Source organism: Chiloscyllium punctatum, chromosome 33, assembly GCF_047496795.1.
Source record: "Chiloscyllium punctatum isolate Juve2018m chromosome 33, sChiPun1.3, whole genome shotgun sequence".
NCBI lineage: Eukaryota > Metazoa > Chordata > Chondrichthyes > Orectolobiformes > Hemiscylliidae > Chiloscyllium > Chiloscyllium punctatum.
The window spans coordinates 57,959,823-58,031,911 of NC_092771.1; the positions used below are offsets into that span (position 1 = coordinate 57,959,823).

Here is a 72,089-nt window from a genome sequence, read left to right on the forward strand (position 1 = left end):
GCTTTCTTATCTCTGCAATATATCCAGCCATCCTTTCCTCTGTCTATCACATCACCAGCACTGCGTTCCTATCACTGGAGGTGCTTTGCTTTCCTGTCTCTGTAACATCTCCAGCCTTGCTTTCCAATTTCTGTACCCGCTACAGCCTTGCTTTCCTCTCGGTGTAACACATCCAGCCTCGTTTTCCACTCGCTGCAACATCTCCAGCATTGCATTCCTATAACTATAACATTTCCAGCCTTGCTTTCCTCTCTCTGTAAGATTTCAAGTCGTGATTTCTTATATCTGTAACTTCTCCAGTCTTCCTTTCCTATATCTATAGCAACGTCAGACCTGCTTTTCTATCCCTGTAATATCTTCAGAATTGCTTTCCTATCTCTGCAATATGACCAGCCTTGCTTACCTATCTCAGGAAAATCTCCAGCATTGCGTTCCAATTTGAAAATTTTACAGCCTTGCTTTCTTATTTCTATAACATCTCCAGCCTCGCTTTCCTTTCTCTGTAACATCTCCAGCCTTGCATTGCTATCTCCAGCCTTGCTTTCTTATCTGTGTAACATATCCAGCCTTCCTTTCCTCCGTCTGTAACATCGCTAGCATTGCATCCCTATCTCTGTAACATCTCGAGAAATGCATTCCTATCAATATAACATTTACAGTCTTGCTTTCTTACCTCTGTAAAATTTCCAACATTGTTCTCTTATTTTTGGAACATCTCAGCCTTTGTTTCCTCTCTCTGTAACATTTTCAGCCTTGATTTCCGATTTCTGTGATATCCCCAGCCTTGTATTCCTATGTCTGGAACCTATGCAGCATTGCTTTCTTTTCTCTATAACATGGCTAGTCTTGTTTCCCTATCTCTGCAACATCTCCAGCCTTGCATTGCTATATTTGTAACATCTCCAGCCCTGCTTTCCAAACTCTATAACATCAGCAAACATGCTTTCCTAACTCTGTGACATCTTCAGCCTTGCTTTCATATCTCTGTATCTCATCTCCAACCGTGCATTCCTATCTCTGTTACATCTCCAGCATTGCATTCCTATCACGATCACATTTCCAGCCCTGCTTTCCTTTTTCTGTAAAATTTCCAGCCTTGCTTTCTTATCGCTGTAACATCTCCAGCCTTGCTTTCCTATGTCTGAAACAACTCCAGCCTTGCTTTATTATCCTGGTAATATCAGCAGCCTTGCATTTCTGTCTCTTTTAAAATCTCCTGCATTGCTTTGCTGTTTCTGTCATATTTCCAGCCTCGCCTCCTGTCTATGTAACATTTTCACCCTTGCTCTCCTATCTCTGTAACATCTCCAGCCTTGCTTTCTCATCCCTGTAGCATCTCCAGCTTTGCTTTCCTCTCTCTGTAACACGTCCAGCCTAGCTTTCCAATCTCTGCAACATCTCCAGCCTTGCATTCCACTCTCTGTAGCCACTCCAGCCTTGCTTTCCTATCTCAGTAACATCTCCAGCCTTAGATTCCTATCTCTGTAACATCTCCAGCCTTGGATTCCTATCTCTGTAATATCTCCAGCCTTGCTTTCACATCTCTGTATCATCTCCAGAAATGCATTCCTATCTCTGTTACATCTCCAGCATTGCATTCCTATCACGATAACATTTCCAGCCTTGCTTTCCTTTTTCTGTTGCATTTCCAGCCTTGCTTTCCAATCTCTGTAACAACTCTAGCCTTGCTTTTCTGTCTCTTTTAACATCTCTAGCCTTGCTTTGCTGTTTCTGTCATATTTCCAGCCTCCCTTTCCTGTCTAGGTAACATTTCCAGCCTTGCTTTCTTATCTCTGTAGCATCTCCAGCCTTGCTTTCCTCTCTCTGTAACACATCCCGCCTTGCTTTCCAGTCTCTGCAACATTTCCAGCCTGGCATTCCACTCTCTGAAGCCACTCCAGCCTTGCTTTCCTACCTCTGTATCATCACCAGCCTTACATTCTTTTCTGTGTAAGATTTCCAACATTGCTTTCCCGTCCCTATAACATCCCCAGCTTTGCTTTCCTGTCTCTACAACAACTTTGGCCGTGCTTTCCTCTCTCTGCATCATCCAGAGCCTTGTTTTCTTATTTCATGAAGGCCTTCAGCCTTGCTTTCCTCTCTCAGTAACATCTCCAGTCTTGCTTTCCACTCTCTGCAACATCCCCAGACGTGCTTTCCTCTCTCTGTAACATCTGCAGCCTTTATTTCTTATTTCACTAATCTCTCCAGCCTTGGTTTTGTATCTGTGTAACATCGCCAGTCTTGCTTTCCTTTCTGTGTAACATCTCCAGCATGGTTTTCCTTACTCTGTAAAATTTCCAGTCTGCATTTTTGTCTGTAACATCTCCAGTCTTGCATTCCTGTCCTTGTAACATCTCCAGCCAAGCTTTCCTACCACCGGAAAATCTCCAGCTTTTCTTTGCAGTCTCTGCAACATCTGAAGCCTTGCCTTCCTCTCTCTGTCACCACTCCAACTTTGCCTTCCTCTCTCTGTCACCACTCCAACCTTGCTTTCCTATCTCTGTAACCACTCCAGCCTTGCTTTCCTCTCTCTGTATCATCGCGAGCCTTACTTTCTCATCTCTGCAACATCTCCAGCTTTCCAGTCCTCTCTCTGAAACATCGCCAGACTTTCTTCCAGAATGGAAAGTAAGCCTGGAGATGTTGCAGATATAAGAAAGCAAGGCTGGCGATGTGAGAGATTAAGTAAACACGGCTGGTAATGTTACATAGATAGGAAAGCAAGGCTGCAAAAGTGATAGCAATGCAATGCTGGAGATATTAGAAAGATAGGGATGCAAGGCTGAAGATGGTACAGAGATAGGAATGCAAGGCTGTAGATGTTAGAAAGATAGGGATGCTAAGCAGAAGATGGTACAGCGATAGGAATGCATGGCTGGAGATGTTGCAGGGAGAGGAAAGTGAAGCTGGAGATATTGCCGAGAATCGACAGCAATCTGTTAATTTTCTCAGAGGTAGGAAAGCAAGGCGGGAGATGCTACAGAGATAAGAAGGCAAGGCAAGGAAAGCAAGGAAATTCGACAGAGATGGGGAATCAATGTTGGAAATGTTATAGTGATAGGAATGAACTGCTCTAGATGTGACAGAGAAAGGGATGCAAGGTTAGAGATGTTGTAAAAGATAGGAATGGAAGGCTGTATATGTTACAGGGAAAGGAAAGCAAGGCTGGCCACGTTACAGAGATAAGAAAGCAAGGCTGGACAGGCTGTAGAGATAGGAATACAAGGCTGAAGATAACACAGAGATAGGAATGCATGGCTGGAGGTGTTACAGAGAGAGGTAAACATGGCTGGAGATGTTACAGAGAGAAAAAGGCTGCTGATGTTGCGAAGATAAGAAAGCAAGGCTGGAAATTTTACAGAAATAAGAAAGAAAGGCTGGAAATGTTATCGTGATCAGAACGCAATGCTGTAGATGGCACAGAGATAGCAAAGCAAGGCTGGATAGGTTACAGAGAGAGGAAAGCAAGGTTGAGATGTTACAAAGATAAGAGACCATGGCTGTAAATCTTACAGAGGTAGGAAAGCAAGGCTGGAGATGTTATAGAGAGAGTAATGCAAATCTGGACATGTTACAGAGATAGGGGTGCAAGGCTGGTGATGTTACAGAGAGAGGAAAGCTAGGCTGGACCTCTTGCAGGTATAAGAAATCTAGACTGGAGATGTTCCAGAGAGAGGACTGGAAGGCTGGTAATATTGCAGAGAGAGGAAGGCGAGGCTGGAGATGTTACAGCGAAAGGAAAGCAAAATTGGAGATGTAGCAAAGTTAAGAAAGCAAGATTAGAAAATTTTAAGAATTAGGAATGAAAGGATGGAAATGTTATAGTGATAGGAACGCACTGCTGGAGATGTTGCTGAGATAGGGAAGCAAGCCTGGCCATGTTACAGAGATAGGAAAGCAATGCTGGACATGCTCTAGAGATTGGAATACAACGCTGGAGATATCAAAGAGACAGGAAAGCATGGTTAGAGATGTTGCAGGGATGGGAAAGCAAGGCTGGAGACGAGACAGAGAGGAAGGCAAGGCTGAAGATGTTACATTAACAGAAAAAAACAGGGCTGCAGATATGACAGGGATAGCAAAGGATGTCTGGAGTTATTGCGGTGGTAGTAAAGCAAGGCTGGAGATGTTACAAAAACAAGGAATCAAGGCTGGAAATTTTACAGAGACAGGAAAGCAGGGCTGAAAATGTTATCATGATAGCAATGCAATGCTGGAGATGTTACATAGATAGGAAAGAAAGGCTGGACAGGCTGCAGAGATAGGAATACAAGGCTGAAGATAACACAGAGATAGGAGTGCAAGACTGGAGATGTTACAGAGATAGGAAAGCAAGGCTTGAGATGTTACAGGGATAGGAAAGCAAGGCTGGAGATAATACAGAGATTAGAAAGCAGGGCGGTAAATTTTACAGGGATATGAAAGCAATGCTGGAAATGTTTTAGTGATAGGAACGCACTGCTGGAGATGTTAGAGATAGAGAAACAAGGCTGGACATGTTACAGAGATAGGCAGGCACGGCTTGATAGGGTTTAGGGATAGGAAAGCACGTCTGGAGATTTCACAGAGTTTGGAAATCAATGTTGGAGATGATGTGGATATCGGAAAACAAGTTTAGAGATGTTATAGAGTGAGGTAAGCATGGCTGGGGATGATACAGAGAAAGGAAAGCAAGTCTGGAGATGTTGCAGAGAAAAGAAAGCAAAATTGGAGACGTTGCAAAGATAAGAAAGCAAGGCTGGAGATGTTACAGAGATAGGAACGCAAGGCTGAAAATGTTATCGGGATACAAATGCAATGCTGGCGATGTAACCGAGATGCGAAAGGAAGGCTGGTGATGTTGCAAAGATAAGGAAGCAAGGCTGGAAATTTTACAGAAATAAGAAAGAAAGGCTGGAAATGTTGTAGTGATCTGAACGCAATGCTGGACATGTTACAGATATCGGAAAGCAAACTGGAAATGATATAGAGATATGAAAGCAAGGCTGGAGATTTCACAGAGAAAGGAAAGCAAGTTTGGAGATGTTATAGAGTTCGTAAACTCGGCTGGAGATGTTATAGAGAGAGAAAAGCACGACTGGGGATGCCGCAAGGATAGAAAAGCAAGGGTGGAGATGTGACAGAGAGGCGAAAACAAGGCTGGTGATGTCACACAGATAGAAATGCAAGGCTGGAGGTGTTACAGAGAAAGGAAAGTGAGGCTGGAGATGTTACAGAGATAAGAAAGCAAGACGGTAATTATTTCAGTGAGGAACGCAATGCTGGAGATGAAGCTGAGATAGGTAAACAAGGCTGGTCATGTTTCAGAGATAGGAAAGCAATACTGCACAGGTTCTAGAGATTGGAATACAAGGCTGGAGATATCTCAGAGAGAGGAAAGCAAGGCTGACGATGTTTCAGAGATAGGAAAGCAAGGCTGGAGATGTTGCAGAAATCGGAAAGCAGAGAGACGTTACAGAGAGAGAGGAATGCAAGTCTGAGATGTTAGAGAAAGAAGACAACTAGGCTGGAGATGTTTCTAAGAGAGGAAAGCTAGGCTGGAGACGTTAAAAGAGACAGAATAGCAAGACTGCAAACATTACAGAGATAGGAAAGCAAGTTTGGCGTTGTTAAAGAGATAGGAAAGCAAGGCCGAAGATGTTACAGATATAAGAAACAAAGGCTTGAAATCTTACAGAGATTGGAAAGCAAGGCTGGAAATGTTTTAGTGATATGAATACAATGCTGGAGATGTTAGATAGATGGGGATGTTAGTCTAGAAATGTTACAGAGTTAGGAATGTAAGGCTGGAGATGCTACAGAGAGTGGAAAACGAGGCTGGACTTGTTACACCGAGAGGAAAACAAGACTGCAGCGGGTACAGAAAATGGAAATCAAGCTTGGAGACGATACAGAAACAGGAAACCCAGGTTGGAGATGTTATAAGAGACAGAATAATAAGGCTTCAGACATTACAGGGATAGGAAAACAAGACTGGCGTTGTTAAAGTGATAGGAAAGCAAGGCCGGAGATGTTGCAGATCTAAGAAATAAAGACTTGAAATCTTACAGAGAGAGGAAAGCAAGGCTGGAAATGTTAAAGTGATATAAATGCAATGCTGGAGATGTTAGACAGATAAGGATATAAGGCTAGAAATATTACAGAGATAGGAAATCAAGGCCGGAGATGCAACAGGGAGTGGAAGGCATCGCTGGATTTGTTACACTGATAGGAAAGCAAGGCTGCAGCGGGTACAGAAAATGGAAAGCAAGGCTGGAGATGTTACAGAGACAGGAAAGCAAGGCATCTCCAGTGATAGGAACGCAGTGCTGGTGATGATTCAGACGGAAGAAAGGAAGGCTGGACATGTTGCAGAGATAAGAAAGCATGGCTGGAGATGTTACAGAAAGAGAGGAAAGCAAGGCTGTACCCCTTGCAGATATAAGAAAGCAAGACTGGAGATGTTACAGAGAGAGGACTGGTACGGAGGTGATGTTGCAGAGACAAGAAAGCAAGTTTGGAGATGTTACAGAGAGAGGTAAGCAAGGCTGGAGGTGTTACAGAGAGAGGAAGGCAAGGCTGGATATGTTACAGAGAAAGGAAAGCAAAATTGGAAATGTTGCAAAGTTAAGAAAGCAAGGTTAGAAATTTTACAGCATTAGGAATGAAAGGATGGAAATGTTATAGTGATAGGAACGCTCTGCTGGAGATGTTGCTGAGATAGGGAAGCAAGCGTGGTCATGTTATAGAGATAGGAAAGCAATGCTGGACAGGCTGTAGAGATAGGAAAGCAAGGCTAGAGATGTTGCAGGAATGGGAAAGCAAGGCTGGAGATGTGACAGAGAGAGAGGAAAGCAAGACTGAAATGTTAATGTTAGAAAAATAAGTAAACAAGGCTGGAGATGTTCCAGAGAGTGGAAGGCTAGGCTGGAGATGTCTCAGAAACAGAAAAGCAGGGCTCCAGATATGACAGGGATAGCAAAGGAAGTCTGGAGTTGTTGTGGTGATAGGAAAGCAAGGCTGGAGATTTTACAGAGGCAAGGAAGTAAGGCTGTAAATTTTACAGAAACAGGAAAGCAAGGCTGAAAATGTTATAGTGATAGCAATGCAATGCTGAAGATGTTACAAAGATAGGTATGCAAGGCTGAAAATGATAAAGAGATAGGAATGCAAGGCTGGAGATGTTACAGGGAGAGGAAAGTGAAGCTGGAGATGTTACAGAGATTAGTCAGCAATCTGTTTATTTTTTCAGTGACAGGAAAGCAAGGCTGGAGATGCAATAGAGATAAGAAAGCGCACTGGAAATTCTACAGAGATGGGGAATCAAGGCTGGAAATGTTATACTGATAGGAAAGCAATGCTCGAGATGTGACATAGAAAGGGTTGCAAGGCTGGAGATGTTGCAGAGATAGGAATGGAAGGCTGCCCACGTTACAGACATAAGAAGGCAAGGCTGGACAGGCTGTAGAGATAGGAATACAAGGCTGAAGATAACACAGAGATAGGAATGCAAGACTGGAGATGTTACAGAGATAGGAAAGCAAGGCTTGAGAGGTTACAGAGATAGGAAAGCAAGGCTGGAGATATTATAGAGATTAGAAAGCAAGACTGTAAATTTTACAGGGATAGGTAAGCAATGCCTGGAAATGTTATAGTGATAGGAACGCACTGCTGGAGATGTTAGAGATAGAGAAACAAAGGTGGACATGTTACAGAGATGGGAAAGCACGGCTGACCAGTCTCTGGGCATAGGAAAGCACGTCTAGAGATGGCACAGAGATTAGAAAACAATGATGGAGATGATACAAATATCGGAAGACAAGGTTAGAGATGTTACAGAGAGAGGTAGTCATGGCTGCAAATGTTACAGAGAAACGAAAGCAATATTGGAGACGTTGCAAAGATAAGAATGCAAGGCTGGAGATGTTACAGAGAAAGGAAAGCAGGCTGAAACTGTTATTGGGATAGTAATGCAATGCTGACGATGCAACATTGATACGAAAGGAAGGTTGGTGATGTTGCAAAGATAAGAAAGCAAGGCTGGAAATTCTCCAGAAATAAGATAGAAAGGCTGGAAAAGTTATAGTGATCGGAACGCAATGCTGGAGATGCTACAGAGAAAGGAAAGCAAAGCTGGCCATGTTACAGAGATAGGAAAGCAAGGCTAGACAGCCTCTGAGATTGGAATACAAGTCTGAAGATAACACAGAGATAGGAACACAAGGCTGGAGATGTTACAGAGATAGGAATGTAAGGCTGGAGATGATACAGAGAGAGGTAAGCGTGGCTGAAGATGTTACAGACAAACGAAGACTGCTAATGTTGCAAAGATAAGAAAGCAAGGCTGGAAATTTTACAGAAATAAGAAAGAAAGGCTGGAAATGCTATCGTGATCAGAACGCAATGCTGGAGATGTAACAGAGATAGGAAAGCAACGCTGGACAGGCTCTTGGGATAGGAAAGAACATCTACAGATGTCACTGAGAGTGTAAAGCATGGTTCGATATGATACATAGATTGGAAAGCAAGGCTTGAGATGTTCCAGAGAGAGGACAGGAAGGCTGTTGATGTTTCAGAGATAAGAAAGCAAAATTGGAGATATTTCAGAGAGAGCTAAGCAAAGCTGGAGATGTCACAGATATGAGAAAAGAAGCTCACCCACTTCAATAATGTCAGTCCGAGACAAGATCTGAAGCAATCAGTATGTTTATTATCCGCTTTCAAGCGCGGTGCCTGAAATAGACACCCAGAGTTAAGCAAATACGTATCTGAAATAGGATTCACTACTCTAAACTCGGTGCCCATTACTATTGGTATTGTGGTGCTGGAAGAGCACAGCAGTTCAGGCAGCATCCAAGGAGCAGCGAAATCGACGTTTCGGGCAAAAGCCCTTCATCAGGAATAAAGGGCTTTTGCCCGAAATGCCGATTCCGCTGCTCCTTGGATGCTGCCTGAACTGTTGTGCTCTTCCAGCACCACTAATCCAGTATTTGGTTTTCAGCATCTGCAGTTATTGTTTTTACCTTTTAGCACATTACTATTGTTTATCCCTTGCCTTATTCGTCCTTGTGCACAACAAAGTACACGTTTTATTTGGCTGTTTGACCGCATCATACTGTGGTCCATTGTGAGGAATATCCTCCTTCACTACTATCTATTTCCCCCACGTGTGAAATTTCCACCCTTTCCCCAAACATATTGATCCTTATGACCTTTTAATTGGGGTTTGTTGTTTTGTTTTTTGCAGAAGTGGGAAACAGATGCTTATAACTACTGTGTGTACAAGCAAATCTGGTTTAACCTTATTTCCTCACAGCACCTTAGCTCGTTGTCTGTAACATCTGCCATTGTTTGCAGGCACGTTTCATTCTTGTATGCACATTTTAGCTAATACAAAAACAGTTATATATTTGCTTCACATAGTTTTCATTCTTGTTGACTCAGCTCTTGGTTGAAACAATTACACACTGGTGAGAGTTCATTTACCTTGCGTAAGTAATTATAATTGCAGAAGCAACACTACTTTTCTTATATCTCACAATTTCCCCCTTTTTCCTTTAATTACCATTTATTACCTTCTGCATTTTTCTTTTAAGCATCGTCCCCAAAATTCGCAAGCATCATTCTGGAGATTTCATCCATCTTGGTCTCACTCATCCCCTCATTTTTAATCGATAAAGTTCCTCTGCCTGATTCCCTTTTAGGGGCATCTGTTTCATTTAGGATGTCTCAATCAGTCTTTTGGTGAATCTTCATATACAGGGTATGATACAATAGCCATTGGCTACCAATATCCAGACTACTACTATCAGGGAAGTAAGGATGGAAACCACCACCCCCTTCCATTTTCCAAACCATGATTCAAGCCATCCCGTGAGAGATGTGTCTTCTCCTGAATTCTCAGCCCGTCCCTCTGATAACATAGTTAATCCACTTAAGGCCTGAGTAATTGAACCATCAGGCGCAGTGGTATTAGCAATAAAGGTCCAACAGCTTCCTCCTTACATTACATACACACACATACCCTTTCCCCGCTAAAATCATTTCAAGGGACATTCTGTTTTCCAATACCATCCTACTTGTCGCATCAAGCTGTTCGGATATTTCTTTAACTACATATTTTGTATTATTTATAAATGGCTGTTGAGGATAGAAAATGTAATTTATCAAATCTACATTTTTATTAATTGTTACCCACCAGAAGAGAGCTGACTCAAAGCCTGCTGCAATCTGGTTACGAGCCTTGAACTCATCAAGTACCTCCCTACAGACTCCTACAGAATTGATATAAATCCTGCCATCGAAAGAAGTGTCTAACAGTGATCTCTTACTCCTTCCCTTTTTCCCTACTATCTTTTCCTTCGCAACTGCCAGGGTAAATGGAATTGCCAATTGTACAATTGCAAATATCCCTGTCCAATCCAGAGATCGGGTGGGTCTCAATATTTTGCCTCCACAGTACCACCATAGATCCGCTCGGGGAATATTTAGTGCTGAGTAGTTCCCTACCTTGTTCGTTTTGGTGACATTCTTAACCTCTGTACATACTTTCAGCTCCCACAAATCTCTAGACCGATTTGTACCTCGTCCATGCACACACAACGTGTGATTTCCGACTGCGGCTGAAATCTTAGGGAGGGCTTTTGAATCTTTCTTCACCAAGGAAGGGAACATCAGAAATAGGGAGGTACAATTCCTATCATTCCATGCGGTCTTATCCTGCTACAGGGGTATCATACATTTTATGCCCTTCCTGTCTCCCTTCCACCCGAGCGGAAATGGAACCACCTGGGCCACTGGCCGACCGGAGGCACTTGCATAGCAATTGCTCTTCTTCAGACTTTATGCAGTATACTTTACCCATTCAAACCAGGCATTTGCATCCCCGTACCCAGTTTCTATTTCAATGGTCTGTTTTAAGTCCTTTACCTGTACAATTCTTACTACTTTAAGGTCATCGGGAGAGGTGGAAGGTTGTACCTTATTATCCAGTAGTTCTGCTTGTTTTCCCTTTCCTACGCTAATTCGAAAACAACAGCCCGAGAAATCATTCCCGTTTGTTTTCATTTCTATCCCAAATGTTTCATTTAATTGTACCTGATAGGTGCCGCACCCACCCCCTGCGTGCCCTCCAACCACACTTACCCTGCAGAATTTCTCCATGCCATGTGGTTTTTGTTAGGTATATTGGGCTACACCTTTTATCGGGACAATCGAGAGCTAGTCTGAAGGGGGCCTCGAATACTGTGACGAGACCATTACACCAAGTAACATCCCCAAAGCTCTCCCCATAGCAATTAAGATGTATCTCTGAGCTGCAGTACTGTCTCTGATTATCTACATTCCCACAATTTACTAAGCTGCATGCAACAGCCTCTATTGCTTGTGAATTATCAGACTCAGGAACCGTTTATAACGAAAATGATATTTGACAACATTCCAAAACTAACAGGGCTTGCATCATACCTCTAAGCATTCCCAGTATTGTAAAAATCGTGCGGAAGTACGAAAAGACTTAATACACAATCCTACAGAAATCATCTCGCGCCCGCGTCGCAAACGTATAATCGGTTACTCAAACTCTATTTAGCCTGAGTTTCAGTGGTTATTGCATTGATTCGGCTGTCCAGACTTCTTCCTCGACTGGAGATTCCACTGGCCTTTTGATCCCAGCCTTTCTCCGCCGTCCTTATTGCCGTTTCGGTCATCAAAAGAGCCTGATACGGCCGTTCCCAGTCCGGCTGCAATTTAGTCTCTGTCCATGATTTTACTAAGACCCAATCTCCCGGCCGGATGGGATGAATGGCAAATTCAAGGGGCGGAGTCTGTGCCAAGAAACCGTGTTCCCTGAGGAAAGACAATAGGAGGACAAGCCCAGTATATACTTCTTTAAGACCAAGTCTTTAGTTTCGTGAATTTGCAATTCTCCATTCATTCCCAGATAAGGTAATCCAAATAAGATTTCATAGGGGGATAGTCCCAAATCTTTCATTGGGGCTGTTCGTACTCGAAAGAGAGCTATAGGTAAACATTTGGTCCAAGGGAGTCTGGTTTCTATGATCAATTTAGAGAGCTGGAGTTTGAGTGTTTGGTTCATTCTCTCAAACCTTCCTGATGATGGTGGGTGCCACGGAGTATGGAACTCCCAGGAAATTACCAACCCATTCATTATCCCCGTAACACTTCAGAGGTAAAATGAGTTCCTTGGTCGGAAAATATACGGTTCACTAGCCCATATCAGGAAATTATGTGCTCTAATATGGTTGTAGACACCCCACTCGCAGCAGAGGAAACTAGGGGATATGCCTCAACCAACAAGAGAGATGATCTACTATGACCAGCATATATTTTATTCTTCCTACTCTGGGTAGTTCAGTATAATCTACTTGTATACTCTGGAACGGTCTCAATCCCGGGTCTCTTCCTCCCGGGGTCTGTTTTCACAAGAAAATTCTTATTTCCCTTTGTGCATATTAAACATTCCCTAACATATTTGTTTAGCAATTGTATAAATACCTTTACATCCATATTCCCTCAGAACTAAATCACACATTGCTTGTACTCCCCAAAGGCTGCCTTGATGTAGGACAGCCATAATTTCTCCCATCATCATTTTGTTTAGCTTTTCCCTTCTATCAGGTTACATCCAATGACCGTCTGCTGACTTTGCAGCCCCTAAATTGTTTTTCCTCTATTTCAGTAAATATAGGAGCTTCCCGAGGATCGGGAAAGTAGGTATTAGGCAATGAATCACCACTCCTTTTGGGTCCAGGCCTGCTTCCTTCGCCACTTCATCGGCTAATCGATTCCCCCTAACTTCCAGTTCATTTCCTTTCTGATGACCATTTACATGCACTACCACTATTTCTCAGGGGAGTAACAGAGACCTCAAATCCGTTTAATCAACTCCTCATGTGCTAATTCCTTCCCCCGGCAATTGAACAATCGTCTGTCCTGCCATATCTTTCCAAAAGTGTGCACACCACCAAATGAATATTTACAGTTAATGTATACCGCTCCCCCTTTATCTTCTAACGCCCTCAGTGCTCTTCCCAATGCATAAAGTTCGCAGGTCTGAGTTGACCACTGATTCGGCAACCTTCCTGCCTCTACCACACTACATTTCGTCCCGTCTACAACTGCATATGTCTTTTCCCTTCAGTCACATGGGAAGATCCGTCTATAAAAAGTCAGGCTCCTGCATGAAGTGGAACATCTCTCAGGTCCATGCGGACCTTAGTTTGGTATTCTATAATGTCAAGGCAGTTGTGCTCCGGATTCTGAGGAGAGTCTCCTTCCCCTTTCCAAAGAAAGGCAGCTGGATTTAAACAATTGTCAGTGACCAACACGAGATCATCTTTTTCTGTTAATATTGCCTCATATTTCAAAACCCGCGAGTCTGTCAACCATCACCCAGCTTTTTGGTTTAGGATTGTTCTCACTTGTTGTGGGGTGCTTACTATTAGGGCTCCCCCAAATGTAAGCTTCCTGCTTTCCTCCATCAACAGTGCGGTGGCAGCCACGGCCCGCACACACTCAGGCCACCCCCGGGATACTGGATCCAGTAGCTTCGAAAGATATGCCACTGGCTGTTTCATTCCTCCCCACCTCTAGGTTAATACTCCCAGATACGCTCCCTTATCTACGGTAGCAAAGAGGTGTAAAGGTTTATCTCGAGAAGGTAAGGTTAACACGGGAGCATGGATCAGATCTCTTATGCATTCCTCAATAGTTCGTTTTCTTCATCTTTCCATATCAGACACTTTGGTTCCTCCTCCAATAGTTTGAGATATAATTTATTCGTCTTTTGAGCATAAGAATCAATCCACAATCTGCAATATCCCGTTGAACCCAAATTAATACTTAATTCCCGTTTAGTTCTGGGCAGCAGCATCCCCACTATTCCTTCTGACCATTCTGGGCTTATCTTTCGCTTTCCCTCACTAACTAAATCTCCCAACCATTTCACTTCTCGCTCCACATGTTGTAGTTTGTTTTTAGATACTCGCAGTCCCTGCTGACCCAGGAAACACAATAATTTGTTAGTGGCTTCAACTACTCTTTCTGTTCTTTTTCCTGTTACTAAGAGGTGGTGTACATACTGCAACAGGGTAGTTCCCTTGAAGCTGCTAAATTTCTCCAATATTTGTTCTAACAAATCTCCAAATAAATTCGGGGATTCTGTACACCCCTGGGGGAGCACGATCTACCGGTATTGCTGTTTCCGTCCTATCTTGGGTTCTTCCCATTCAAATACAAACAAATTCCTACTTTCCTCCACCAAGGTACAAGCCCAAAAGGCATCCTTTAAACCTATCACACTAAACCATTTGTGGTCATGAGGGATCTTACATAATAACATAATAGGGATTAGGCACCACTGGTTGCCTGACCTGTTCTATTTGATTCAATGTTCTCAAATCCTCCACCAAACGATAAGTTCCATCGGATTTTCGCACTGGTAGAATTCGGATATTATAAGGAGACATACATGGCTCAACAGTCCATCTGTAGTCCCGCAGTGCCTGGCTGCACTCCTCGTTTACCTTCTATGGAAATGGGATACTGTAGCTCATAGACAACGTTCCCTTTCCTTTTCAAACTTATTTCTAGGGGAGGGATATGTATTTTTCCACGATTCCCTTCTCTCGCCCACACAACATTGCCATTTGTACAACTTATTCTTTTTCCTGAACTCAAGTCTCCAGTCCTAAAAGGGTCATTAAATCTCTCCCGAGTAAGTTACTTCCTATATCAGGGATGTACAACAGTTCCTCTGTGACTCAAATCCTTAGGACCTTCTATCAATATAGGTTCAAATACTGGAACAGTAAATCCTTCCCCTTTTACCCCGGAAACAGTAATTGACCGTGTCGACATTCCTACTTTCTTTGGTTTAAAATTTAGCGATGACCGTGCTGCCCCCGTATCTACTAGGAAGACTACCTCTTCCCTACAGGTCCCACCTTCAAGTTTATCAAGGGTTCCCGGTGGGTCCCGGGGGCAGGAACCCCTGACACCCCTATTCTTTATCAAAATTCATTAGCGAAATTGCCCTTTCTTCCCTGTGGAGGGAAGAAAACCCCCTCTAAAAATATCCTATCATTCCGCAATAATAGCATCCTGACTGTGGAGACATCTGTCTCTGCCCTTGTCACCCGAACCCGCTATCAAACGCCCCCTGTTGTCCGCTCCCTCTTCCTCTCTGTCCTACATGCTGCCACTCGCCGCTCCGGTTGCTCACTGTTGGTTCCATTCTTTTGTTAACTACCTCAACAACCGTAGCTACCATCATTTTTGCTTTCTGTTTTTGTTTGTCATCCTTTCTCTTTACAAATACTTTCTGTGCATCTCTTAACAATTCATCCAATGGTTTTTCGCTCCTCCCTTCTATCTTCTGTATCTTTCTCTTTATGTCTGGCCATGTCTTTGACACAAAATGTACTTTCAAAAGACCCTGTGCCAATGGGTCCTCAGGGTTCATTCCAGAGTATTTCCGCATTGAGTCTCTTAAGCCTTGCAAGAAAGCTGGGGGAGTCTCATCTTTCTCCTGTCTAACTTCAAAGGCTTTAGTCAAATTCTGCAACTTGGAACTGCTTCTCTTATTCCTTTTTGAAACAAGACTTTCAATTCCCTCATTTATTCTTTATGCTCCGGGTTTTGATTTTCCCACTGGGCTCTCTGAGGAGAAACTTCTTCTCTCTCCGTCCAGAATCCCCATCCGCAATGGGATGGTTCCTGGTCCTTATTTCAATGGCTGCTCCTCGTATAAGTCCCCTTTCTTCCAAAGTAAATAGTATATTCAAAATAGACTTTAACACAGTCAACGTATACAGACTGGGCCCCAAGAATGATCAATTTGTGCAGACAACCCTACCGGATCCTCAAACAGGATCTTGATCTCCTTCTTAAATGTTCTGATCTCCCCACTGGTGAGGGGGGCACTTTCAAACCCAATCTCTTTGTCCCCTAATCTGATTTTATGGTACGGAGGGGGTTGGGGGTGGAGGGAAGCAGCCAAGAAGATCCCAGGGACAGGGTGGGGCAGAGGGGGAATCCATTGTCTTTACTTCCATCATTCCCAAGCTGCCCTTCCAATAATCTGCCTCTTCTTGACTAAAAGGTTGTTTCTCATTCATATACAAATCTAAGTACTGACATACCCATCCTCGTCCGAACCATACTTTGACCAGAAGACAGCCGGATGAAGGATTGGTTCTTTTGTCCATACGAAACAACAATATTTAATCATTTTCTTTTTATATTTTTCCCTTGTACTAGTGTAACTTGTCATTCCAGCAATATCCTCCCCAACGGACTTTCAGGAGGAACATTACCAGCGACTTTTCCCTCCTTTACTCCGTGACAGTTCGACTTTCTCTGCCTAACCCCCGTTTCTCGGGGCTCTCGCCAGTCCCACAGCGATAACATACCCCTTTTCCCAGCCACTAAGGCAATACTTGAAAGTCAGTTTTCTTACCTTGGTCTGTGCACAGAGTTGCCTGGCCCCTTTTTGCCGTATTTTCTAATGACCTTCTTTCACTATCTGATTCAGATGTCTCTCTTGTGGGATTCGTACCAGTCTCCTTAGGCAGCGGACCAAACCGGAACACGAGACTGCTCAACTGGGAATGGGACACGTCTTCCCAGTCTCCAGGGCCAGCCACTCCCACCGGCGATGGAAGAATATCCCGGACGGCCTACAATTGTGAGAAACGAAGCCCACTCACTTCAATAATTTCAGTCCGAGACAAGATCTGAAGTAATCAGTGTGTTTATTATCCGCTTGCAAGCGTGGTTCCTGAAATAGACAATAGACACTGAAATAAATTCACTACTCCAAACCCGGTACCCATTGCTCTTGTTTATCTCTTGCCTTATCCGGCCTTGTGCATAAGAAATTACAAGTTTTACTTGGCCATTTCACCACATCCTGCTATGCTCCATTGTGAGGTATATCCTCCTTCACTACTATCTGTTTCCACCACTTGTGACATTTTCTCCCTTTCCCCAACCGTATTGATCCTTATGGCCTTATAATTGTTGTTTTTTTTTGTTTTTGCAGAAGTGCGAAACAGATGCTCATAACTACTGCTTGTACAAATATATCTGGCTTAATTTACATTCTCACAGCACCTCATCTATTTCTCTGTGACATCTATCATTGTCTACAGGCACGTTTCATTCTTGTATGCACATTTTAACTAATGCAAAAACAATTATATATTTCCTTCATATAGGTTTCATTCTTGTTGACTCAGCTCATGATTGAAACAATTAAACACTGGTGTGAGTTCATTTACCTTGCTTAAGTAATTATGATTTCAGAAGTAACACTACTTTGCCTATATCTCACACGGAAAAAAATAAAGCAAGGCTGAAGATGTTACTGAGAAAGGAAAGCAAAATTGGAGATGTTGCAAAGATAAGAAAGCAAGGCTGGAAAATTTACAGAAATAAGATATAAAGTCTGAAAATGTGGTGAGAGGAACGCAAAGCCAGAGATGTCACAGAGATAGTAAAGCAACGCTGGCCATGTTACAGAGTCAGGAAAGCAAGGCTTGACAGGCACTAGAGATGGGAATGAAGGCTGAAGATATCACAGAGGTAGGAAAACAAGGCTGGAAATGTTGAAGAGATAGGAAAGCAAGGCTGGAGTATCCACAGATAGGGGAAAGTAAGGCTGGAGATGTTACAGAAACAGGAAAACAAGGCTGGAACTGTTAAAAGAGAGATAAAAGCAAGGATATTACAGTGATACGAAAGCAAGGCTGGAGATCTTATAGAGATAGGAAAGCAGGGCTGGAGATGTTGCACAGATAGGGTTGCAAGGCTGGAGATATTACAGAGATAGGAATATAAGACTGGAGATGTTACATAGAAATGAAAGGAAGGCTGCAGATGTTACAGAGACAGGAAAGCAAGGCTGGAGTGGTTACAGAGACTGGAATTCAAGGCTGGAGATGTTGCAGGGATCAGGAAAGCAATCATGGACATGTTACAGACAAGGAAAGTAAGGCTGTGCAAGTACTGGAGACAGGAAAACATGGCTGGAGATGTCACAGAGACCGGAAAGGAAGTCTGGCGATGTTATAGAAATAAGAAACAAGGCTGGAGATTTTATCGAGTGAGGAAGGCACGACTGGGAATGTTACAGAGACAGGAAAGGAATTCAACAGATGTTGCAGAAAAAAGAAAACAAGGCTGGAGATGTTACAGAGATGCGAAGGTAAGGCTGTGGATGTTATAGAAACATGAAAGCAAGGTTGGAGATGTTACAGAGTAAGGAAAGCAAGGCTGGAGATGATATAGAAATCGGAATACAAGGCTGGAGGTGTTAGAAATAGTGGAAAGCAAGTCTTTAAATTCTAAAGACACAGGAAAGCAACGCTGGATATGTTACAGCGATAGAAAAGCAAGGCTAGAGATGCTACAGAGATAAGAAAGCAAGGTTGGCAATTTCACAGAGATAGGAAAGCAAGGCTGGAAATGCTATACTGATAGAAATTCAATGCTGGAGAGTTAAGGAGATAGGGATGCACGGCTGGAGATGTTAGAGAGACATGAAAGCAAGACTGTAGATGTTACAGAGATTGGAAAGCAAGGCTGGAGTGGTTACGAAGAGTGGAATGCAAGGCTGGAAATGTTGCAGAGACAGGAGAGCTCGAGGGAAACGAAAACAAGGCTGGAGATGTTACAGAGATCGGAAAGCAAGGCTGGAGTTGTAACAGAGATTAGAAAGGAGGATGGAAATGTTAAAGAAATAAACAAACGGCTGGAGATGTTACAGAGAGAGGAGGGAAAGGCGTGAAATTTTTCCCGGAGAGAAACGCAAGGCTGGAGATGTTACAGAGACTGGAAATCAAAGCTGAAGATGTTGCAGAGATACGTAGGCAAGGCTGTGGATGATAGAGAGACATGAAAGCAAGGCTGGAGATATTTCAGAGTCAGGAAAGCAAGGCTGGAGATATTTCAGAGTCAGGAAAGCAAGGCTGGAGATGTTACAGAGATAGGAATTGCAAAGCTTGCAATCTTACAGAGGTAGAAAGGAAAGGCTGGACATGTTATAGTGATAGGAATGCAAACCTATAGAGGTGACAGAGATAGGGATGCGCGGCTGGAGATGTTACAGAGATAGGAATGCAAGGCTGGAGTGATTACAGAGAGTGGAATGCAAGGCTGGAGATGTTGCAGCGACAGGAAAGCCACGCTGGACATGCTACAGAGAAAGGAAAGCAAGGCTGGACAGGCTCTTGAGATAGGAAAGCACAGATGGAGATGTAACTGAGAGGGGAAAACAAGGCTGGAGATGTTACAAAGACAGGAATGCAAGGCTGGAGATGTGACAGCGAGAGGAAAGCAAAGCTGGAGATGTTATAAGGAGATGATAGCAAAGCTGAAGTGGGCACAGAGAATGGAAAGCAAGGCTGTAGATGTAACAGACATAGGAAAGAAAGGCAGGGGATGTCACAGAGCTCGCGAAGAAAGTTGCTGGACATGTTACAGAGATAGGAAAATAAGGCTGGACAGGCTGTAGAGACAGGAAGACAAGGCTGGAGGTTGCACAGAAAGAGGAAAGCAAGTCTGGACATGTTGCAGAGGAAGGAAGCAAGGATGGACAGGAACCTGAGATAGGAAAGCACGGCTGGAGACGTAACAGGGAGGGGAAGCTAGGCTGGAGATGTTTCAGAGATAGGAATGCAAGGCTGGCGTTGTGACAGCGAGAGTAAAACTAAGCTAGAGATGATGAAGGGAAACGAAAGCAAGGCTGGAGCGGGTACAGAGAATGGATAGCAAGACTGGAGATGTTACAGACATAGGAAAACAAGTCTGGAGATGTTACAGAGAGAGGAAAGCTAGGCTGGAGATGTTACGGAGACAGGAAAGGAAGACTGGAGATGTTAAAAGAGAAAGAAAAGCAAGACTGCAGGTATTAGAGGGATAGAAGAGAAAGGCTGGAGATGTTACAGAGAGAGGAAAGCAAGGCTGAGATGTTCGAGAAACAGGAAAGGAAGACTGGAGATGTTACAAGAGAAAGAAAAGCAAGGCTGCAGGTATTAGAGGGATAGAAGAGAAAGGCTGGAGATGTTACAGAGAGAGGAAAGCAAGGCTGAGATGTTAGAGAAACAGGAAAGGAAGTCTGGAGATGTTACAAGAGAAAGAAAAGCAAGGCTGCAGATATTACAGGAATAGGAAAGTAAGGCTGGCGATTTTACTGAGACTGGAAAGCAAGGCTGGAGATATTACCGAGATAGGAATGCAAGGCTAGAGATGTTATAGTGACAGGAACGCACGGCTCGAGATGTTAGAGGTAGAGAAACAAGGCTGGTCATGTTACAGAGATAGGAAAGCTCGAGGGACAGGAAAGTACGTCTAGAAATGTCACAGAGATAGGACAGCAAGGTTGGAGATGATACACAGATCGGAAAGAAAGTCTGGAGATGTTACAGAGAGAGGGCAGGAAGGCTGGTGATGTTTTAGAGGTAAGAAATTAGGTTTGGAGATGTTACAGAGAGAGATCAGCAAAGCTGGAGATGATACCGTGACCAGAACGCAAGGCTGGAGATGTTACAGAGAAAGCAAAGCGAATTTGGAGATGTTGCAAAGATAAGAAAGCAAGGCTGACAATTTTACTGAAACTGGAAAGAAAGGGTGGAAATATTGTAGTGATAGGAGTGCAATGCTGGATATGTTACAGAGATAGGGAGGCAAGGCTGGACAGTCTTAGAGGTAGGAAATCAAAGCTGTAAATTGCATACAGAAAGGAAAGCATGGATGGAAACCTTACAGTGATAGGAACGCAATGATGGTGATGTCAAAGAGTGAGGAAAGCAAGAACAAAGATAATTTACAGCCCCAGAACAGGCCCTTAGATCCACTGAGCCGATCCAAATGTACTGACTAAACCTGTCGGTCAATTCCTAAGCATCTGTGTCTCTCTGCTCCCCACCAACTCAGTGATCTGTCCAGACGCATCTTAAATGAATCTACCGTGCCTGCCTCTACCACTTCTGCTAGCAACGCGTTCCAAACGCCCAACGTCCTCTGTGTGAAGTACTTGCCGCCTGTATCCCCCTTAAACTTTCCACCTCTCACTTTGAAAGCATGGCCTCTCGCTACTGAATCCTTCAAGCTGGGGAAAAGCTTATCTCTATCAACATTGTCTATACCCTGCATGAGTTTGCAAACCTCAATCAGTTCCACCTCAATGTACTTTTTTCGCATGAAAATAAACCGAACCAACTCAACCTCTCTTCATAGCTCGCAGCTTCCAAACCAGGCAACATCCGCGTAAACCTTGTCCGCACTCTCTCCAAAGCGTTAACATTCTTTTCGTAATGTGGCGCCCAGAACTGTTCGCAATATTCTAAATTCAACCGAACCAATGTCTTGAACAATTTTAACATGACTTGCCATCTCGTATCCTCAATATCCAGTCCGATGAAGGCAAGCATAATATATAACTTCTTGACCACACTACCCACTTGTGCAGCAACCTGCAGGATACAATGTACCTGAGCTCCCAGATTTATCTGCCCATCAATCTTTCCCAAGGCTCTTCCAATCATTCTATAATTCTCTTTAGAATTAGACTTGCCTAAATGAATCACCTCACATTTGCCTAGATTGAAAGCTATCTGCCACTTTTCCGACCAAATATCCTGTCTATGTATATCGTCCTGTATTCTCTGACAGTCCCTTATGCTTTCTGCCACTCCACCAAACTTTGTGACATTTGCAATCTTGGTGATCACACCAACAGCGCCCTTTGTAGATCATTTATGTATATTACAAATAACAGTGGCCCCAATACTGATCCTTGTGGAACACCATTGGTCACCTTTCCCCGTTTCGAGAAACTCCGTTCAGCTACCACTCTCTGCCTCATGTCGCTCAATCAGTTCTTTATCCATATACTCCAGAGAGAGGGAAACAAGGTCGGAATTGTTACAGAGATTGACAAGCAAGTCTTGCGATGTTTCAGAGATGAGAAATCAAGGCTTAAAATTTTACAGAGATAGGAAAACAAGGCTGGAGATGTTCTAGTGATAGGAATGCAATGCTGGAGATGTTACAGAGATTTGGAGGCAAGTCCGCAGATATTAAAGAGATTGGAAGCAAGGCTGGAGTGGTTACAGAGAGAGGAAAGCAAGTCTGGAGATTTTACAGAAACAGGAAAGCAAGGCTGGAAATGTTAAAAGGGAGAGAAAAGCAACGCTTCAGATATTACAGTGGTCGGAAAGCAAGGCTAGAGATGTTACAGAGATCAGAAATGTTTGAGAGAACTGACCAAGCTAAAAAGGGGAAACACATCGATATAACTGGCTGTAAATGAACTGTGGAAAAGAATTGAAGGAACTGTTAAATATTAACAGTTAAATATTTAAATATTAAACAAAATGACAAAATCTCAGCCGGACAATCCCACCTGTGCTTCTGAAATGTTTAGAAGACAAATAACCTAACAATTCTGAAGGAACCATGGAAATATTTCTTAAACGGATTTCAAGGGGTGTCCTCTCAGGTGGAGTGTGGTATAATGAAGAAACTTTCTCGGGGTTTAATGAGATGAAAGGAGCAAGGAGAGTTAAAGATGCTGAAGGTGGCGAGTGTGTTACAGAGAGTGGTAATGACCAGAACAGTGTCACAAAGCCAGTATGAATTGCTGCAGCTGCAAGTATTTGAAGAGGCAGCAATGAAAATACGTATTTATACTTGTTCATTCATGGGTTGAAGAGTCTACTGGCTGGACCAGGATTCTTTGTCCACAGAAAATAGCCCAGATGTGGCTCAGAGTCAACCATACTTCTGTGGGTCTGGAGTGACATGTGAGCCAGACCAGGTAAGAATGTCAGATGCCCTTCCAAAGGGACGTACGTGTACCAGCTTAGATTTTTTTCAGGTAATGAACAATGCTGTTATGGTGGCTTCATCAATGCCCTGTGCAGCCACAACATGACGTCCCAAGTCTTATTATCAATGCTCATAACATTGAAGGTAAGCATCCAAACACCTGTTTCACCAGACTGTCCACATTTGACACAACTTTCAAAGAACTGTGTACCTGCATCCCTCCGTCTCTCCGTTTGACAAAACTACCCAGGGACCTAACATTTACTGGACAAGCTCCCCCTCCCTCCCCGGGTTGTTTTACCAGAATGCAAAACATGCATTTCTCCACCTGCTATTCCGAAACTCACTGGCCCAGGAGCACTGTTGATCAAGTACTCCTAGATAATCATCTTCACTGCCCACATTACCACCAGTTTCAGTTTCACTCACAAATGTGATCAGCACGACACCTGTATTCTTATCCAAATCGTTTATATGAATGAGGCACAACAGTGGACCCAGCACCAAACCCCATGGCACACTGTTTATCATAGGCCTGCAGTTTGGGCATCAACCCTCTATGAACATGCCCTGTCTCCTACCGTCAATCCAATTTTGTACCCAGGTGGTGAGTGCTTCCTGGTTATGTGTGATCTAGACTTGTTAATCAGTCTGCAATGCAGATCCTTGTCAAAGGTCTTGCTCATGTTAATGTACATAATGACTACTGTTCTGCCTTGACCTATTATTTGGCTACGACCTCAAAAACTAAATCAGGTTTGAGAGACATTATTCCCACAAAGCCATGCTGACTATCGCAACTCTGTCATTGCCACTCCAAATGTATGAAGATCCAATTTCAGGATCTCCTTCAACAACTTACTCATCCTACAGGTCTGTAGTGGCCGTCGATGATCCAAATTTCTTTACGATGAGGCCTATAATTTCCTCCCTAGCTTCTCACAAGGTGCTGCGATACATTTGACCATGGACCGATGTTTTAGCTACCTTTTTGCATTTAAAGACATTCAACGCCTCCAGTTCTCCAATGTGAATTCTGTTTAAGACATCACTATTTATTTTCCCAAGTTCCCGAGTTCCCTTGTCTTTCTCCACAGTAAAACCTAATGCAAAACATTTGTTTCGGATCTCGCCCGTGAAACAGTGATTCCACATAGACAGCCTCATTGACCTTTCAACGGCCCTATCCTCTCCCTCGCTAACCTTTAGCTCTTGTTGAAACTGGCCAACATGCTTCAAAATCTCCAAATGTCCCCATTCCATCATTCTCTTCTCCACACTTATCCATTCTAACATTGGAGGTCACAATAAAATATAAAATCCAACAGATTTAAAAATATTCCCCTGTTATAAAACCATGAATCTCTCATTGTTTCTAAGGGACCAGTTATTGTTCATTGTCATATCCTTTATAATATACTCTGCACGTTCCCAACTTACTGTCAGGCTAACACTATTTGCTTTCAGACTAACTGCACAAAGGGTTTTGGGAGTCCTTGTGTATCAATGCGAAAAAGGTAGCTTACAGGTTCAGTAGGTAATAGAGAAAATAAACCAAATGCTGAAATTCAGTACAAAGGGAATGGTGTCTTAAAGTAGGAAGGTCTTGCTAAAACTGTGCAAAATAAGAGTCAGGGCCCACCGACAATATTCTGAAGAGTGTGAGTGTCCTAAAGAAAGATAATCTTGTATTGGATGGAGCCCAGAGAAGGGTCACTCGTCTGATCTTGGAGATGGAGCGATATTCTAATGAAAAGAGACGGAGTAAGTTGAGTTTGAACCCATCAGTATTTCGAAGAATGGGCGATAAATTTATGCAACATGCAAAATTCAAAGGGCTTTGCCAGGGTAGATGCTGGGAAGTGAGAAATACAACAGTACAGTCCAACAATAGGCCCTCAGCCCAACATGGCTGTGCTGACTCTGATGCTATTCTAAACTAATCTCATCTTCTGCACATGGTCCGTATCCCTTTACTCTCTTCCTGTTCATGTGTCTGTATGAATGCCACTTCAAAACTTTGGAAACATATCAGCTTCTACCACGTCCTGAGCAGCTTCAACCCTGTATGGAAAAAAAACTTGCCTCACCTATCTCATTTAATTTTTTTCACTCGCAAACTTAAACCAAGGCGGCCTAGTATTTGACATTGCCACATTTGATAATATATTACGACTATCCACAGTATCCACGCCAATCATAATGCTATATACCTGCACTAGTTTGCCCCACAGCCTCCAACATTCTCGCAAAACAATCGACTTGTGTCCAACCTCCTTATATTAAACACATTCTCATCAAGGCAACATGCTGGTAAACCACTACTGCACCCCTTCTAAAGCTCCATATGCTTCCTATTGTGTGGCGATGAGAACTATACGCAACATTCCAAACGTGGCCAAACTGAGTTTTTATTAAATTGAAACATGACATGCCAATGTGTCTACTCGATGCTGCCACACTCCTTCTTAATCAGTACTTCCTGTTGTGTTGTTATGTTCAGGGAGCTATGGATTTCTTTTCAAGATCCCTCTGCATATCAATGTTCCCAAGGGTCTGGTCATTTACAGTGTAATTTTCTCTTGCATTTCACTTAAAAAATACATCACCTCACAATTGTCACGATGAAATTCAATTTTCTGTTTCTACACCCAACGTTCCATTTGATCTACACATTGCTGCATCCTTTAAAACTTCCTCACTTCCCACAATTTCACCAGCTATCCATAATTAGTACATGCCTATTCAAATGTCTTCTGCAAAAGAGCTCATCTGACTGCTGAGAAATTCATCTCAGTCACAGATATAAATTCAAATCAGAAATCGCAATACTGATCTTTATGAAACATCTCTGGCCACAGAGATCCAATCAGAAATATACGCCTCCAGGTTCTGCTGTCTATTATGACCAACAAAATTTTGTATCCAACTTACCAACGACCATGGATTCCATGGATTGTGATTTGATCTTTCGGGCCAGCCTACCGTGGCATAAAGTTTAGTAAAGCCCATGTAGGCACTACCCATAGCCTTACACTCAATAATTATCTTTGCTACTTCCTTTGGTTTTCCTTGTATGAAGATCTGCAACCAAAGGGCATAAAATCCCAGCAAGGGTACACTTATTCAAGATAGAGGTGAGGAGGAATTTCTTCCCTCAAAGAATAGTGAATCTGTAGGAATTTCTTACTGCAGAAGGCTGGTGAGGCTGGGTCATTAAGTATATTTAGAATAACGGTGGTCAGAGTTTAATTCATCAGGGAAACAAGGGCTACCTGGAAAATTCAGCAAAGTAGAGTTGGGGATTACCTGATCAGCAATGATCTCGTTGAATAGTGAAATATAATTGTTGGGCCTTAACGTCAAATTCCACTCTCACATCTAAGTGATCTAAATCATGTTTCACCTCGAAAAAAAATGCACAATATTCTGCTTCTCTTTAAACAAAACTCATTTTCAATTAGATTATTAGGTATTTCTCAATACACAAAATTTTATATAGAATGGTCCATTCTCTTAATTGCTCATTGACATGGTATTACTTAAGCGACCTCGTATACAGTCCAGGATTCCATTACAGCACTGATACTCATCAGTAATTTAGTCAGGATATAATGGACTCAAAACAGTTAAACCAATAGTAAGGCATTTAGGAACTCTTTAACATATAGGGAGGATTATTGGGATTTGAAGAGGTTACACAGATCGGGACTGATGTAAGACTGGAGGAGATTACACACATTGGGATTGTTTTAGAGGCTGAACAATGTTAAGCAATAAGGGATCTGCAATGGCAACGCAGGATTCATCACAATGGATGGTGTGGGCCCGAGTGAGGTTACATAGATAGCAATAGCTGTAGAATCTAGAGGAGATTGTAATGACTGAAGGAATTTACTGGAATAAAGAAAGTACTAGCGGTAGGCAGAATTAACAAACATGTAAAAGATTGTAGGGGCTGCAAGACGCGACAGAAATGAGAAATGTTGTATCAACTTGATGGTGGATACAGGCAGGAACGTCGTGGCAATTGGAGCAGCTCATCATGACAGGGAGGGACACAGAGACACGAGATGTTTCTAGAATTGGGGAGGTTTGAAATCACTGCAATCATCAGGGACAGCGAGAGAGTTGGATGGTCTGGTGGAGACTACACAGCTGGGAGAAATATAGGGACTTGATGAGGTTGTATATGCAAGTACGTTTGTTGGGACTGAAGATGGGAACAGAAATAGAGAGAACTGTGGGGGGTTATGGAGACATGAAGGGTGGTGGTTGGAAGTTCCTAATAGAGGGATTTTTTTGGAATTCCAAACCATGCCAGAGATAGGGAGGTTTGAAGGGCTTGGAGCCGTTTACAGAGGCAGTGAGAAATATAGCAATTGGACGATACAGAGATGGTGGGGCCTGTAGGAGATACTAGAAATTGGAAGGCCTGTAGATGCTGGAAGTGTACACAACCAAGGAGGATTGCAAGAATGTGAGGAGTTTACAGAGGTAGGGAAATTGGAGCATTCTCAGTAATTCGTGGTTCGTAGTACTGTCCAGACTGGGGGAGGTTTCAGAATGGGAGAGGCACTGAGAAACAGGAAAAGGTGGCAGAAAGTAGAGGAACACAAACATGTCACTCCAATGCTGTGCCAATAAGAGTCATCAGGAAGATATTTGTCCCCATTAAACTGTACAGATCCTCAGGGGGATGGGCTGGGTCGATGATGAAGGGATGTTTCCTTCCTCTTCGGGGAAAGAGACAAACAAGAAGACTCCATTTGACAGAGATAGAGAGGGGAAAAGTCATCTTGTTTTCAGTGGCTCAAACCGACTTCAGGTTTGTTTACACACAGTTCAAAGGAATACAATGAGATAGCAAAGAGCAAGGTCGTATGGGACTGTAGGAGAGATGAGGCGAAGGCCAGGTTGGAAAGCCAAGGGGGAGTGAGAGGAAATGGAGATGTTCAACAGCTGGAAGGGTTTACAGCAAGTGGACACTGTCAGGAGTGGAGAACATGACACGCTCACTCATGAGAGGGAGTTAACCATATGGCATAAGGTCAAATATAACAGGAGGATTCCAAGCTCTGATCTATCATTGACTCAGTGAGCTGTTCTCACCCAGTCTAGTGCCCAAGCCCCATGTGCAAACAGCATGAGATTGCCCAGCTCCTGGTGCTCAGAGCCCCATGCACTCACCCCTTAACCACACGGTAGGTAGTTACACACCTATACATTCTCCAGAAACACTGTGCCCTAGCCGATATAAACGGGTAAATTCACACTCTACCAACCAAAGACCATCGGCACTCCGTGGATATTCCTCTGTGTGATAGTCTTTCTCGAACAGCAGAATCCACGAAATCCCTCTGCATGTGTCAGAGTCAATGATAAAATTTCATTCTCTCAACAACGGAAACTCCACATTCCTGCATCTCAAAAAACTGTCAATTAAAAATAAGGAAAAAATAAAGAGCATTCCGACAGAAGGTTTTTATGGAGTGAGCTCTGGTAAGTCATGCAGATCTGGAAGTCATATAGAAGTACCAGGTTAGTATCAGGCCCACAGAGGGAATGGGCAAATAGATTCACATCTGAACTCACATATCCTCGCCTGGAATCTGTAGCTGTGCTCACCCATTCCAGTAAAGACCTCCAGAATTAGGACAACAAGATCGGCTGAACGATCCGATCCAAAAAGATCTCTGTTCAAATTGTGACATCCTTCACGTTCCACAACACATGCCCTGTCTCACCTTGCAGCTTCTAAGAATTCTGTTACCTTTAACCTTCTGAGAATCCACGTCCTTTCCAGCATTTGTATCATTACCTCCATAACATGGCCCGCATTCTGCAACTCTTCCTTCCCCTGCAATATTCTCTAGAAGGGGACTGGAGAGTGTTGTAGGCTACAGAGATAGGGAGAGATATCAGAATGGAAGGATTTTGCAGGTATTAGAAATATTGAAGTGGCAAATGAGATTTCAATGATTTTGAGGGTTGCTGCTAATAAAGGAGGAAGGAGGAAGGTAGGGACCTGAGGAGGTTACACAGTTCATAAGTGTTTTGGGCCTGGAGGAATTTACCAAATAGGGAGGGTTTAAGATTGAAGTTTTCTGCAAGAAACCTTTACAGTGTTAAAGTCAGGATTCTTGGCAGTGTGGAGGAACAAGCAGATCTCGGGGTCCACATCCATCGATCACTCAAGCTGATAGAGTTGACTTTCCTTAACAAGAGGATTGTGTTTACGAGCAGCGAGGTTATGCTACAGCTCGAAAGAGCACTGGTTAGACCAGGTTTGGAATATTGTGTTCAGTTCTGGTTGCCACATTGTGAGGAAAATATGAACACTGTCGAGAGGGTGCAGATGGCTTTTGCCAGGATGCTGCCTGGACTGGAGGGCATGTCTTATGAAGGAACTGTTGATGATGCCAGGCCTTTTCTCATTGGAGCAAAGAAGGAAGAGTAGTAATTTGATAGGCGTAATGAGACGAATAGAGAGATAGCCAGAGACCTCTTCCCATGACAGAAATGACTGTCGCAAGGGGACATAATTTTAAGGTAATTGAAAGTTTAGCTTAGATGATAGACGTAGCTGATTTACACAGAGAGTGGTGGCTGTGTGGAATGCACTGACAGCGGTAGTAGATTAAAATACATTGGGGGCATTTAATCAACTCTTCGATCGGCACACGCATAACAATGAAATTAATGGTCTGTTGGTTAGTTTCATCTTACAGTAGGATTAAAGGTCAGCACAATATCGAGGGCTGGAGGGCCGGTTGCGTGCTGTATTGTTCTATGTTTGAAATAGGGAGAATCACAATGACAGGAAGAGGTTTCGGAAAGCTGGAGAGAATTGGGTCTGAATGAAGACACAACACCTTTTACACCTTTAAAAGACTTCTATTTGCCATTAGTTCCATTTCTTTCAAAATGATTCAGTCAACCGATGGCAGTTTATAATGGGGAGTTGCTGGTATTGGACTGGAGTCGGCAAAGTTAAAACTTAAAGGACACCAGGTTACAGTCCAACAGATTTATTTGGAGGCATGAGCTTTTGGGGCGCGCATCTTCACCAGGTGGCTGTGGTGCACAAGGGAACCGTAAAGGCAACATGTCCAGTGAATACTGATCAATCGATATCGTGAGTTTGATGAATAAATTAGAGTGCAGTAAAAAACAGGTGAAGCCTTTCACAAGTATAGAGAGTGCAAGGGGACTGTGGAAAATGCGGGGCAAACAATGGCCATGAAATACATTTTACAGACACGATTGCAGAAATGCCACGAGGTATTTTATCAGTATAATTAAAGGAGGAGGATGCCAAGATGAAGGTGGGGCCTGTTAGAAACAAAAGGGACAATCTGCATGGAGCCAGTGGAAGAAGGTGAGATCCTCAATGAATACTTCCTATCTGTATTCACACAGGCGAAAGACATTGTAGTCGGGATTTCAGTCGGGATGGGGAGGTTCTAGAACATGTTAATATCAATAAGGAGGTGGTATTAAATGTTTTCACAGGCATAAAGTTGGAAATATCCCCAGTGCCCAATGAAATGTATCCAGAATGCTATGGGACGAAAGGGAGGATTTTTCTGGGGCAAAGGTGGGTATATTTAATACTTTGCTGGCCACAGGTGAAGTGCCAAATTACTGGATGACAGCTAATGTGGTTGTTTTGTTCAAGAAAGGCAGCAGGGATAGGCCATGTAAAATTACACAGCAGATAGTCTGACAGCAGTGGGAGGGAAATTAGTGTAAACAATTCTGCGGTGCAGGATGAATCAACATTTGGAATGGTAGGGGTCGGTTAGAGATAGTTAGCATGAATTTGACAGAGGAAGGTCCTGTCTGATAAATCCAGCTGAGACGTCTTTGAAATTACAATTGAAAATATTGACGAGGACAGCGACTCCAGTAAGGCCTTTGACAATGTCCCACTTGGAAGGCTGGCCCAAAAGGGAAGAGCCGATGGGATCCAAGTCAAGTTGGTAAATTGGATCCAAAATTGGTGGAGGGATGTTTATGTGTTGAAATTCTTTCACCGATTGCTGTTCGTCTAGCATCTATTCAGGAACCATTGCTGTTTATTATATGCATTAATAAATTGGATGCTAACCACAAGGTATCGTTAGCAGGTTCGCAGATGACATGAAAAGTGAGGTGTTGTTCACAGTGAAGCGGATGGTGTCAGGATACAGCCTGATTGTTGAGGCTGGGACAGAACTTCAATGGAAAAATTTAAATAGACAAGGCAGACACGAACACAGCAGAAAACGAAGAAAACTCATCAATTAAACTGCGATTACTTAGATGTAAAATGCCTGCAATTCAGGCAGATGAAGTCACCACATGGATGGGAACATGGGACTGGAATATCAAAGGAATTACAGAACTACAGCTGAGGTAGGGACAGCCAAGCAGCTCAATGTTCTGAAATAAATCTGAAGGAAAAGAAGAGAAGATAAGAGACGTGGTGGAGTGGAGTTTTTGATCAGTGAAAACATCACTGCAGCACTTCGAGGGGATATTCCTGTGGACCATCCAGTGAAGCTATGTTAATGAAACGGAGAAATAAGCAGAGTCATCACTCTGATATGACTGTACTACAGGCCCGCAACAGTCAGCGGGAAATTGAGCAGCAAATATGTCTTGAGATCTCAGGTATGTGTAAGTATGATAGGATTGTAATGGTCGGGGATTGTAACTTTGCAAACCTCCACTGGCACTGTCAGCGTGTTCAGAGCTTGGGTGGGTTGGATTTGTTCAGCGTATTCAAGTAACTAGGTAGGGAAATGATCTGAAGTGTTATTGGGGAAAATAGCTATGGAAAGGGACTAGTGTGCTCCACAAGTGAAAGATCAAAATTGGCCTTGCTTCAATCCAGAATGTATTAGACAAGACATTCAAACATTCATTCATGGAGGCTATTAGCAAGTAAAGGACGTCTGGCAAGTGGGATGCTTTCAAAAGAGAGATAAAATGAGAGTTCAGGGCCAGCATATTCCTGTTAGTGCGAAGGATAATGCTGACACAAGTCGGAAACACTGAATGAATAGTGATATCGAGGCTCCGGCCAAGAAAAAAAAGGGGCAAATGTCATATATTGCGAGCTGGGTTAAGTGAATCCCTTGAAGAACTTTACTGGTTTAGTAATACACGGAAATCAGGAGGGCCCAAAAGGGACCTGAGAGAGCTTTGGCAGAAAAGCCGAAGCAAAATCCAAAGGGATTCTGCATGAATATGAACAACAGATGATGAACTTGGCACCGAATGTGACCCCTGAAAGACCAATGGGAACGACTATTAATGGGTAAGATCCTAAAAGAAAATTTCACGTCAGAACGTACTGTGGCGAAAGACTGGTGAATGTGGATATTAACAGTGATGCATTCAAAGCAGTTTACATTGGAGGACAGGAGGTGCTGGATGTTTTAAAACGCATTCAAAATAGACGAACACCTGGGAACTTATCAAGTGTGTTCAAGGACATTGTGTGAAGCTAGGGAATCACTTACCGCCACGGGTGGTGACCTGGAAGCCTGGAGGGTGACTAATGTGCCAGTATCTAAGAAAGGCTGTGAGGGAAAGCGACGTACAGAAACACTAATTAGCTTGATGTCAGTGGGGTGAATGTTGTTGGAAGCGATTCTGAGGTACAGAAGTTGCATGCATTTGGAAAGGCAACGATTGATCAGGGAGAGTCAGCACAACTTTGTGCGTAAAAATAGTGTCTCTCTGACTTGACTGATTTTGTTAAGGTGATGACCAAATAGATTGATGAAGACAGAGCAGTAAATGTTGCCTACACTGTTTACAGCAAGCCCTTTGACAGGGTGTTGTTGTGTAGAATGGTTAGTAGTGTGTACAAAATTGGCTTGAGAACAGGAGACAGAGGTTAGTGAGAGCAGGTTGTGGAGGCCTGTGTCCAGCGGTGTGCCATAAGGAGCAGTGCTATGTCCACTGTTGTGTATCATTTAAACAAACGATTCATTGTTAATCATTTTGTGGATAACAGAATTAGTGTTATAGTGAGCAGTGAATGCAGTTCTTGAGAGGGACCAGTGGGATAAGCAATGAATAAAGGAGTTGAATTCCGTTGTTGGATTTTGTTAAGACAAACCAGGGAGGACTAACACAGTTAATGGTTGGGCCCTGGGCAGTGTTGTTGAACAGAGAGAGACCAAGGGGTGCAGTTATATTGTTCCTTTGAAGTGGCATCAGAAGCGGACAGGATGGTGAAAGAAGCATTTGGTACACCTGCCCTCGTGGGTCAGACATTTGAGTACATGAGTTGGTAAATCATGCTACGGCTGTACAAGACATTGCTGGGTCTCAATTCGGAGTACTGTGTCGACTTCTGATCATCCTGCTTTAGGAAGCTTTTTTTCTGAAACTGTAAATGAAGCAAATATTGACAAAGATGTTACTGATACAGGAGGGTTTGACTAACTGGAAAGCAAAACGGGGGGATGAGACAGCTTTGGCAGATAAGGTTAAGGAAAATCCCAAGAGATTCGACGGCATGCATGTACAAATAAGTAGCTAGAGAGACAACAGGCCCCTCGACGATCAATGACGCCATCCATGTGTGCAACGACAGGAGATGGGCGAAAGCCTAAATGAATATTTTATGTCAGAACGTCCTGTGGACCAAGACTTGGAAACAAAGGTAAAGAAACAGCGATGTCTTAAAAAAGGGTCCCCATTACGGAAGAGGTGGTGCTGCAGGTTTTACAACATAAAGGTAGAGAAAGCCCAAGGTATTGAACAAGTGTATCAAAGAACATTGTGGCAAAGTCGTGGCGGGGACCCGAGCAGAGATATTTATATGGTTGTCCTTCCTATTTGCATTGGGCATTGATAGCCGAGGGTTGTCCTTATAAAGGTTTATAATACCATGAGGGGAACGCATAAGGTGAACAATCAAATACTTTACCCCAGTTGGGGGAGACCATAGCTGGTGGGCATGAATATGAGGTGAGCGAGGAGATTGGTTAAAGGGATTGGAGAATGGTGCACGTACTGAATAAGCTGCCAGGGGAATTGGTAGAGATAACTACTGTGCCAACAGTAAAAGACATTAAGGCAGACACATGGAAAGGAGAAGTTTTAAGGGATACGGGCCAGATGCAGCCAAATGCGACTCGTTCAGTTGAGGAACAGTGGTTGGCACGGAGAAGTTGGATGGGATGTTTCTGTGCTGTATGACTCTGTCGTTACTCATTGGAGGAGTGTAGACAGTGAAGCAAGTTACAGCAATAGAGATGTTAATCTCGTTTGTGGTACGTTTCGTGGGGGCGGCACGGTGGCCGAACAGTGCTAGGGACCCGGGTTTGATACCAACCTCGGGTGACTGCCCCTGTAGAGTTTGCACTTTCTCCCCGGGTCTGTGTAGCATTGCTCCGTTTTCCTCCCACAGCCCAAAGGTGTGCAGGTTCAATGAATTGGCTGTGCATTGGTAGGTTGCCCCAAGATATGTAAGTGAGGTGCATTAGTCAGGGGTAAATATAAGTTCGGCGGAATGTGTCTTGGTGGGTTAGTCTTCCGAGTGTCATGTGGAATAGTTGGGTTGAAGGGCCGGTTTTCACATTGTAAAGATTTTGTTAAAAAAGATGTGGAGGCCCTACGGGAATAAAGGAGATTACAGGGACAGGAATTGTTAGAGGAAATTCAAAGAAAATGAAGACACTGGTCTGCAAGACATGCCATAGACACAGTGTTGAAGGGGGAACACGGAACAGAAAGATCCCAGGCAGCATTCCAACCCTCTCGTGGGATGCCTGCTTTCCCCTCTGTTCACGAAGACAGAATAGGCTTGGATTGATAAGTGTGGCACTCCCTATGGTGTCCCAGTGCCACAATAACTTACAGTAGTGGTGGTGATTTAGCCTCGGGTGGGTGTCTACTGTGCTTCCCCTCCAGCACTGTATCTAAGTCATATCTTGTTAGCTGATGTTTGGAACCCTTTCATTGCTCTCTGCTCTGTTCAACGTGAGCGATCTTAATTCGCTCCAGGATTTATTAAAGGCTCCAGATCTCCCTGCCCTTGTCTCCCTGGCTGACCAAACATCTTCACTGTGGCGATGGACAAGACACCCAGCAGTTTGGAAGTTTATTCAGTCACGCACTTCCTGAGTACCTACAGGAGACAGAGAAGTCGACAGAATGCCAATTTAGACTGATGTCGTGAGAGTTGCCCATGAATAATGGTACTGTGTCCGACAGAGTTCTGGGAAATCCCAGTCCCCATCCCTATCCTGTGCTGCCTCGTCTCTCTGGAGTGCAGAATCCTGTTGGCTCAGGATCTGGATTAGCTGCAAGAGCGAGAGGCGCTGACAGAAGCGGAAATTAGACCCTCACAGTGAGGGATACCACATGGAGAGATACTGAGTTCGAGTACCAGATTTCAGCATGATTTCACAATCAAGCAATTGGGTCTGAAGAACGGGTTTTGCTTTTCGGTGCACTGGTATCAGCGCTTGGGGATGAGCAAACAGTGTGCAGGCGAAGTGATGATCGAGTGGTGTGATCGCCAGAGCATGTTTCCAAAACCTCAGCTCATGTTGCATTTTGAATCCAGTTCACTAGCTCCACCTGAATGCCATATCTTTTTATGTTGATCAGAACTCATTATCCAGTTTACCATTCGGAACGTAGAACACCGAACAGTACAGCACAAGACCCTTCAGCCCCTCACATCATGCAAACCTTTTATCCGACTGTACGATCAAACTAATCGATATTTCCTTCATTGTACTATCATCCATGTGCCTATCCAAGAGTGCATTAAATGTCCCACATGTATTTGAATCTCCTACCACCACTAACAGTGCATTGCACGCACCTGGCACGTTCTGCGTAAAGAACCTACCACTGAAATCTCCCCTTAACCATCGTCCAATCACCTTAACATTGTGCCCCCTCAAAATAGCCATTTATGCCATGGGAAAAAAAAGTCTCTCACTATTCACTCTATCTATGCCTCACATCATCTCCGAATCTTCACATCGTCTAGTTCACCTCAACCAAGTCCCCCCTCACCCTTCTTCTCTCCAATCAGAAAGGCCTAGCCTCCTCAACCTTTCTTCATAAGTCACGCTCTCTAGTACAGGCAGCAGCTCTCTAAATCTCCTCTGTACCCCCTCTAAAGCTTTCACATCCGTCCTGTAATGAGAGGACCAGAAATGAACACAGTATCTAAGTGTGGTATAACCAGAACTCGATAGAGTTGCAGCATGACCTCACGGCTTTAAAACTCAATTCCCCAGCTAATGAAAGCCAGAACAACATAGTCTTTCTCAACAACCATGTCAGCTTGCGTGGCAACTTTGAGGTATCTATGGATATGGACCCCAAGGTCCCTCTGTTGAGCCACACTACACTGTACTCTGAATTCAAGTTCAACATTCCAAAATGAATCGTTTCATAGTTTTCCAATTTGAACTCCATCTGTCACTTCTCAGCCCAGTTCCGCATTCTGTCAATATCCCGTTGCAAACTGCAACGGATCTCCACACTGGCCACCACTCCACCAACCTTGGTTTCATTTGCAAACTTACTAAACCACTCTTCCACACCCATATCCAAGTCATTTCTAAACATCGCAAAGAGCAGAGGTCCTGGAACCAGTCTCATTGGTGTGTAATTTCCTGGCTTTTCCCTGCAGCTCTTAAGTGATGGAATAGCATTATCTGCTCTCCAGTCCTCCGGCACCTCACTGTGTCTGTTGATAGCATAAATATTTCTGTTAGGGACACTGCAATCTCTTCCCTAGCTTCCCACAATATTCCAGGATAGAACTAATGAGCTACAGAGGAAAGATCTGCCTTTATTTGTTTTAAGATTCCAGCACTTTCTCTTTTCTGTGGAGAATTCTTTCCAAGACATCACTATCTATTTCCCCAAGTTCCCGAGCTTCCATGTCTTTCTCCACAGTAAATTCTGACGATAACTTTTCTTGTTTAATATCGCACCCACCTTCTCTGCTTCCACGCATCGAGGAAATTACTGATAATGAAGGAGTCCTATTCTCGACCAATTTACTCTTTAGGCATGATTGAAACATGAATAAAGGCGTCTGAAAATCCAAATAAAACATATGCCCCATACCACCACACCCATCTTCAGCCTTATCTACTCTGCCATTTATATTCACACCAACAAACAAAATTCAACAGGGTCAATAACTAATTCTCGTTTATAAAAAAAAGTCTTCCGAAGTTTCTAGTTATTGTTTATTGACATATCCTTTCTAACACATTTCAGCTCACGACTGACTGTCAGGGTAACACTATTGGATTTCAGACTTGCAGAAGAAAGGCTTGTGGGAGTTCTTGTTTATCAATCTGAAAAAGGTAGCTTTCAGAGTCAGCAGGTAATTACAAAGGGAATGGAGTTCAAGCAGAAGGAGGTCTTGCCACAACTATACAAGGTACGAGTCAGACCACACCCAGAATGTTATAAACTCTATGAGTACCATAAGGAAAGATATTGTCACATTGGAAACAGACCAGAGAAGGTTCATTCGGCTGATCCTGGGAATGGAGGGATTATTTAAATGAGAAGAGGTGGTGTAGATTGAGGTTGAACGCATTGAAGTTTAGATAAAATGAGAGAGAAATTGAATGAAGTATCCACGATTCAGGGTAAATGCTGGGAAGTTAGAAAACCGAACACTACAGCACTGCAATCGGCCCTTTGGCTCACTATGGCTGTACCGACCATGACAATGACTCAACTGATACCATCTGCCTGTACATGATCCATATCGCGCTATTCTCTGCCTGCTCATGTTTCTGTCTAAATGTCACTTCAAAACGTTACTCACATTTCTGCTTCTCTGACCTCTCTCAGCAAATTTCACTGTCTCTGTTAAAAAAAACTTGCCTCACATATCTCGTTTAAAATTTCTCTTTCTCGCCTATAAACGATACGCTCTAGTATTTGAAGCATACACATTGGAAAACAGATCCTGACTATCCACGGTATCTGTCCATGTCCTAATGTTGTACCTCTGTACCTGGTCGCCTCTAAACCTCTGATACTTTCGCAAAGCAATCCAACGAAGTTGAATTTCCTCTTACTCCTAACTTACATTTAAAAGCCGAACATATGTACAATGCTGATCAACCCCTTTTTTCATCTTCTCCAACACTCCACATCCTTCCTATTGTGTGGAGATGAGAACTGCACACAGTACCCCAAATGTGCCCAAACAAACATTTTATACAATTATAACATAAATTGCAAACCACTATACCCATAGTTGTGACCGGCGAAGGGAAGTGTTCAAATTGCTTTCTTTCCCATCTGGAACACTTCTGTTGCCATTTACAAGGAATTGCTGACTTGCACCAAGATAATTCTGTACATTAATGTCCCTCAGTATCCTATTTTTTCTTGAATTTGTAATCCTAAACTCCATCATCTGACACATGTCCAGATTAAACTCAATTCGTCATTTCTCTGCACATCTTTCCAACTAATCTGTAACCTCCTGCAACCTTGATATCCTTGCACATTCAACCAAACTCAACCAATCTTCATGTCATCTGCAATAATTATCTTTGTCACTGCTTTTTATTTCACGTTTGGGAGAATCTGTAACCAGAGGTCATGAAATCCCAGCAAGTGCTCACCCATTTAAGATGGAGAAGAGGAGGATTGTCTTCACTCAGAGGGTAATTACCATGTAGGAATTCCTTATGGCAGACGGCTGTCAAGGCAGGGTCATTGAAAATATTTACAGCAGAGATGGTCAGATTTTAATAAATCAGCAGATCAATATTTTTGTGGGAAAGGCAGGAATGTAGAGTTGAGGATCATCAGATCAGCCAGGATCCCATTGAAAAGCAGAGCAGACACAATGGGCCAAATGGCGTAATTCTACTCCTACGTCTCATGGCCTGAACTCTCGTGGCTTCTTGATATGAATGAGAAAACCATCTCGTATACAATCCAGGATTCTATCCATTACATCAGCCACAATCAATAGTTATCCAGTCGGCATGGAGAACACTGTCATGCATCGTTACAGTACTGCCTTTGCTGCAAGTACATTCAGTGTCCTGAATGTAACCATATTTAGATTACATTCACTGTCTGGTGCCTATAAAAGAATCTGCCTTTTGGCAAATGTCGGGAGTCATTCCATAGTTGGGGGAGTGGAAATGAACGGGGGGTAAAGGTTACAGGGATAGGGAGGCTTACAGGGGCTCGAGGACGCTATCAGTTAACAGAGTTACATCGAGTCAAGAATGTCTGTGGACAAAGGAGTTTGGGGACTCGAGGAATTTACAGAAGTAGAGAGAGCTGGATTAAATTCTAAACATAGGGATAGGGATGCTTCAGGGAGAAGAGTATTGTACATACTCTTGAGATATGGAAGATTGAAGTGACTGAAGTTGTTCACTGATATAAGAAGGCTTCTCGGTTGTGGAGTCTGTTTGGGTAGAAAGGCAATGGAGGATGCCATGTTGCTGGTTTGGAGACATTTCGAAAAATGGGAGCGTTGGACAAATTGACAGAGCTTCCTGTTGTGAGGAGGTTAGGGGGGTGAATTTGAAATAGGTTAGTTTCTAAGAATTAGAGAAGAATAAAGCGATTACAGGTGGATTTAGAGACTACATCAGCTAGCATTGAATGTGAGTCTTATAGGAACTTGAGAGTCACAAAGATTGGGGTTGCTACTAAGATCGGGAAATTGGTAGGTATTTCAAGGGATTACCCAACAAAGGAAGATTAAAGGGGCTCTATAGAAGCTTAATGGGACTGGATGACCGAAAGAAGGCAGGGACAGTTGTCGTGGCTGCAGATGCTCACGGATTATAGAGAGAGCTGCAGATTAGACAGAGTATGAGCTTCAGATTCTGACCAACATTGTGGGAGCTGGAAAAGCTTGGAACATGCGAAGTTTGCAGATATAGAATGTGCTGAAGGGACTGGACGAGGTGAATGATGTAGGGAGGGTTGTGAGGCAGTTGGTAGTTCGAGATAGGGAGGGCTGCAGACACTGCAGGGGATCATAGGGATAGGGAGATTTAAGAGCAGGGGAAAGTAAAAGAAACATAGAAAGTGCAGTGCCTGAAGAGGGTTAACAAACAGGTTTCAAGACTCAGGACAATGTTGCAAAAATAAGGACAATTGTAGGGATTGGATGAGCATACAAGATAGGTAGGACTTTCGACCCTGTAGGATATTACGTTACAGAGATGGGGAGAGCTTCACAACGAAAGGGAGTTAGAAAGATCAGGTAGATTTGAAGTTATTGGAGCCACTTTGACTGTCTAGTTCCACAGAGATAGGGAGAGTTCTGCAGTCTGGATCAGGTAACATGCGTAGGGAGAGTTTTAAGAATAAGAAAGGCTTTTCAAAGAGACTGAGATACGTCGGGATGGAACGTACAGCAGAGGTGAGCGCAGGACCCTGACAAGATGGTGGGAATGAAGCCTAGAATGTAGCTGTTCCTTGCCCAGCAGTGTGTCAACATCTTATCTTCCTGATACGAATATTGAAGTCAACTCAATCCTCCCTATGTTGTTTACTGTGATGTTTCTTTCGTGGGTTGCAGGATTTACTGAAGGTTCCAGATTTCCACTTCCATCACTCTCTGGGTGACCAACTGTCTCTGATGTGGTTATGGACGATACAGGAGTTAGGAATTCAGCTGAGTCAGGAACATCCTGATTACCTGCAGGAGACAGAGAAATAGTCAGAATGGGAAAATGGACTGATGCAGTGAGGCTGACTCAAGTACAGTAGCACTGAGTCCAACAGAGATCTGGAAAATCCCAGTCTCCATCCCTGGCGTGTACTTCCTCGTCTCTCTGGAGTAGAGATTTCTGTTGGCTCAGGATGTGGAGTAGCTACAAGATGAGAGGCGCAGACAGAGGCAACAAATAGACCCAAGCAATGATGGATACCTTATGGAGAGATATTGAGTGATATCGCCATAGTTCAGGAAGTTCACAGGTTAATTAATTGAGACAAATAAGACGTTCAAAGGGTTAGATCATTTCTACAGTGAGACCTTTTTCCCTCGGATAGCGACGCCGTGCCAGAGGGGTAATAGATATAGAACAGATGGCAGAGGTAGTTTCTTTACTCATGGTTGTAGGGGCGTAGAATCGATTGCCGGCAACATTAGTGGACTCACCAAATTTATGGGCTTTTATGTGGTCATTGGATAAGCATATGGACGAGAATTGAATTGTGTTCATTAGATGGGCTTCAGGTTGTTTCCATAGGTTCTCGCAACATTGATGGCAGAAGGGCCTGAACTGCGCTGTCATATTCTATGTTCTAGACGGCATGAATATGAGGTGGGAGAGGAAAGACTTAAATGGGATTGTAGGAGAACATTTTTCACAGAGTGTATATTGCATGTATGGAATGAACATCTAGGGAAGTGATAGAGAAAAGCACAATAACAACATGTAAAAGACATTTGTGCAGGTACATGGAGTGGAGAAGGTTTGAAGGGATATGGGATCAAATTCAGGTGAATGTGAGTTGTTCAGGGACTCTGGTCAGCATGGTCTAGTTGGATCGAAGGAACCATTTCTGTGCTTCAGCGAGAGAGAGAGGGAGAGAGAGAGAGATTTGCTTCATGCTACATTGTTATAACTGGTCAGAAATGAGCAACCTGTGAGCATGCGACGTAATGGCCTCGTGGTATCATTGCGAGACCATATATCCAAAACCTCAGCTAATGTTCAGGGGAGACAGGTTTGGAATGGTGGAATTTGAAATCAATAATTTTAAAAAATACAATCAACAATCCATAAATAAGTACGAAACCAGTGCAGATGTACAAAAAAGCCATTTGTACATCAATACACTTGTCCTTAAGAAAAAGACATCTGCCATTCTCTTGTGGTCTGCATGACATGTCAACAGCAAAGTGTTTGCCTTTTAATTGCCCTCTGAGATGGCAGAGCAAGCCATTCATTTAAGTGCAGCTAGGACTGGGCAAGAAAACTGGTCAGCCAGAGACACACACAATACACGAGTAAATAATAATACCGTTGGACTAGCACTAATGGAACCGTGTTAGTTACGGTGCCTTGGCCAATCATGTCAGTAGGTTTACGGACAGGGTTTTAGGCTGACATGGAGGCTGTACGGACAGGGTTCAGGTGAAAGGTGCTTTCCAAATTCAAACAGAAAAGGTGAAGCATTGGAACAGCACAGGGATGGAACTGAAGACAATCAGAAAGAACCAGGAATGGATAGAGTTTAATTAAAACTGTACATCAGGGAATCGGTTTGTGACAGGAAATTGTGGGAAAGGTGAAATTATGTATTTTTTTGGAATGGACAAAGCATCTCAGTAAGGTAACTGGATTTGTGACGCAGACGGATATGGAGATTGGACACCAGAGAGAAATGGTTTCAGGACGAAAAAGAGGTGGGACATCAATATGCAAAGGGATCTTATGGAGGTTTTTCAGTCATGAGGGGAATGAATCGGGTAAATAGACAAGTTCCTTTCGCTCAGGTGGGGCAGTGCAGAACTAGAGGGTATAAATCTTGTGTGGGAGGGTGAGAATTCGAAAGGCAGTGAGGGGCAACGGCTGCACGCAGAGGGTGGTGCGTTTCTGGAATAAGTTGCCAGACGAGCTGGTGATGGATGGTATAATTCCAATACTGTTAAGGAATCTGGACGTGTACTTGAATAGGAAAGGTTTAGAGAGAAATGGGTCAAGTGCATGCAATTGCGGTTGGATCAGTTGAGGATATCTGTTCGGAATGGACGAGTGCGACCGAAGACTGTGTTTTCAGTGCTGTCCATTTGTAATGGCTCTATGATAGTGCAGGTGAAATGATAAAAAATAAAAATAAAAAAAAGAAGTAAAATTGTCTGAAGTTGTTGAATTCAAACAACTTCAGGTAATTTTATTTCAATTATTTTATTTATCTTTTTTATTTGTGTTTTGTTTTCAATGATCTGTACCTATTTTTCTTGATTGTCTCTCTCTCTCTCGCTCCCCACTCTCTCAATACATTTTTCCTCTCCTCTTCCCGCTTTGCTACCCTTCTCCCCTGTTTTCCATTTTGTCTCTGCTTCACCCATCCCTCACATATTTTGTCACATAGCGCTGGCTTCAGCCTGGGTCATTCCCGTCTCTTAATCTCCCTTTAATCTCTCCATGCACTGTCATTATCACCTTTGCATCTGGAGCCTTGACTTAACTTCTCTCAGCGTGGTATAAATAGCTCCATAATACTCCCCCTTTGTTTTTATCTTGATCTTTAATCAGTTAGACTCGAAACGTCAGCTCTTTTCTCTCCTTGCAGATGGTGCCAGACCTGCTGAGATTTTCCAGCATTTTCTCTTTTGGTTTCAGATTCCAGCATCCGCAGTAATTTGCTTTTATTACTGGCTCTATGATAACTCCAGTGTCGATGCATGAGAGGTGAGCAAGCGAACGAATTCCCTCTGGAAGTCGTGTGACAAGTATTAACAGAGATCCAGGAAAATGACATGAACGACTCTTGATTTGAATTGAAGCCTGAACTGTGGTTCTCCTCCGAGACTGTGCCAGATCTGCTAAATGCTGCATATATTTCATGTTTTGCATTTGTTGGTGAAAACAGTTGAGACTGATTGTTTTGCTGCAGACAACATCCACCAGTCATCACAGGGATGGCGATCAAGTCATGCGTCTATCCCTGTCAAAGGCTTTATTACGCAGATGACGCTTCGGCTTGGTGGAGCACGTTGTTTGGAAACACAGCAATATCGAAAGAGCTGCACGTGGTCAGTGTGGGGATCGAACCCACGACCTTGGCGTTATTAGCACCACGCTCTAACCAGCTGAGCTAACCGACCAACGCCTGCACCCTTCCGAAAGCAAATGCCTATATTGCCGGTGCTCACAACCACGGCTGCTGTGCATTTTCTGCTTCTAATCGATCGCACGATAGTCTGATGGATTTCCTTTCGTTGCAAAGCTTTTCAACAAAAAAAGCATTAATTTTTCCGAAAGCGCATACTCGTGTTAACCATTTGCTCTGATATCTAAAATTAAGCACAATGTCCGGACGCATGCAATTTCAATCGCAACCTCACCAGCTCAGCTGCAGCGTGTCACGTTGACAAATTTCGTCTGGAGAAACGTACCTTCAACGATCGCTCACTGTTCTTCTGGATACTCACAGACCTTTGGATGCAGGGTTATGTGCTGCTGATTAACTGCTCCGAATCTGATGCCAAATGCATTTGAATTGTAATCTATCAGTGGGGTTCTTTCTGCTCCCGAACGACGCAGTTGCTTTGGTGTCAGCAAGTTAAGGGCTCAACACACTCCACTTGTGCCGCTCAGCTGTCTTAGAAAGATGCAGTGTAAATCTCTATGATAGTATAAACGGGGACAAGCATTCCCGTGAGCAGTAGCACACTCAACCTCGGAATTTCCTGCGCCTCTATACCATCATCGAAGAACAGCACACTCACCGATTGCATCACTGGAGCCAGAGAGTAACTCTGCGCACTCTTTCCCATTCCCATTTCCGGTTGGATATGAGCGGCTGTGCCGATGTTAAGCTCAAATGCTATTGAAGCATACATTTCAACAATATCCTGTCATGTCCCCCGAGTCTTTGATGTTTTGTCGAAATCGATCAATCTCATCTTTCAACATTCTCATTCAAGGGATCTCCACAGCCTCTGAGGGACATCGAAAAAGATTCAGCTCATTCTCTGTTCCCACATGTCTGCCACTGTTCGCTGAGTACTGATATTGTACATTTGCTGTTCTTCCGAGCATTTCCTCTGCTAGTATACTTATTGCTGCTTGCAAGCATCCTGTTCTGTGGTTATTGTGATCGTGGTTGTCGGTATTTTGAATTGTGACCACAGCAACCTCGATTTGAAACCAAATCATAGCACTAAGTGTTCTCTCCTTTGTCATTTTTGTGATACACGTTAAGAAATTAATTGTTTTACCTTCAAATTCCGCTCTCTCACATCTCTGCGGTTCATATATCAGGATTCAATCACATCCGTTGTCGGCGATTTATCTCCTTCCCATGATCATTAAACCTCCTTTCCGTCCCTCCCCCCATTTCTCTGAGGCAATGCCCAATCTATCACTCTCTTTCACATTCATACTGTTCTGTCTGTGCTGCTGCTGCGGTCACTGTTATTGGGTGAACGTGCCCCAATTCCACCATCGGGACCTTCAAACAAGTCGATCCATTTGGATACCGCGATTGTGAAATCAATCCCCATGTAGCAGCTTTTACTGACAAAGGCCAGAGACAATTGGAGCGTCAGGCTCATGGAAAATACCCAGGACAGTTCTGGTGAAAAGACATTTTATTGGAAAAGATCAGCTTTTGTGGTTTTCTGTGTTGGTCTTGTGGTAATTTCATAGGACTGATAATCCAGAGACCGAGGTAATAGTCTGGGTACTCGGGCTTGAATCCCACCATGCCATGATTGTCAAATTTGGATCCAAAAAATATCGGCAAGGAAGAATCTAAGGACTAGTATAGATCCATTGACAATTGTTGAAAAAAAATCTGTTTCACTGATGTCATTTCAGGATGGAATCTGCTATCCTTACTTGGCGTGGGCTGCATGTGACTTCAGACTCATAGCAATATGGTTGAGTCTCAACTTCCCTCTGGGCAATTCGAAATGGGTAATAAATTCGGCTTAGCCAGAATCACCATCATACTAATCCAGAAATTTTAAAACAAATGCTTATTAGGATCAAGCAAGAGCGTTGTGTGCAGTTTTGCAAGTCACATTATAGCAGGGATGTGATCACACTGAGAAAATTGCAGGAGATATTTACCGGGATATTGTTTGGGCTGAAGAGTTTCAGTTGTGAAGAAAGACAGGACAGAGTGGAGTGTTTGTCGCAGTGTAAAGGAGATGTAGACAAAACATGATTGAGTTCGGGTCTGGATAGGGTTGACTGAACGAGTTTCCCATTGATGGAGGGATCGGTCAGCAGGGGCCAGAGACTTAAGGAGAAAGACAGAAAGGTTTGAGAAGATGTGAGAAAAAGCTTTATCAGCCAGTGGGTTGTTGCAATTTGGAATACACTGTCTGCATTTTTCAGAGTGGTAGAAACCCTTATAACCTGAATAAATATTCAGATGTGAACTTTTGATGCCAAGACATATAAGGCTGTGGGATATGCATTCTGAAATGGGATTCAGTTCATGAGGCAGGTGTTTTTGACAAGTGTGGCCACATTTAGTTGAAGGGCCTCCTTTGACACTCTTGTCCTCGGAAGTATAATGGTTAGTGTCCCCGCCTGTCACAGGGCTCAATTTTCCACTGGGGACAATGTAAACGTTTTAAAACTGTCGCTCCATTCCAAGGGCGGGTATTGATGCCTGTCCTTCCATTCTCGATGGGGCATATCACACGAAGGACAATGCTGCCTGAATAAAAGTGGGGAAGGACTGCAGTTCACAGAGAGGCAGAGTGTCAGTGAACGGCCAAACACGTGACTTCAACAAACTTCACCTTGTGACTGTGTTGGAATGAAAAGCATTTGACAGACTTGTTCCGGATTGAAGGATTTACGAGAAACAGGAAGCTGAAGAAGAAACAAAAGAAACACATTCAAGTATGAGTGCAGAAACATTTCCCGCAGCACGAATGAAATTGTAAAAGACAGAGTAGGGGTTCGATACATTGAATTTGGGTTCATTTGTTTTGATCAGTTTTACCAGGTATAAAACCATGAAAAAATGATACAGCATTTGCTCAGTATGATGGAACATTGTTTCAGTCATTCGCACTGCTGTTCAGAGGGAGGGTTAGGTTGATTGGCAAAGTTAAATTTCCCTTTCGTGTCCAGTGTGAATTTAGTAAGTTAGGTGAATTAGCCATGGGTAACGCGGGGATAAGGTCAGAAGTCACAGGACGTTAGGTTATACTCCAACAGGTTTATTTGAAATCATAAGGGGGAGGGATTCCCCTTCTTCAGGTGAAGAATAAGGAAATAGGAAGGGGAACTCGGTCTGGGTGAGATGCTCTTCAGAAAGTCAACACCGGCTCGATTGACTGAAATGCTCTTTCTGCACTGTAGTTCTCTGTGATTCTATGAATAGACAATGACGGTGTTTCCTGGGGTGTAAAGCCATTAGGTAAGATGCTGATGGGGGTGTACTGAGGATGAGATTTTATTCACTTGTCTTCTTGGAAAATTGAGAACAGTTATCCATGAACCAAGGAAGATAAATGGGTTTTTTTCAGATTATGAAATGTTTGGACAGAGTAAATAGGTGGAAAATTCCCACTTTTAAGTAAGTAAACATGGAGATGTCAGGCATTCAATACCTTTGAGAAAACCTTTGAAGGACAAAGAAATGAAGAGAACAGAATAGCTGTCACTCCGACAATCTGTTTTTCGAAATATTTGGAAAGGCACATTTGATGACATACAAGGAATAAATTTCACAAGGAGAGAGACAGCGTGTTGCTAGGTAAAGATACAGAGGTGGGGTGTAGTCGGTCGGAAGTTGCGGGGAAACAATGTCTAAGTTGATTGACTTTAAATGTAAAGAAATTTCTTTAATGTGTGCAGCTGAATAAGATTCGGTTCCAAAACTCTGCATTTTGAAAGATTTGGCATAATGTTCACCTAAAGCATTGTAAATGGAACTGAGTGGATATTTATTTATTGTGAACGGAAGATATTACATAATGAATCGGAAGTGACCAGTTGCTTGGAGATCGACTTCCTGCTTTCATCACATGCGTTAAGGATGTGAGAACATTCACCATGATGTTTGGTCCATTTAATACTCAGTGAAATCTGCCAAAGAAACGAGCACCAAAACTGATGGATTTTCTTTTGCAGTTTAACCCTCTGTTTTTCTAAGCAGTATTTTCCTTAAGCTGAAATATATTTGCTGAGCAAATTTGAAAATAGCATTAATCGTTCTAATGAGATATAACTAATTCACTTCCGATTATTACAATGAACATTGTGAGGTTTCAGCAAAATTAAAATGAACCGAACAAATCAGCATTTTGTTGCGATTTAATCCAATTCAGGTTCAGCCATATGAGAAAAGCCATTGAGCAACAACATTGCCTTTATTTCACTCACCATGGCTGCTTCTTCACGTGATAGAGAAAGTGACTGAAGAAATTATGTGCCAAATGTATGTGTAGATATGACGGAAAATTCTTGTCCTGTTTCATTCTGAGTCAGAACTGGAATACGTTCTGACTCAGAATGTATTGATGACAGCTATTCATTCTGACCAGCTTGGTTATTTATTGGAATTTGCTGTTATTATAATTCTAGTGAAAGCAGAAACACAATGGTGTGGATTCGATTCCGCTCTGGAACGTTCTAATCCATGACTTTCACCACATGTAACCTGATGAGGTCACATGTCACCCCACTACAAAATGTGCAGAGGAGACCGAGAGATTATGGTGATGGGTTATTACACCGCTGTGCTCCACAGTCATGGGTTCGAGTCACACTCTGGTTAATAACTTTACGCACCGCTCTAGCAGTTTTTCTTTGCACCTCACACCTCTGGTATACACTGGATCGAGAAACTTGTTCTTGCCCTTCATTGCACGGGAGTTTCAGGAATAATCGACACCACATTAAAGTCATAATGAAGAGTGAGAGCAGTCATTCAATTGTAGATGAAAATGGTGAAATGAGAAGGAACGCATTTTTCTTTCCGCCCTACATTCCATCTTGTCTTTCTATAAATCTACATCGAAAGAAAGAGAAAAAATAACAAGATATTGGGAGCACAGGTTTATCCAGTGTGGTTGTTCATGAGTATTTTAACCTAACACTTCACACAAAGAGCTGATCAGTATTTCAAACAGTCACTCGGAATTGGAACCGCAGAAAATTTCTCCAATGAAACAAACATTTCATTCTTTCACCAATTTCTGCTGTGTGTGGATCATGCATCATCCAACGTGGTCACTGACTGTGAGCGTGCCTACTGTATAAGATTTAGCAACTTCCTTCAGCAATCACAGCTTCTGTACACAGCCACCTGTGCTGGGCCCAGTGTCATTTGTTGCCCCCAGGTCACAGCACATTTCTTTTTCCTGTGTTTATGAGCTTTGTTCCTGACCTGTCTGATCTGTTTAATAAACCTTTCCTGTCACTTCATCCCATCCCCTCACAATTCTGAACTTATGAATAAAATAAGGCGTTAGACGAAATGTTAAACCAAGGGGAAGCATGCTATTCAGCCCAAGGAGTCTGCTCAGCCATTCAATGAACTCATGGATGACCTGATTTAGAGATGCCGGTGTTGGACTAAGTTAAAAATCACACAACACCAGGTTGTGACTATCTCCTGATGAAGGAGCGAAGCTCCAAAAGCTAATGTGCTTCAAATTAAACCATGTGGACCATAACCTGATGTTGTGTGATTTCTAACATAGTTGCTCTGATAATCTTGAATTCCTTTCTGCTCACTTAGCTCGACAAAGTTTCATCATTTTTCTGATTAATTATCTGGCACAGTTTGAAAATACCCAACCACAAGGTTTCAACAGCGGTTACTTGGAAAATGCCACAGATTCTTTGACCCTTGAGCAAAGAAATTACTCCTCAGTTCTGACTTAAATGGGCAATATCTAATTCTGAGATTATGTCCTCTGGTGCACTCCTCAAAGCACAGGGCAAGTCACCTGCCCGTATCTACCCTGTCAAGATTCCACGAATATTGAACATTTTTAATTGTCATTCTGTGATTATGAAGTTCCCCTCCTCCTTGTTTAAGGAGAATAATCCCAGTCTAACCAATCATTTCACGAAGTTCTACTGTATTCAGAGTTAACAACATGTTAGTAAGTCTGTGCTGTCCCTTACAGCATCCTTACATATTATTAAGACAGGTGGAGAAATTTCGGCAAGGAAACGGGTTGAAATTTCAGGCGCAGACGGGAATTGAAACTTGAAATCAGAAAGCAATTAGAATCGGATTGACCCACAGAAGGATCAAATACAGCGAAGATAACTCTGGCAAATGAGAATCTAATCATATTCGATTGACATTTAATGGCTTCAATGCAACTGAATTTCTCCGTGTAATCGTCCTGGGAGCCAGTATTGAGGAAAAATGGAACCTGACCACCCATATAAAGAAGTTGAAGACAAAAACGTGTCCGTGGTTCAACTTTGTTTGATTATTAATTCAACTCTTGTATTCGTGAAGCCTACATCGTCCGCAACACACAAATTAGATGTTTAACGGAACTCTCTCCATTTGCCGAGGTGAGTGTAGCTTCAATACCACTGAAGGAACTGGACACCCTCCACGACAATGCAGTCACTTAACTGTATATTGTACAACATCTGAATATTTATTCCCTTAACTGCTAAGGCACAATTGCTGCAGAGTGCACCACAGAGAAGATTCACTGGAGTATGTCATCCAGGTTTTGTTGACAGAACCTTCAAAGCTCAAAAACTTTGAAGGACAAGGTTGAAGATGCACTGAACCTCACCATCTGCAAATTACCGTCCAAGGCTCATGCCAGCATGACTTCGAGAGGAATCAGTGGTAAATTCATTGAGTGGTGAAGTAGTTTGATGGGCAAAGATTTATACTTCAGCCCTCTATCTTTCATCTTTCAATTTTTAAATATGTAGATTATTGCATTGACCAGACTTGTGCTCGTTCCTTTAGTTGTTTCCTAAACTGGCGGTTGCTAAAGATCGAATATCATCCACAGTCTGTAGTCAACAATAGAAAAATATCCAAAAACCTCTCGAACAACTGATCTCCCTGTCCCTGTCTTCAGGGACCTGTGAATGCCCATTCCAAGATCTCTTTGTTCCTGTACACCACTCAGAATCCTCATTGTTATTGTTACAACTCCCCAAATTCACCACCACTCATTGGTCTGGATTCAATTGTATTCACCATTTTGCCTTTCCACCTGATGGATACATCCCTGCGGTCCATGACATTTTTCATCATAGTCAACTACACGACTATGTATCATCAGTAAACTTCTAAATCATGACTCCTAATGAAAAAGTTTGAATTATTGATCTACATCAGGAAACAGTGGTACTTCACTGGGAAAAAACATCCAAACATGATTCCTTGCACCATGGGATGAACACCTGCCATGTTCCAATCTCCAAGGGTTGCTAGACCAGTATCCCACTACTACATTTGCAGATGACACAAAGATTGGTGGAGTAGCCAGAAAACATAGAGGACAGTCAAAGAATGAAGGGGAATATAGATAGACAGAAGAGTTAGGCAGAGAAGTGGCAAATGGTGTTCCATCCAAGCAAATGTGAGGTGATGATTTCCGGAAGTCTAATTCCAGAGCCAAGTATACATTAAACGGAAGAGCCTCGGGTAAACTTGATGAGAAGAGACATCTGGGAATTCAGGTCCTTTGTACCCTGAAGGTGACTGCACAGGTGGATAGAGTGGTCAAGAAGGCATATGGCATGCTTGCCTTCACCGGATAGCGCATTGAGTATAAGAGCAGGCAAGTCCTGCTAAAATTGTACAAGAGTTTGTTTAGGCCGAGTTTAGAATACTTTGTACAGTTCTGGTCGCCAAATTACCAAAATTATGTGGACGTTTAGGAGAGAATGCGGAGAAGGTTTACGCAGATGTTGCTGGTATGGAAGATGCAAGCTCTGAAGAGAGGTTGAGTAGATTACTTCTGCTTTCATTAGGAAAAAACGAGATTGAGGGGACCTCATTGAGGTCTACAATATCATGAAGGGCACAGACAGGGTGGATAGGGATAAGCTTTTTCCCAAGATGCGGGATTCAATAATGAAAGGTCATGCATTCAATGAGAGAGGTGAAACTTTTAAGGGAGATAGACATGGAAAGTATTTTACACAGCGGGTGGTAGGTGCTGGAATGCGTTGCCAGCAGAGGTAGTAGAGGCAGGCATGGTAGATTCATTTCAGGTGCGCCGGGACAGATGCATTAGTAAGTGAGAAGCAGAGGGATACGGATGCTTAGAAATTGGGCGACACGTTTCGTTAGTTGATTTGGACCGGCTCAGGTACGGCAAGTAAGAATCTAATGACTATTATATATCCATTGACAATTGTTGAAAAAAACCATATGTTCCACTGATGTCATTTCGGGATGGAATTTGCTATCCTTACTTGGTCTGGCCTGCATGTAGATGAGATTGATCGATTTCGATAAAACATAAAAAACTCGGGGGACAGGACAGGGTAGTGTTGAAATATATGCTTCAATAGCATTTTAGATTAACATCGGCACAGCCGCCCAGATACAACGGGAAATGGGATGGGAATGTGTGCGCGGAAATAACTCTCTGGCTCCAGTGATGCAATAGGTGAGCGTCCTGTCCTTCTGTGATGGTATAGAGGCGCAAGAAATTCCTAGGTTGAGTGTGCTCCTGCTCAAGGGAATGGTTGTCCCCGTTTATACAATGATAGCGATTTCCGGTGCATCTTTCTAAGACAGCTGAGTGGCACAAGTGGAGCGTGTTGAGCCCTTAACTTTGCAGTGGTGGGTTTAAAAGATGATTTTGCTGTTTGGATCAATGTTTGCGACACTGGCGGGGGCAGGTACATTTGCTAACATAAGCTCAGTATCAGTTTCTTCCACACAGTCAAGACTTCAACCTGTTGAGCGTGGTGTTGGGCTGATATTTTAAACTAGTTCTTGGGGTTTGGGACACGGAAACTGTGATGTTTACGTTCGACGAATACAACATGAAATACAAGTCTGACCTCAGGAACAGAGATCATGACTTTAATTTCCTGCAATCCCATTCATTCTTGTCCCTTATGCAGGGCATTCTACCATCCTCACCCAGTCCTGCCTACAAGAGACTCCAGGACCAGAAAAACATGAGCTTACCCTTAATTCAAGAATCCCCACCGTGTGGGGAAGCAGTATAATCGGCCCTTCCAGTCCACACGGTACATCCGAAGCGCATCCCACCAGTCCCCACGGTATTCCCTGTCCCATAAGCCTGCAGTTCCCATTGTTGATCCCTGTAATTGGCACATCTTTGGTCAGAGGGAGAAATAAAAACGCAAACACACAGAGAATGTGCAGACTGCCCACAGACAGACACCCGAGGCTGGGATCGCACCCGGGTTTGTGGTGTAGCCAGACAGCAATGAACAAGGGGCGAAGAATAAATGTTGTCCAGACCACTGATACTCCCACCCTGTGGGTGAATGTGAAACAATGAAAACACATTCACAACATGGAAAACGGCATTTGTATCTGTGTGGACACAATTTGAAAGGATCGTTCACCCTGTGTAGAAAAAAGGACACAGACACCACAGAGAAAGCAGGGCAATGTGGGAACCGCTGGAAGGGATTCAATTCACCACAGAAATGGAATCTCATTTAATCAGTAACACTGGGGAGAGACCGTTCACCAGTCCCGTGTGTGGGAAGGGATCACTGAGCAAAATAACCTCCGGAGACTCCAGCAGGATTACATATCCCATCAATTGTTCGGTTATGATGTCAATGCTGCTGTTAATCCCAACCAGCTGCCTGCTCCATAGCGTCAGTCAGAGTCATACAACATGAAAACAGGCCTGTCAGTCCCACCGATCCATGCTGAACATACTGCCAAACTAACCCATTCCCGTCTGCCTCCTCCTGTACCCGCTGAGGGGTGATAATGCCCTTGTAGTTTTATTACTGTGTTGTTAATCCAAAACCCAGGTAATATTTTGGGGACAAAGGGTTCAGGTCCTGGCATGACAGATAGTGGAGTTTGAATTCAATAAGCACCTGGAATTGAAGACTCTCGTGATGACCTGAATCAGTTGTGTGGAAAATCCATCTGATTCACTCATGCCAGTTCGGGAAGCAAACTGTCATATTCATCTGCTCCGTCTCACAAAAGACTCCAGATGGATAATACCATGGTTGACTCTTAAAGCCCTCTGGGAAATAACTGACGTACTAGGCATGAATAAATTTATTTTAAAAATCCCACTTTCCCATTCATGTTTGGAATCTATTGTCCATTAAATGTTGCAAATGTACCCTCATCCATCACTTCCTCAGCAAGTTAATTACACAGTAAAACACCGTCCCTAAAAAAATGCCGCACATGTCTCTTTTTTAAAAAATCTCTCTCTTTTCATCTTAAACATATGCCCTCTCGCCTTGAAATTCCCCTACTGGGAAAAGGCCGCTATCGTTGACTCTAAGCTTGTTTTTCAATAATTCATAAACTTCTGTCCGGTCGCCCTTAGCTCGAGTGAAAACGCTCGCAACTAGGAGAAAGTGAGAACTGCAGATGAGAGATTAGAGTCGAGAGTGTTGTGCTGGGAAAGCACAGCAGATCAGGCAGCATTTGAGGAGCAGGAGAGTCGATGTTTCGGGAAGAGCCTGGTGAAGGACACTTGCGCGAAAAAAGATATTTTCCTGCTCCTGGGATGCTGCCTTACCTAATGTGGTTTTCCAGCACCCAGATCTCGAATCTGAAAATAGTCTCAGCCTATCCAGCCTTTCATTATAACTCAAACCTTCCACAGGCAACAAGCGTGTATCCCTTTTGTGAACCTACTCCAGCTGAATAATATCATTCCTACAACTGGGCGACCAGAACTGGACATAATATTCCAGAAGAGGCCTCATCAATGACCTGCAAAACTTCAACATAACGTCCCAACTGCTATACACAAAGGACTGAGCAATGAAGGGAAGTAGGTTAAATGCCTTTGAACCAACTTGTCTGTTGGTAATGCAAATTACAAGGAATTATTTACCTGCACACCGAGCTTCCCTGTTCTCCAACATACGCAAAGCCATACTCTTGTTGTTGTACCAAAATGCAATACCTTCCATTTATCCAGATTGAACTCCATGTTACATTTTTCAGGACAACGACTCATTGGATAAAGATCCTTTTGAAACTTAGATAATCTTCTCCACTGTCTACAATTCTGGTATCGCCTGCAAACCTAAGAAGCATGCCTGCTGTTAGTTCCACTGTTTTCTCATATAGATCAATGATTCATATTTACTTGTAGTGGCCGTGATTTAGCAGTGTGCAAATCATACAACAGTAAGTCATGCAAGTAACCATGAGGAAGAAAGCCGCAGACTGCAGGGAGATATCAAATAATTGGAAATAAAACTGGTGAAAGCAATTCATTCCAGGGAAGTGGGTGATAGTGAAGCAAAACTAAACTTCAAACCAGCTGCCCACGCTCCAGTTGTGGCACTCAGCTGTCTCAGCAAGATACACTGTAGATTGCTGTTATTATAAACGGGAACAAATTTTCCCTTCTGCCCCGCCTTTGACCAGAAGCACTCCCAACCTCGGAATTGCTTGCGCATCTAAACCATCATAGAAACACCGTGCATTCTCCGGTTGATTCACTTGAGCCAGTGAGTATCTCTGCGATCTCATTCCCATCTTGATTTCAAGTTGGTTATTCGTGACTGCGCCACTCACTTCCTCTGATACTGGGGCTGGGAACTGGGACTATGTGGCAGCAGTGGTTACTGCCTTGTGTGGGAAAACTCGTGAAGTAACCGATGTTAAACTGCATTGCTACTGAAGTATACATTTCAACAAAAGCTTGGTATAAACAATGACTGCAGATGCTGGAAACCAGATTCTGGATTAGTGGTGCTGGAAGAGCACAGTAGTTCAGGCAGCATCCGAGGAACAGTAAAATCGACGTTTCTGGCAAAAGCTCTTCATCAGGAATACAGGCACAGAGCCTGAAGGGTGGAGAGATAAGTGAGAGGAGGTTGGGGGTGGGGAGAAAGTAGCATAGAGTACAATTGGTAAATGGGGGTGGAGATGAAGGTGATAGGTCGGGGGGGAGGGTGGAATGGATTGGTGGAATAGATGATAGGCAGGTAGGACAACACTGGAGAAGTCATAGGGACAGTGCTGAGCTGGAAGTTTGGAACTATGGTGAGGTGGGGGAAGGGGTAATGAGGAAACTGTAGAAGTCCACATTGATAACCTGGGTTGAAGTGTTCCGAGGCGGAAGATGAGGCATTCTTCCTCCAGGTTCCTGGTGGTGAGGGAGCGGCGGTGAAGGAGGCCCAGGACCTTCATGTCTTCGGCAGAGTGGGAGGGAGATGTGAAATGTTGGGCCACAGGGCTGTGTGGTTGATTGGTGCGGGTGTCCCAGAGATGTTCCTAAAGCGCTCTGCTAGGAGGCGCCCAGTCCCCAAATGTACAGGAGACTGCACCGGGAGCAACGGATACAATTAATGATATTGGTGGATGTGCAGGTAATAAAAGCTGCACTGTCCCCGGAGTCTTTGATGTTTTGGAGAAATCTATTTATCTCAGCCCTCAACACATTAATGATGGAATCAACACAGCCACTGGGGAACCGATGTTAAACAGTCAGACCATTCTGAGTTCCCACATATCTGCTACTGTTCGCTAAGCACTGACAGTATGCATTTGGTGCTCTGCCAAACATTCCTTATAATACTGTACTTAGAACATGCATTTACTGCGTTCGTCTGTGGGGTGCTGTGATCGTATAGTGGTTAGTGTTCTGCTTTGTGGCCGCAGTAACCTCGGCTCGAATCCGAATAACGGCAGTAATAGTTTTGTGTGTCCCAGTCTTTTCTGAAACGCAAAGCAATCAATTGTTTTAAATTCATGATTTTCTCTAAGGTGATTTTTTTCCGCCAAGTTCTGCTCGCTCACATCTCTGTGTTTCATATGTCAGAATTCAAATCCACCCGTTTTCAGAGGTTTCTTCCCTCCTACGGTCAGTAACCGAACTTTCCATCCCATACCCCCATTTCATTAATTTGGAGATGTCGATGTTGGACTATGGAGTACAAAGTTAAAAATGACCCAACACCAGGTTATGGTCTTACAGGTTTAATTGAAGCACTAGCTTTTGGAGCGCTGCTTTTTCATCAAGTGTTTGTGGAGTCAGTTCCAATTTCACTAAGGCATCGCAGAATCGAATACAGACTCTCCCATTGATACCGATCAGTCTGTGTGGCTGGGGTCACTGTTGCTGGGTGAACGTGCCCCAACCCCACCATCGGGACCTGCAGAACAATTGATCCATTTGGTTACCACTGTTGTGAGATCAATACTCATGTAACAGCTTTTACTGATACGGACCAGATATTATTGGGGGGTGGGGGGGGGGAGTGGAGGTCAAGCTCAGGAAAATGGCACAGAACACTATCGGGGAAAAACGACTTAATTGGATAAGATCAGTTTCACTGCTTTTCTGCAATAGCCGAGCGCTATTACAACTGAACACAGAACTGTTAATTCAGACACCAGGAACCTGGGTTTCACTCTGACCATGTCAGATGGTAGAATTGGGATTCAATAAATATCTGGAATTACGAATCTAATAACTCCTATATATCCATGTTGAATTGATGAAAAAAAATAACAAAACTATCTGACGTCATTTAAGAAATGAAACTGCCATTCTTACCTGCTCGGGCCTCCATGTGACTCCAGACTCACAACAATACGGTTGAGTCTCAATTACCCGCTGTGCAATTTGGTATAACAATCAATACTGCCGAGCCAGCGACGCCCTCATACTTTAACAGAATAGAAAAATAAGTTCATTCGGCCCTAGCTAGATGACTGTGTGCAGTTCTGCAATTCAGAGTACTGCATGGATGTGATCGCACTGGGAACGTTGCAGGAGAGATTCACTGGGATATTGTCTGGGCTGAAGAGTTTCAGTTGTGAGGAGAGATTGGGCAGACTGGGATTGTTTGTCGCTGAGCAGAGGAGATTGGAGAAGACATGACTGTGATGTACTAAATACTGAGGGATATGGATAGGATAGACTGAAAGAAGCGTTTCTTATTGATGGAGAGATCGAACACTGGGGCCAAGAGATTTTGGGAAAAGCAGAAAGGTTTGAGTAGATTTGCGGAAAGGGTCATAGAGGCGGAAATCATTCTAACCTTAAAAAAAATTGAGATGTTGATTTGTGATGCCAAAACATGTTTGAACATGGGCTAAACGATGGAAAACTTGATTCAGGTCGTTAAGCAGTTGTGTTTGACAAGTGCGGCCACAACAGGCTGAAGGACCTCCTTCGACGTTGTTGTCCTCCACAGTATTATGGTTAGTGTCCCCACCTGTCACAGGGCTCAATTATCCGCTGGGGGCATCGTGAATGTTTTAAACCTGTCGCTCTGTTCCCCAGTGAGGGTTATTCATGGCTGGCATTCCATTCTCGATGGGACATGTCACAGCAGGGACAGTGCTGTCCGAATCATTTGGGGAAGGACTGCAGCTCCTGGGGAGAGAGAGTGTCAGTGAAAGTGCAAACACGTAACTTCAGCAAACTGCACATTGTGTTTGTGTTGCAATCAAAACCATTATATAGAGTTGTTCCTGACTGATGTGTTTATTTAAAGCAGGAATCTGAGGAAGAAAACAGAATAAACCCATTCAGATCTGAGTGCAGAAACATTTCCAGCAGAACTACTGAGGTTGTACAGCGTAGAACCGCGTTTGGATGCATTGAATTCGGGTTGGTGGGCGCAGCTTGCTTTCACTCGGCGGAGTTGCCAGTGTGTAAAGCCATTACACATGACACTGATAGTGTTCAATGTGATGTTACATTTGATCAGTGGTTCGCACTGCTCTTAAGTCTGTAGGTTAGGTGGATTGGCCATGTTAAATTGCGCTCATCTGTCCAGGGAGTGAACTTAGTAAGTTAAGTGAATTAGCCAGGGGTAACGCAGTGATAAGGTCAGCAGTCACAAGTTGCCAGGTTATTATTCCACCAGGTTTATTTGAAATCACAAGCCAGAGGCCTGCGGGGATAGAGACGGGAGCTCGGTCTGGTTGAGATGCTGTTCATAGTCTCCCTACAGACCCGATTGACTCAACTGTACTTTCTGCATTGTAAGGAATCGGTGATTCTATTAGAGAGGACACTTCCAGGGTTTACTGTGCTGCTAAGACATTGGAGACGATGCTGACGGCATTTAGTGGGGATGGAGTTTTATTTATTTGTATTTTGGAAAATTTGAAACTAAACCAAGGAAAACCGAATGGAAGTTTTCCAGAGTATTTGAAGTTTGGAGAGAGTAAATATGTGGCAAATTCACTTGTTCAAGTTCATAAGTTTCTGAAAGTCAAGATTTCAAAACCATCGATGTAGGACAAAGAAATAATGGGAGCAGCATTTCTGTCACTCAGACAATCCGTTTCCAAAATATTTGGAAAGGCACATTGAGAGACACACAAGCAGTGAGTTTCAACAGGAGAGAGACAGCCTGTGGCCAGGTAAAAGTGTAAAGGAGGGTGTAGGGGGTAGAAGGTGCGAGGAAACAATATCTAATTTGGACGACTTCAGATGCAAAGAAATATCGAAAACGTCTGCAGCTGAGTAAGATTCAGCAAAAAACTCAGTGTTTTTTTCAAGATTTCCTTAATATTCCACATGAAGCATAATAAATGGAACTGAGCAGATTTGGTTTATTGTCAAGGAAAGCTATTCCATAATGAATAGGAAGTGACCCGTCTCTTAGAGATCGATTTCCTGCTTTAATCCCATGCCTTAAAGATGGGAGGATGATCGCCATGATTTTGGGTTCATTTGATACCCATTGAAATCTGCCAAAGTAACTGAGCATCAAAAGTGGCATCTTGTTTTTTAGTTCAACCTCCTGTTTTTCTCATCAGTATTTTCTTTCAGCTGAAATAAATTCGGAGCAAAATTGAATGCAGCATTTAACGTGGACGATCTTGCTCTTGCCCTTCATTGCACCGGAGATTTGTGAGAAATCGGTACCTCATCAAAGTCGAAGTAAAGCAATTTGATTCTGTTGTAAGTTACATTGGGATAACGAAATGGAGTGCAAACGTTTCTTTTCTCCTTTAATTCCATCTTGACATTCTATGAATTTACGTCGAATGAAAGGAGAACAAATAAGGAAAGATCGAGTGCAATAGTTTATCAAGTGGGATTGTTAATTTTTAATTTAATACTCCACACAAAGTTCTGATCAGTATTTTAAACAGTCAATTGAATTGGAACTGCAGAAAACTTTTCCAATGATATGAATCTTTCAGTCTTTCACAACCTTTTGCTGTGTGAATCATACCGCGATCCATCATCCAGCGTGATCACCAAGTTGGCAACAATATTAGATCCACCAATTTTCTTTAGCAATCAGAACATCTGCACATACCCATCTGCGGTGTGCCCAGTGCCATTTGTTGTAGCCAGGCCCCAGCAAATTTCCTGTTCATGAACTTATGAGCTTAGTTCCTGATCTGTCTGATCAGATTGAGAAACCTTTTCTGTCACTTCATCCCCTCCCCTCAGAATTCTAAAGGTGTCAATTAAATAAGGCGTTAGACCAAATGATGTAGGATTGGAAGTCGGCCATTCAGCGCATCCAGTCTGCTCCACCATTCAACGAACTAATGGCTGATCTGATAATCCTCAACTCCATTCTCCAGCATTGCCTCGACAAAGCTTTATCATCTATCTGGTTAAATATCTGTGTGGCACAGTTTGAAAATACACAACAACTCAGCCTCAACAACAATTTCGGCAAGGAGTTCCACCGATTTACTGGCCCCTGAGCAAAGGGAATACTCCTCAGTCGTGTGCGGCCCGGTGGCAAAGTGATTAGCGCTGCTGCCTCACAGCGCCAAAGACCCGCGTTAAATTCCCGCGTCAGGCGACTAACTGTGTGGAGTTTGCACATTCTCCCTGTGTCTGCGTGGGTTTCCTTCGGTTTCCTCCCACAGTCCACAAATGTGTAGTTTAGGTAAATTGCCTGCAGTGTTAGGTGTAGGTGGGTGGTGGGTCGGTGTGGACTTGTTGGGCCGAAGGGCCTGTTTCCACACTCATCTAATTTCTGAACGAAGCAGGCAATATCTAATTCTGCTTTCATCCGACCAGAGGGTGAACCACCAGCCCGTAACTACCCTGTCAATGAATATTGAACGTTTATAAATGTGATTATAGAGCTCCCCTCCGTCTTCTTTGTTTCAAGGAGAATAATCCCAGCCTAACAAATCATTCCAGTGTTGACAACATGTTCATTATTCTCTGCCGTCCCTGCAGCGTCCTTACATATTATTACGGCAGGCGGAGACATTTATATGAAGAAACGGTTGGAATTTCAAGCACAGACGGGAATTGGAACTTGAAATCAGACAGCGACTGGAATCAGATTGGTCCACAGAAGGACGAAATAGAGTAATGAATTCTCCGACAAATGAGAATCTAATCATATTTCATTGACATTCAATAACTTTACTGTAAACAAATTACCCTGTGTAATCGTCCACAGAGCTATTATTTCGGGGAAAAAAACTTATAGAAACTGGCGACATAAACACTTTGACAACAACAACATGTTCTTGAGACATTTTTTGATTATAAACTCAACTCATTGTTCTGTGACTCCTCCATCGTTTGCAAGGCACAAATGAGACATTAATATAACTCTAACTATTTGCCGAGATGGGTGTAACTTCAATAACACTTAAGGAACTGGACACCGTCCACCACAATGCAGTCACTTGAGTGTACCCTCTTCAACACCTGCAATATTCATTCCCTTCACCGCTAAGGCACAATTGCAGCAGAGTGCACCAACTATAAGATGCACTGGAGTAAGTCATACGGGCATTTTTGACAACCTTCAAAGCTCAACAGCTGTACTGACTATAAGGACAAGGTTGGAAGATGCAACGAAACGCGACCATTTTCAACTTACCCTCCAAGGCCCATAGCACCCTGAGTTGGAAAGGAATCAGTGAGAAACTCATTGGTGAAATGGTCTTGATGGGCAAAGTTGCATACTTCAGCCTTCCATCTTTTATCTTCCAATTTTAAGAAAAATGTTGATTTATGCCATGACCAGACTTGTGCTCAGTCCTTTAGCTGTTCCCTAAACTGGTGGTTGCTAAAGTTCTGCTATCATCCACAGCCTGTGCTCAACAGCTCAACAATAGAAAATATCTGAAAACCCTCTCAATCAACTGACTCCCGTCAAGATTAGAGTGGTGTTGGAGAAGCACAGCAGGTCCGGCAGCATCTGAGGAGGAGGAAAAATGGACGTTTCAGGCAAAGGTTTCAGGAATGAGACTGGGAGCACATGGTATGGAGAGATAAATGGGAAGGGTGTGGGGCTGGGGAGAAGGTAGCTGAGAGTGCTGTAAGTGGATGCAGGCGGGGGGTGAACATGATATGTCAGAGAAGTAGGTGGAGTGGATAGGTGGGAATGAAGATGCACAGGTGGGACAAGTCAGGCGGACGGTGTTGAGCTGGAAGGTGAGAACTGGGGTAAGGTAGGGGGAGGGGAAATGAGGCATCGGGTGAAGTCCAAATTGATGCCATGAGGTTGAAGGGTTAAGAGGCAGGTGATGAGGCTTTCTTCCTCCAGGCATCGGGTTGTGAGGCAGTGGCGATACAGGAGACCCAGGACCTGCATGACCTCGGGAGAGTGGGAGGGGGAGTTGAAATGTTTGGCCATGGGGCACTGGGGTTGATTCTTGCGGGTATCCTGGAGATATTCTCTGAAGTGTTGTGTGAGAACACATCTCCTCTCTCCAACTTAGAGGAGACCGCATCGGGCAGAACATATACAAGAAATGGCATATGTGGAAGTGCAGGAGAAACTTTGATGGACGCGGAAGCCTCCATTAGAGCCTTGGGCAGGGGTGAGGATGTAGATGTGGGTGCAGGTTTTGTAATTCCTGCAGTGACAGGGAAATTTATATTTCCCTCCCTACCCCTATCCACTTTTCACAAAGACTCTTTCCTCCACGACTACCTAGTCAAGTCGACGCCCTCCAAAAACCCACCCTCCCCTCACGGCACCTTCTCCTGCCACCATAGGAATTGCAAAACCTGCACCCACATCTTCCCTCTCACATCCTTCCAAGGCTCCAATGAGCCTTCCACATCCATCAAATGTCCGTGTGCACTTCCACACATGTCGTTCATTGCATCTGTTGCTCGCGATGTGGTCTCCTCTACATTGGGGCCAACAGACACATTCTCGGAGAGCGCTTCACAGAACATTTCCAGGGAACCCGCAACATTCAACTCCAACGCCCCATGACCAAAAAACATCAATTACCACGTCCCCCGACTCTCCCAAGGACATGCAGTTCCTGGGTCTCCTCCACCGCCATTCCCCCACCACCAGACGCCAGATCTTCCACCTCGGGACCCTCAACCCCAGGGCATCAACGTGGTCTTCACCAGTTTCCTCATCTCTCCATGGTCACCTTATCCGAGTTCCAACTTTCTACCTTGCCACCATCCTACTGACCTGTCCCACTTGTCTATCTTCCTTTCCACCTATCCGCTCCACCCTCTTCTCCGACCTATCACCTTTCACCCCATCTCTATCCACCTCTTGCACTCTCAGCTAAATTCTTCCCAGACCCAGTTCTCCCGTTTATCGCTCCACCCACGAGACTCCCACCTTTTTTCGTGATGAAGGGCGTTTGCCGAAACGTTATTTTTTTCTGCAAGTCGGATGCTGCCTGACCTGCTGTGCTTCTTCAGCGCCACTCTAATATTGATTCTGATTTCCAGCACCTGCAGTACGCACTTCCGTCCATCGGATTCCCCTGTCTATTGATCTTGAATAGGCCGTTGCTAAAGTTCCAGCATCGTTTCCCTGCTCTTATATTCCCAGCTGCGGTCAAGAACAGAAAGTATCTCCAACCTCTCGAGACCACTTGATCCCTTGTCCAATCAACTACAAAGATTCGTGAATGTTTACTCCAATTTCTCTTTTATTACTTTAAGCCACTCAGTATTCACACATTTATCATTGATCCTCCCCAAATTCATTATCACCCACTTCACTGGATTGAATTCCTTTCAGCACATTTTCTTGCCATTTGTTTCCAATCTCCCTGCAGTCTATGGCTTTCTTCCTCTTGGTTAACGACATGACTAATTGTTACCTGATTTGCGAACAGCTAAATGATGGACACGACAAATAATTAAAAATCGTTGACCTGTATGAGAAAACAATAGAACTCATAGAAGCCATGGTTCATAAGCTTGCAAAGGGGAGCAGAATTGGAGACTCTAAAGAAGGTGATCTAAGGTTCCAGGAGGATCTTAATCCATTGCGTCTTTGGGCTGAAAAATGTCACATGAAGTTCAATCTGGATAAATGGAAGGTATTGCATTTTGCTACATCAAATATTAGTAGAGCTTATACAATTAATGACCAGCATTGCATCGTGTTGTGGAACATGGAGGCCAGGAATGCAAGTACATAATTCATTTTAATTTGCTTCATATAGAGACAGAATGGTTAAAAAAATGTCATCTTTCCTTCGTTGCTCAGTCCGTTGAGCGTAGGAGTTGGTACGTTATGTTGAAGTTGAACAGGACATTGGGTGATGCGTCTTCTGGAATACTGTGTCCAGTTCATGTCGCCCAGTAATAGCAAGGAAATTATTCAGCTGGAGTAGGTTTCGAACAGGTATACCAGCGTATGGCGAGTGGGGAAGGTTTGTGTTATAACGAAAGGTTGGATAGGCTGAGACTACTTTCACTCGAGCACTGGAGTTTGAAAGGCGACCTGATAGATATTTATAAATTATTGAGAGTTCGGCTCGAGTTAACTGTAACTGCTTTTTCTCCAAGGAGGGGCACTTCAAGACGAGAGGGCAAATGTTTGAATTGAAAAGAGGGATTTTAAATAAAAAAGAGGCTTTTTAAAACAGAGGATGGTTTATGTTTGCAATTCACTTCCTGAGGCAGTGATGAATGAAAGTACATTTACAATATTTACACGATATTTGGATCGATAAATGAGTTGGAAAGTATCAGTGGGATTAATAAAAGCTATTCATTCATGACTAGTACATAATTCATTGCCCAAAGGGAAGATCAGAAATCAACTACGATATTATGGATCTGGAGTCACATACCAGCCAGACCAGGTTGGTATGGCAGGTTCCTTCCATATCAGGCATTAGTGAACCAGATCTACAACAACTGATTCAACATCATCATTAGACTCTAGGGGTTTATTTAAATAAAATTCTAGCATCTGCCATGCCAGGGTTTGAACCCATGTTCACAGAATTATATCTGGACATTCATATTAACAATGCAGTAATAATGTCACAAGGGCATTATTAACCATCAGCAGTTACAAGAGCCATCAGATGCGACTCGTTTAGTTTGTCATTATGTTCAGTATGAGCTGGTAGGAGTGAAAGGCCTGTTTTCATGCTGTGTGAGTCTATGACTTTGACGCTATGAAACTGGCAGCTGGGTTGGATTAACAGCAGCGTTGACAGTTTAGTTGAACTCCTTCTGGGATATGTAACCTTGCTGGTAAATCTCGAGGTTCTTCTGCTCATTGAGCCCGTCCCACACACGGGGTTGTTGAATAGTCTGTCCCCAGTTTGACTGAGTAGATGAGTTTCCACTTCAGCAGGTAACTGAATCCCGCATTACGCTGGTTTCTCTGTGATATCGGTGTCCTTGTATCTTCCCAGGATGAACGATTGGTTCAAATAAAATCCACGCAGACGCAAGTCCCGTTGTCCATGTTGTGAACGTGTTTTTATGCTTCCTGACATACCCATAGGTTGTGGATGTCGCTGGTCAGGACAACATGAGGTACGAAGGTAAACTGGCCAAGAATATAAAGGAGGATAGTAAAAGCTTTTTTAGGTATGTCCAAGGCAAAAAAATGGTTAGGACAAAAATTGGGCCCTTGAAGACAGAAGCAGGGGAATATATTACTGGGAACGAAGAAATGGCAGAGGAATTAAATGGGTACTTCAGATCTGTGTTCACTGGGGAAGACACAAGCAATCTCCCTGAGGTAACAGTGGCTGAAGGACCTGAACTTAAGGGAATTTCTATTTGCCAGGATTTGGTGTTGGAGAGACTGTTAGGTCTGAAGGTTGATAAGTCTCCGGGACCTGATGGCCTGCATCCCAGGGTACTGAAGGAGGTGGCTCGGGAAATCGTGGATGCGCTGGTGATTATTTTCCAGAGTTCAATAGAATCGGGGTTGGATCCTGAGGATTGGAGGGCGGCTAATGTTGTGCCACTTTTTAAGAAGGGTGGGCGGGAGAAAGCAGGAAATTATAGACCAGTTAGTCTGACCTCAGTGGTGGGAAAGATGCTGGAGTCTATTATAAAGGATGAAATTACGGCACATCTGGATAATAGTAACAGGATAGGACAGAGTCAGCATGGATTTATGAAGGGGAAATCATGCTTGACTAATCTTCTTGAATTTTTTGAGGATGTAACTCGGAAGATGGACGAGGGAGATCCAGTGGATGTAGTGTACCTGGACTTTCAGAAAGCTTTTGATAAAGTCCCACACAAGAGGTTAGTGAGTAAAATTAGGGCGCACGGGATTGGGGGCAAAGTACTAGATTGGATAGAGAATTGGTTGGCTAATAGGAAACAAAGGGTAGTGATTAACGGCTCCATTTCGAAATGGCAGGCAGTGACCAGTGGGGTACCGCAGGGATCCGTGCTGGGACCGCAGCTTTTTACAATATATGTAAATGATATAGAAGATGGTATCAGCAATAACATTAGCAAATTTGCTGATGACACAAAGCTAGGTGGTAGGGTGAAATGTGATGAGGATGTTAGGGGATTACAGGGTGACCTGGACAAGTTAGGTGAGTGGGCAGATGCATGGCAGATGCAGTTAAATGTGGATAAATGTCTGGTTATCCACTTTGGTGGCAAGAACAGGAAGGCAGATTACTACCTCAATGGTATCAAATTAGGTAAAGGGGCTGTTCAGAGAGATCTGGGTGTTCTTGTCCACCAGTCAATGAAGGCAAGCATGCAGGTACAGCAGGTCGTGAAGAAGGCTAATAGCATGCTGGCCTTCATAACAAGAGGGATTGAGTATAGAAGCAAAGAGGTGCTTCTGCAGCTGTACAGGGCCCTGGTGAGACCACACCTGGAGTACTGTGTACAGTTCTGGTCTCCAAATTTGAGGAAAGACATTCTGGCTATTGAGGGAGTGCAGCGTAGGTTCACGAGGTCAATTCCTGGAATGGCAGGATTGCCTTACACGGAAAGACTGAAGCGACTGGGCTTGTATACCCTTGAGTTTAGAAGACTGAGAGGGGATCTGATTGAAACGTATAGGCTTATGAAAGGACTGGACACTCTGGCAGGAGGGAACATATTTCCGTTGATGGGGGAGTGCCGAACCAGAGGACACAACTTAAAAATACGGGGTAGACCATTTAGGACAGAGATGAGGAGAAACTACTTCACCCAGAGAGTGGTGGCTGTGTGGAATGCTCTGCCCCAGAGGGCAGTGGAGGCCCAGTCTCTGGATTATTTTAAGAAAGAATTGGATAGAGCTCTTAAAGATAGTGGAGTCAAGGGGTATGGTGATAAGGCTGGAACAGGATACTAATTAGGAATGATCAGCCATGATCATATTGAATGGCGGTGCAGGCTCGAAGGGCAGAATGGCCTACTCCTGCATCTATTGTCTATTGTCTATTGTCTATTAACATATGTTGTTCTTTCTGATTCGCTGCTGACTCGCTGCACGAGAGACATGTATTTGATCCCAGTCTCGTGTGACTGTGTGCAGTTTTCACATTCTCTCTTTGATTGTGTGAGTTTCCTCCCACAGTCTGAAGGTGTGCGGGTTACTGGCATCAGCCATGGGAAATGAAGGGGAACGGAATAGATCGGAATAGAGTGTGGGTCTGCAAGGATGTGCGTCGGAGGGATGGTGTCGACTGGAAGGGCCGAATGGCCTGCTTTCCCACACGGTCGTCATTCTCGGATTAAGGTTCAGCTATGTTGTTCAGGTCCTGGAGTCACAAGTAGGCAGGATTGGGTGAAGATGGTAGCATCCCCTGCAGAAGGGACATGCATGATTGGGATTGCAGGAAATTAAAGGCACGTTCTCTGTTCCTGAGGTCAGGCTTTCATTCCAGGTTTTATTCATCGAACTTTAACATTACCAGTTCCGTGTGTGAGTGCCCAAGGATGAGTAGTTTATTATATAACCACAACACCACCTTCTCCAGGTTGCAGTATTTATTGGGAACAAGAAGTTGATTCTGAGTTGATGCAAACAAAAGCAGATGCAAATATCAAAAACACTGACCCAAACAGGAAAATTAAATTTCGAACCTTGCCACCCCAATGTTAAAGTCTCCACACGCTTTAGATGCGCCAATCGGCTGTCTCAGCAACATGTACTGTTTATGGTCATAATATTATAAATGGGGGCAAGTATTCCCTTCCGCCCCGCTTTTGACCAGGAGATGTCCCAACCTCGGAAATACACGCGCCTCTCTCCCGTCATTCCATCCCAGTTTCCAATTGGATCTTCGTGAATGATTCAAAGTGAAAGTGTATGTTTGATTGTGCAATGCTCAGTCAAATGGGACGAGGGACGGAAACGAGAGTCATGGAGAGTGCGAGGGAGAGACATCTTCGAGAACTTTTGGGTTTAAATCCTGATACATGAAACGCAGAAACATCAGAGAACAAAATTAGATGGAAAACAGATCATCACCTCAGAAAATATTATCATGAAAAAATTATTAATTTCTGACCGTGTTTCACCAAAAGTAAAACTTTGAATGAACTGACCGCCATGATGTCGATTCGAGCCGAGGTCGCTGCAATCACAATGCAGAATATGAACTTCGGTTTCTCTGATTTCGGGTCGGGAACTGGGATGATGTGTGATTGCCTGCAGCAGTTGGTCCTGCCTTGTGTGGGCACAGCGATGAAGTAGCCGATGTTCAACTATAATACTTTTGAAGCATACGTTTCAACAATGTTCTGCACTCTCCCAAGAGTTTGGAGCGTTTCATTAATCCCATTCTCCTGTACTCTCATTCATGGAACCTCCACAGTCTCTGGGGATGCAAAAGTTAAAGATTCGGTTCATTCTGCGTTCCCACATGCCTGTCGCCAAGTCCTGATATTGTACATTCTTCCTTACATTTCCTCTGCTACCATACTGGTTATAGTTTACAAGTGTGGCCTGTGGAATGCTGTAACAGTTTCGTAGTTCATATTCTGCGTTGTGATTGCAGCGATCTCGGCTCGAATCGACATCATGGCGGTCAGAATAAAGAGTTCTTGGCTAATTGTTATATTCTTGGAAGTGAAGATGTGCAGAGCGATCTCGGTGCCCATGTATCTCAAATTCGGAAAGTTACCACCCACGCTGACAGGTTTGTTTGCAAGGAGTACGCTGTGTCAGTTTTTCATGGGAGAGTGATTCAGTTTCAGAGTGAAATTATCACTTTGCAGCTCCAGAAGTTGACTGGTGTGGCCGCACTCGTAGAGTTGCGTGCATTTCTAGTTACCACATTATACGATGGATGTGAAAGCATTGGAAAGGGTGCAGAGGACATTTTCTAGGATGTTGCCTTTTATGGAGAGATGGTCTTACGAGGAAAGGTTGAGGGACTTGAGGCGGTTTTTGATTGCAACAAGACGTTTTGAGGGGTGAATTTAGAGAGACATAGAAGATGATCAGAGGTTGCCATAAGGTGGACAGTGAAGGCATTTTTCTTCAAATGGTAATTTTGGCACAAGGGCACATCGATGTAAATTGAGGGTGATAGTTACCGAGGTAGGTTCATTTATCAGTGAGTAGTAAGGGTGCTGAACGCCTTGCCTTCAACACTCGTCGACTCAACAACTTTCAGGGCAATGAAATGGTCGTTGTATAAACTTGCGGATTATGATGGTAAAATACTAGTCAGATTGGTATCACAGGTCGATGCAACGTTAGGGCCAAAATGAACTTTATTGTGGTGTAATATTCGGTGTTTGAAGTGTTCTTCAGTTTGAAGTTGCAATCATCTCTGGTCACTATCAGTAAAACCAACACCTGGCGAGAACCGAATGTGCAACTTTGGCACCTTACGCACTTCCTGTCTGTCGTGCAATTACATCAAACTGACGAATTGCACCATTGGAGCTGCCGTGTACTGATGACCAATGGCTACTGATCTTACCACTGGGCCCCTCAAACCAATTACTCCTTTTTTGCTGAAGATCTGAAATGAAACACAGCGCAGAGGAGGTTATACTGATGATGGATCATCGATTATGGAGCATCAGGTTCAGGAAAATGAATCGTAACATGTGTGAAAATAGGCATAATTGAATTCTGTGTTCGTTTACCGTGGCTTCCTGCGTTGATCACAGGCAATGTTATGTCGCTACTGTGCTGGGATTTTCCTTCTATTGGTATCAATTCGTCAGAGAATTAGATTCACTGGTACTTCACCAGCATCCTTTGGAATGTTCATACGGCACAAAGACACACACTGTACACAACGTCAACAATCTTCTGCATTACTACATCCAAGGGCACGTGGCATAGTTTTTTTATAAATAGTGAAAAATTAATCATGTTATGCAAGGGCAAATTGAATTTTAGTTTAATTAGTAAAGTCGCAAGAATCCAGAGTAAGTTTCAAAATGTCAGAAATTCACTTTTATTACCTTGGCCAGAATTCTAGCCAGCAAGAAGGAAATCTGTGTTTCAATCCCCAGCATCCATGTAATCGCTTGCTCCATGTGTCCACTTGGAAACCGATATGAAGGGATGTTCAGCCTGACAGAGAACTTGTGGGAATCCTCCACTGTCTGACCTAAAGCTGAAACAGGAGCTATCTATTCCAGCTTGGAGGGTAGCGAAGTGGAGGTGAGACAGAAAATATTAATTGGTGTAGATTCACATTGTGATTGTTTAAAAATCTGGGCCAGAAAAAACTCAAGCAGAAAGGAGCAGAAGTAGGCCATTCTTAACACCGCTCCTGCCCCGCCACGCCATTCTGTACCATCATAGCTCACACAGCACTTTTATGTCTTTTTCCAGCGTATCCATATCATTGTGTTGCTAAGTAGCTAACACATATTTATCGATCTCTACCATAAATAGACATCGAAGATATTCATCGCTGTGAGGAAAATGTTGCATTTCGAGACAGTTGGGTTTCTGCATGAATATTATAGGTTTTGCAGATGAGCAGCCGAGTCTGGTCTGAACACCTTTCAAACCATAAACTAAAACTCGACTCTGATGAGATTTGCATCCACAACGTTTGAATGGCAGTCCTAAGAAAGGCTTAGAAATTCAACGCGCTTTCCATTGCACCAGAGAGTCGCGGCCTCACCCAGTTTTCATCACAAAAGTCTGCCTTAGAACGATTTCGTTCGGGACACCCATCTCACGTCTGTCTGATCTCGTCACACTTTCCAGTATCTGGTCCTTATCCACGTGTGCTCTGGATCTTTAAGTGTTCGGCTACATCCTGCTGAAATGTCCTCATAACACTTAGCATTACCACACGTTCAAATAAGAAATTCCAGATGAACAACACTCTATGGGTGAAAGCGATCTTCCTAAATCTCCTCTAAACTGCTTTTCTCCTGCATTTCATCTATGTCACTGGTTATTATTCCTTACCGAAAAGCCTTATTCCTGTCATACATATCTATTCTCTACATAATATGTGCATGTTAATCAGTTTCTCACTCAGCCTTCTCTGTGCTTAGTGACACAGCCCCAGCTTAGCTCATCTACATTCACAATGGGAATGGTCCAGCCCTTGGCATTATTTTCATCTCCTGTGAACTTCTCCTCCTGCAATCAGATGGTTCCTGCAGTCTTGCGATTACAACGGAAAATGAAATGCTCTTTGAAGAAATGCCAAAATGTCTGAACAAAATCAGCAGCTCTTGTCCATCAATGATGAGAAAGGACAGTGAACGCTTCAAGTCCAATGATTCGTGTTCGGAACTGATGGGATCTACAGGTGGGTGAAAAATGTGGAAGAGGGCGGGCAGGATCCAAAATGATTGAACTCGATGTTGGGTCCTGAAATCTGCATGGTCTTTCAGTAGAAAATGAGTTGCCCGATCTTTCAGCTTGCGCTGTGCCTTGAAGAAGAACTGCAGCAGACCAGAGACTGGTATGATGGCTTGGGTACAAAATGCAATGTTAAAGTGACAGCACACTGGAAGACTGGGGCAATTTTTGTTGATTCTGGACAGAACCTAAGTGATCTCAGCTTTGTCATCGACTCTATTTTCCTCTCTCCATTGTAGAGGGATCACATTCTCAGCAGGAACGACAGTTTTCTGGATTGAATGAAGTACAGATAAATCACTGGAAGATGTGTCTGGAAGTTTCCACAGTGAGCAGAGACATCGGAAACCAGCAGGAAATGTATCTTACAACATAGAACGTTACAGTGCAGTACAGGCACTTAGGCCCTCGATGTTGCACCGACCTGTGAAAATAATGTGATGTCCATTG

General features: G+C 43.4%; 1 non-coding gene across 1 annotated transcript; it reads right to left on the reverse strand.

Moving 5' to 3' along the window:
* Positions 1-43,592: 43,592 nt before the first annotated feature.
* On the reverse strand, positions 43,593-43,666 carry trnai-aau (transfer RNA isoleucine (anticodon AAU)). The gene has a single exon. It is a non-coding gene; the product is annotated as a tRNA-Ile (tRNA).
* Positions 43,667-72,089: the final 28,423 nt, after the last annotated feature.